Source organism: Limanda limanda, chromosome 12, assembly GCF_963576545.1.
Source record: "Limanda limanda chromosome 12, fLimLim1.1, whole genome shotgun sequence".
Lineage (NCBI taxonomy): Eukaryota > Metazoa > Chordata > Actinopteri > Pleuronectiformes > Pleuronectidae > Limanda > Limanda limanda.
Genome location: NC_083647.1, coordinates 4719675 through 4791763, shown reverse-complemented (window position 1 = coordinate 4791763; position 72089 = coordinate 4719675). Strand labels below are relative to the sequence as shown.

Genomic DNA, 72089 nt, shown 5'->3' with positions numbered 1-72089 from the left:
TCGCTGCCGATGCCACGCTAAAATCGTTTAATATTTTGGCTAAAATATCCACGTCTGTCTGGTCTTTAATAAAAACAATAAGATCATCGGCGTAAGCCGATAAAATCATATTGCCACTAAAACAAGGATAAAACACACCTTGAATGCTAGACCTTATTCTTTGGAGGAGAGGTTCCAGGGAGAGTGCGTAGAGCATCCCTGACAGAGCACAGCCCTGCCTGACACCTCGACACCTCAACGTCACTGTACAACACCTTGATCTTAGCTATGCAGCCAGCGCTGAACCCAAACTTCTCCATTACTTTCCAGAGGAAGCTGTGTTCAATGCGGGCAAAAGCTTTTTCTTGGTCTAGGGAAATCAAGCCTATATCTACATCTAATGAACTGGAGACATCCAAAAGGTCTCGAATGAGGTGGACATTGTCCACCATGGACCTGTTGGGCACGCAGTAGGTCTGGTCCCTGTGAATGACCTGCTCCATAACCTTCCCCAGCCTGGAGGCCAGTGCTTTGGACAGAAGTTTATAATCCACACAGGCCGCCAGTTCTTGATGTCCTGCAGGTTCCACTTCTTTGGGAGCAGTGTGAGGACTGCCCTCCTGCAGGACACTGGCATGGAACCATATGCCAGACATTCGTTAAAAACCTGTAAAATGTTGTGCGATAAAATGCCCCAGTAAGCTTTATAAAACTCTGGGGTCAGGCCGTCAATGCCAGGTGCCCGCCGTCCCTGCCTTCCCTGCAGGGCGGTCAGCAGCTCCTGCATCCGGAGGGGGGCGGCGAGCTGTGAGTTGGACTCTTCTGAGACCTGAGGTAGCTCTTTACAGAACTCCTCTGTGCCGGTTCGTTCTTCCTCAGAAGAGTACAGTGCTTGATAAACTCATAGCCCGCTCTTTTATCTGGCGCGGTTCCATTAGCTCTTGCCCTGTGTCCAAGAGCAGTGTGTGGATTACTCTCCTCTGCCCGTTTTTTTTCTCCAGACTGAAGAAGTAGCTGGTTGGAGCATCCATTTCACTTATGTTTTGGTAATGGGACCTGACCAACGCGCCCTGTACTTTACTTTCTAGCAGGTCGGCTAAAGCCATTTTTTTTTCTTTAAGGGTTTTCAATTTAACCTCGATTTCTGGTGGACTCAGTTAAATGTTCTAGTTCCACTATGTCGGTCTCTAGATCTTTCATAGATAGGGTGGCGTCTCGTGTGACATTGAGGGTGTGCTGTTGACACAATAGGCGGATTTGTGTCTTACCATGGTCCCACCACTGCCTAAGACTGCTAAAATCGCCCTTCCTCTGTCTAAAAACACCCCAAAAATACGTAAAGAAATCTTTAAAATTCTTATCAAATGTTAAACGAATTAAAATGCCAATACGCGCTCTTCGGTAAAACATTCCTGACAAACATGACAAAAGCAGAGAATGATCACTGAAACCAGCTGGCATAATTGCGCAGCTTTTAAAAATGTTAAAGTGATGTTTAAAACAATACATCCTGTCTAGCCTGGCTGAGGAGACCCTACTCTCTCTGATGTGGGACCAGGTGTACTGTCTGCAGTCTGGGTGCATCCTCCTCCACACATCCACCAGGCCGTGAGAGCGGACCAGCTGCTTTAAGGCGTGCTGAGAGGCTGGATGAGGCTCTGCGTGGTTGCGGTCTAAAATTGCATCTTCAGTGCAGTTAAAATCCCCACCCAAGAATAAAAAATCCTCCATCGCACAATTATTAAGAACTTCACTTATTTTCAGTAAAAACGGCTTCCTCTCTGCACCGGTTATTGGAGCATAGACGTTAATAAAAACAGCAGTAAAATGATCTAATTGAGCTTTGGCTAAAAGAAGCCTCCCCTGGATCACATGTTTGACCTCCAGCGAGTTTGGTGTTATGGGAATTTCTATACCAAGGACAAGCAAACAATTATCAATCTGGAAGTTTAATTCTTTACCCAGCTGCGGCTGGGGGCAACTTGCTATCATCACAGACAGATTCAAGCAAATGCAATGATCAATAAAAACACACAACACTTATACAAGTTTAAACTCCTCCTTTCACATCAGAATATAGCAGACCAATCAGCTTCTCTCCATGTCGTGACCAGGAAGACCAACCACTTGGTCTGCATCATAAAGTAGATCTCCTTCAAGACAATGACATGCAAATGTGCTCAGAGGCTCTGAGAGACTGTAGGTGTGAGTACATCTTCCTTTCAGACCCAACGTCTCTGGCCCCTGTTGTAAAACCTTTGAAGCTTCCTGTTGCAGAAGACTTAATTGGCCCCTGTTGAGAAACCTTTTGTTCACACTAGACTGAGGAGCCACAATCTGAAGGCTTCCAAGAGCAATATGCATATAGTTACCTTGAGCCACAGTCTTGAACACAGAAATACATTCTTCAGTAACTTCTTCTATATAAATGTTATTAGTTTCATTTAAACATACCTAAATACAAAAATTCCCGTCACAATTCCTCCCTTTTGATCCATCGGGGATCAACATCTTTATAACATCTCATCATTTAGATTAGGAATTTTCCAGGATATGTGAATTTCAGAAATTGAACTTAATTAAGGGAGTAACACTAGTCTTAGCGCAAAAACAATACAACAAAGTTACACAATTGAAAATGATCAGTTTCTACAAACTTCAATAACATATTTTACAATTATTAAAACGATGTGCATCATATTATCAAAATGTTCACTGTGTTGGTGCCACACTTCGTCCTGATCGTGTGTCGAACACCTCCTTCGATGAAGAACATCTTGTTTCAGAGCCGTCCTGTAGATACTCTGACTTTGATGCTCAGAAATGTATTGTTCCTCCTGCCAAGGTTTACACATATACATGTTGGTGGCAGGAAGATGATGACAGCATTCGTGAGCAGGGAAACCATCTTTTTCCCTTGAATGCTTCTCAGTCGTATAATCATGTGTTGCTGATCTCCTGTTGGTGCGATTGTGTTCAGCGTGTAGCTCTTCAATGTGTTGACTCTTCTTGCAACTCCTAAAAATGAAGACTGAAGGCTCACACACTGGCACAAAGCACTTTCGTCCTGTAGATCCACCCCTGGCTTCTGGAAATCCTCCTGTGTTGGCCCTCATCTCCAGGTTAACCTCTGCGGCCTTCCTGTCATCCGTGTTGAGAGGCATTTTGGCTTGCACTTGTTCCATCGACGTCCTCTTCCAGTCTTTCCTCCTGACGTCCTCCAGTACAACCCAGTCTCCTGGTTTCAGGTCACGCAGTCCTCTCTCCATGGATTTAGATAGATAGAATCTCCTCGTCTGCCTGTGGATTTTAAAGAGTACAGGAAACAGTTTTAAACAATATCTACCAGTTCATTTTTCAATGTGTTTGTTATGTTTGTTTTTTACTTCCTTCTCTCTCCACTGTTCCATCCCTGGCGGGATGTGGCATGATGTTGCCTTGTGTTGATACCCCGATACTCACCAGCATCCTTAAAGCTGCGCTTACAAAATTGGGTACAATTATCAGTGTACATCCTTTTAGAAATCTTCCATCATGGAATGAGTTCTCCGAACAGTATCTGTTTCACCGCTGGAGAATCCTGTTTAGATGTTTGGGAAAAACTTCTGCTTGCATAGAAATCATGTCAATGAAAACAAAACAGTATTTATTTATTTCCCTAACCTACATTATTAAACTTTATCTTTATTAAACCTCTCTATGAATGATTAAACCGTTTGTTTTGAGGTGGATGTCAATCTTGTGGAATCTGGATGTCTTTATTTTATTTGTAACCCAAATTACATAACTCTGTTAAAAAGTTTTATTGAATATTATTTAGAGTGTTTCTTGTGTACACCCAATAAATCTATATCCAGCATATGTTACTCCTCCCTCCTGACACACTGACTCCAGTCATGTGTCAATCCAACCTAATAAGAAAACATACACAGGTTAACAATCATCCATATCCCACATCAAAAGTCCATCGACCACCAAACAAAACAGTCCATCAAGACTACGTAATTCCTAAACTAATGAAACTAAATCTACATTCTAAAAAAATATTTAGTTTGATGTAGCCTTGCTAACAGCTCCTGTAAGCCACATTAAATGTCAATTTTAAGATCATTCAAATGCCTCCATGTTCTCTGTAGACTGCATACTGTCTGCAAAACACAAGTAACACAGTCACATAGACAAACTTGTGAAATGAAGTAGATCTCATGAATGTCTTCTTCAGCCCAAATCACATGCAGACCCCCATGCAAACAAGCTATCAGTGTAAATCTTGACACTCTCGCCACTAGCATATTTGCATCTCTTTGGTCCATGCATGTAATGATGGGGACGGTTTCCCTTTGTTTCAAACAGAGTCGTAAAACCACTCTGTCATTTGTTATCACACTGTGATGCTGAGACCCGTCATCAAACACTTCAGTTTCACAGTTATCAGCTGTTTAAATCTAAATTTAGGAGAAAAGTTTTAGTTTAAATCAAAAACTTGCTCTACTGATATAGTTAAGAATTTCCTAGTTAAAAACTTTCTATCTGTAAATAGTAATGTCTATCATCCAAACACAATACTGTATCATAGCTGAACCTCCTAGCTGTTGAGAAGTGAACGTTATTTTCCCAAGCAAATATCATTGTTACAGCATATGACACTAGTAAAGTCTTATTTCAAAGTATTATTTATCACACATCACATTATTCTGTTCTCTCAGAAGCTGCCATAGCTCTGAGACTTGCTTGAAACTCTGCATCTGTTTTTCCCCTAAAGGAAAAAGTTTTTTCTGTTTAAACAAAAGATTACTCATATTCCACAAGTAGATTACAGATATTCTTTTCTATTGCGTCTGCTCCTCTGATCAGACCAAAATCATATTTGTGACCGGTTCACAAACATGATGGTACCTGTATCAACTTAGAAAATATCGTTAATGTTTACAACAAAACTAAAAATGTACTTCAATACATCAAAGAAATACTCAATCATGCAGAAATGTGTTCAAAAACCCTAATGTAATTTAGCACTACAGAAAATCGTTTGCGATTAACTTTAAACTCTCTTTAAATTTGATTAAATGTATTTTCTTAGGATTAAATGTCTTGTAGCCAATGTGTCTATCAAAAACTACTGAGAACACCGGATTTACTATTCTAAATGCAACCAAACTTATTTTATCCTTAATTTACTTACTAAATAACCTTTTAAACTAAGGTTGTCTGACCAAGTGTTTAGGTAAATGTGAGTAAATACCATTTGTGCTGTAATTTGATCTCCCCCCCTGCTCTTTGCAAGAGGATGTTAATTTAGGTGAGAAATTTGTCTCGGATAATCCATTGCTATGCTAGTGTCAGATCCCCTTCCTCCTTTAAATAAATGCAGATGTAATTTCAAGTCTGTTTATCACTTCTCTGCTGTGTTCAAATTTAGCATACTATTCTATCTTCCCCCATAGATTTTACCCAGCAGTAAGGTGACAACAGAAATTGATGTTTAGAATTCCCTTTAAAACAAATCATGAAAGGAAAATGATCAGTGCATCTCTATCATTTTTGCACATGTTGTTCCAGTCATTATGAACTATCTAACATGCATTCTAAGAGATCTATCACAGTCTTCACATATATCTACTGATGCTTATGGTTCCTGAACCTAAAAATAGATTTAATTTGTGTGTTTTTAGCAATAGTTTTATTGATTTCTAATTTAACTATAATAATGTTAACCATATGCTTTATGTGTAACATTAATTCACATAGTGTATGTAACTGTGTTCTTACTTATATGAAGTTTTGATTGAAACTCTCTCTCTCTCTCTCTCATGGTCTGCTCTTGATGGGAGTTTTCAATGTCCCCAGCTCGAACAATGGTCATTCGCACTCTGTGTACTGATTGTGAGGACACTCTCTAGACCAATGTCCCATTCCTCCACATCTGAAACAAGCGTCAGTTTCTCCTCGTCGCCTTCCTCTTCGGCAGACTTGTTTTTTCCACGCCGTTGGCTTCAGCTTCTCTTGCTCCAGTGCTGAGAATTTCCAAGAAATCCTCTCTCTCTCCTCTCTTTTTCTTTTTCAGCAGTAATTCTCAGATTAGTCTCATCAAATCTTACATGTTACTTGTATCAAATTAACATTTGTGTAACTTTTATAGTAACCTTTCACCTTCAAAACACTTTAAGAGACAATGAGAAAAACCCCTTCAGTTATAATATTTCCATGTAATTACCTCTTGTAATTACAAAGTTTGAATTCCTTAAAACACTCCTAAACCCTGCATGAATCAGGTTGCCTCAGAGAAAAAAAAAACTTATTTCACATTTCTCTTAAACAAGACACACAGGTATAAAATGTCAGGAATTTATCAGATTTTCAACAGATTGTCATGCTGAGCCGTCCGGACCTGCTCATGGTCCCTCTGTCACAGCTTTTCCTCTATTTCAAAATATTAATACTATTATATATATTTATATTCTACTCTTCTGCTTGTTTATAATAACTATGAGCATGCCGCAGCACCCAATCTTAAAGTAATTTAGCATTAAATTCTTTCGCTAAACCCTGTTTAACAATTTGATCTTTTTTCGAAAAGATCTTAATCAGTGAAGCTTCGTGGGGTCTGCATCGATTTCCGAAACCTTGCCATGCATGCACGTCTGCAACTCCGTTTCAATGAACGAGTGAACCTCTTTAACCACGACCTTTTTCCTTAAAAGATCGAAAACAGAATTATACTTTACCAGAACGAAAACTGCTTGCCCGTCCAGGTCCGTTAGTTCATCTCAGTGAGTACTTCCTCGCTCCCAGGACATCAGGCCCTTAATCAAGGTTAGTCACAGACTACTGCCTCTCTGCAGTTTACTAACCTTCAGCCCCGAGAGCCAGAGTTCGCTCACGTGGATGCCCTCCGCCGACACGCCAAGTGTTATGGGAATTTCTATACCAAGGACAAGCAAACAATTATCAATCTGGAAGTTTAATTCTTTACCCAGCTGCGGCTGGGGGCAACTTGCTATCATCACAGACAGATTCAAGCAAATGCAATGATCAATAAAAACACACAACACTTATACAAGTTTAAACTCCTCCTTTCACATCAGAATATAGCAGACCAATCAGCTTCTCTCCATGTCGTGACCAGGAAGACCAACCACTTGGTCTGCATCATAAAGTAGATCTCCTTCAAGACAATGACATGCAAATGTGCTCAGAGGCTCTGAGAGACTGTAGGTGTGAGTACATCTTCCTTTCAGACCCAACGTCTCTGGCCCCTGTTGTAAAACCTTTGAAGCTTCCTGTTGCAGAAGACTTAATTGGCCCCTGTTGAGAAACCTTTTGTTCACACTAGACTGAGGAGCCACAATCTGAAGGCTTCCAAGAGCAATATGCATATAGTTACCTTGAGCCACAGTCTTGAACACAGAAATACATTCTTCAGTAACTTCTATATAAATGTTATTTGTTTCATTTAAACATACCTAAATACAAAAATTCCCATCACAGGTTTAAAAGCCGTGGAGAAGAGGAAGCCCACTCCTCCACTCAGAGAAGTGTTGTGACTTAAAAAGGGCCTCCCCTCCCCACTCCCTCCTCCAGTCAGACTCATTATTAAAATCACTGTGCGTTTCTTGTAAAAACATGACATCAATCTTTTTCATGGTTTCAAAAATACAAGTTCTTTTCTTTTGATCTCTTGCACCGTTCACGTTTAAAACCCCAACTTTAAAAACATCCATGTTTAAAATGTTAGAAACAAAAACCAAATAGTACAAACATTGCTGTCCTTTCCATCACTGCTCAATTGTCTTTTCGCTCTGAGCACCAGTTTTTTTATTCTAAAAACTTCCTGGTCTGTGAGGCCAGACTCCTCCCTCTGGCCGATGTGGAGTCTGGCCGAGGAAATAAAAAGACCGAGATCTGGGAAGTGTTCTTCAAGTTTGAGTTGCTGGTTCTTTGTTTGATGAAAAAAGATTTAAATGTATCTACTGTGAGCATTTTCTTTTTTTGACTGCTGTTAAATAGGCGGAAAGTCGCTGCTATCAGACACACTCACATCACTCTCCATTTGTACTCTGCTACTCTTTGCTTCATTTAAAACGCTCCTGGTCGACCTCCTGCGCTTTGCTGTTTTCTTTGATTTTATAGCTTCTTCCTCCATCTCCTCCTCCTCCACCTGCTTCTCCTTTTCTTAGACTGTCCCCTCCATCCTGCTCAGAACTATTCTCCTCCACCTGTTTACTACTTACACCACCCCTCTTCTTCCCCTTTACCTCCCACCTCCCTTTCCTCTACCACACCACCCTCACCCACCAACTCCCCCCCAACACCCGGTGTATTTACTGAACTCACCCCTTGTGTTGGCTCGGTCACAGCCAGATGCTGGTGAGGGGAAAAACACCCACAGCAGAAAACCCAAACCACCAGAAAACAAACTACTGTGACTCTAATGTGCTATGTGATTGAAAAAATATAACATTAAAAACAAAAACGAAAGATTTGAGAGTGACATCACTGCGAAGGAAACAATCTCACCACCTAAATATGTCTGAGGACCTCCGTTTGGTCATTTGATAGCAGTTTTAGTGCACCTGGGGTACCTAAGAGAGGGTCATTTTCGCACTGACATTCTTTGTGGGCAAGAGACCTTGATTCTTGATGCAATGCATTGTCCTGCAAAGCATTGACCTAGTGAAGCCTGCCAGGAGCGGCACCCATAATAATAAGTATACAGAATACTAATATGTATGCATTGTATAGTCCAACATTTTCACTGTGGAATAGATCATTTCAGGATTGTCAATGTAGAAAATAAATCATTTCAGGATACTTCAAAGTACTGTAAAAACATTTTGATCAATAAGTTCAGAGAGAGACTGATATGCCTGTGTTCAAGAGCTCTCTGACCTACATACTGAATATCATACATTTTTACTGAATGGATTTGGAGATTTTTCAAAGTAAAGTCCAACATTTTCACTGTGGAATAGATCATTTCAGGATTTTCATTGTAGAAAATGGATAATTTCAGGATAATTCAAAGTACTGTAAAAACACTTCGCTCAATAAGTTCAGAGCGAGACTGATATGCCTGTGTTCAGGAGCTCTCTGTACGGCCCGTTGGGCTTTTTAATACGGCCCGCCGAACTTGTCCAAATATTTTTATAATTATAAAAAAAAAAATTTGTTTTTATGTTTATTGTATGTACCAACACCCAGGGAGGTGTAAACCTACTTGGCAATAAATACATTTTGAAATATAATTTTACCCTTTTCCTGTAATGCCCCCATTTCCCAATTAGATGGCGCACTTTGACAGGGAGTGTGGTGAAAAGGGCCCTAAAGTGCACACGATCTCTCTTCCCTTTTTCGCTTTGCCCTGTGAGCCCATCTGTGAAATTAGCAGATCAAGGAAAAGAAAAGTGGACAATGAGTGCCGAGTGTTTAACACGGAGTGGACTACAAAATACTTTTTCACTGAAGTCCAATCAAAGGCTGTATGCCTGATATGCCGAGAAACAGTCGCAGTGTTCAAAGAATACACCAACAGCCGTCACTTTGCTATGAAGCATGCTAACTACGCTAGCAAGCAGTCAACACAAGAGCGGGCGGCTACGGCTCAGAAGTTGGCAGCTAATTTACAGACTCAGCAACATTTTTTTAACTGACAAACTGCGATTCAAGAGTCAACTACCAAGGCAAGTTTTTTGGTGACACTGTAAAAGACACTGCTCAGCTTCTCATTTTTATCCGAGGCATTGACGACAGTTTTGCAATAGGAGTTTTTGACCATGGAGTCCATGAAAGGAACAACGCGGGGAGAGGACTTGTATAACCAGGTGTCTGCTGTCATCGAAAGAATGAAGCTACTTTGGAGTAAACTTGTCAATGTCACAACGGATGGATCGCCAAATTTAACTGGAAAAAATGTTGGGCTGCTGAAAATAATCCAGGATAAAGTGAAAGAGGAAAATCCTGACCAGGATCTTATTTTCCTTCAATGCATCATCCATCAGTAATCCCTGTGTGAGTCTGTATTGCAGCCTAATCATGTCGTGAATCCAGTCGTAAAACTTGTGAACTTTATACGAGCAAGGGGATTTCAGCACCGTCAGTTTGTTACGTTTCCTGGAGGAAACTGATGCGGATCATCAGGACTTGCTGTACCACTCTCGTGTCCGCTGGTTAAGGTTGGGGAAAGTGTTACGAGTATGGGAGCTGAAAGAGGACATCATCGCATTTTTGGAGTTGATGGGGAAATCTGACAAATTCCCTGAGCTAAGTGAAAAGAACTGGCTTAGTGACTTTGCATCTGCTGTGGACTTATTTTCACACATGAACGAGCTGAATGTAAAACTGCAGGGGAAAGATCAGTTTGTTCACGACATGTACAAACATGTGAAAGCCTTCAATCCAAGCTCACTTTGTTCTCCAGACAAATATCGAACAAATCTTTCGTTCATTTCCCCACACTTGCCATGCAGGAAGAGGCACCGCGAAACACTAAAAAATACAGCAAATCACTTGAGGGCCTGCACGGAGAATTCTGCCGTAGGTTCTCTGATTTCGAAAAAATTGAACAGTCACTTCAGCTGGTGTCCTGTCCCCTGTCACAAGACCCTGAAACAGCACCACAGGAGCTGCAGTTGGAACGGATAGATCCTCAGTCTGACTCCGTCCTAAAGGACAAGTTCAACTCTGTTAAATTGAATGACTTTTATGCTTCACTTAACAGAGCCACGTTTCCAAACCTCCGGAGGACTGCACAGACGATGTTGACTTTGTTTGGCTCGACTTATGTGTGTGAGCAGACATTCAGCGTCACGAACGCCAACAAAGCCCGTCACAGATCAAAGTTAACGGATCAGCACCTCAGATCTATCCTGAGAATTGCCACAACCAAAATAACTCCAGACTTGGATGCACTGGCAAAATGGGAGATCAACAACACTGTTCCCACTGAAACTGAAATGGATGATGTGTTGCGAGGTTGGAGCCAAATCTCCGACACACAGCCTGCGTGGCGGCTCCAACCTGTTAATTCAGACCATAAAGAAGTAAGAGTGAGGTGATTGGTTTAGGCGCAGGCCTCAGATGTTTTCATGATGTTTGATCAGTCACGTTACGACATGTTTTTATATTGTTCATGTTCGTGAAATTTGTTAAATTGCCTTGCAAATTAATGCTTTGCTACCTGTTAAAGGCTAAATCCTTTCATGTTATGATTTTTACATGTCATTTATATTAGTCCACACAAACACTCCATCCATATGTTCCTGGCTCGGGCCCTCTGTCAAATTTTAGAACCCATTGTGGCCCGCGAGTCGAAACGTTTGCCCACCCATGACCTACATACTGAATATCAAACATTTTTACTGAATGAATTTAGAGATTTTTCAAAGTAAACTCCAACATTTTCACTGTTGAATAGATCATTTGTCACGGTTTGAGGACTGAGATGGACCCAGGATGCAGAGGTTTTAACATAAATGGTATTTAATATAAAAAGCGTCTAAAACTATACAAAACATAAACAGGTAACAACTGGAGGGAACAAGAACACGAGGACCAGAATCAAAGCTACAAGGCGCATGGGGATCACGGAAGACAATTAGGGAAAAGCTGGACGAGACAGCGAGACAAAACAAATGTTATGTGACAACGAGTAAACGAGTATGAACCGACAAAGGGGAACACAGAAGCTTATAAAGAGACACAGGGAAGGCAGGGGTAATTAGCCACAGGTGCAACGCATGAGGACTGGGAAAGACAATCATCAAGACAGGAAGTGACACACCGGACAAGCTGAAACAACAGACAAGGAAAGGGAGAATACAAAATAAAACAGGTAACAGAAAACCCAAAGACTGTAATTAGCAAACTAAAATGACCGAACGTCATATCATTTCAGGATTGTCACTGTAGAAAATAGATCATTTCAGGATACTTCAAAGTACTGTAAAAACGTTTTGATCAATAAGTTCAGAGAGATACTGATATGCCTGTATTCAAGAGCTCTCTAACTACCTACACACTGAATATCAAACATTTTTACTGAATGGATTTGGAGATTTTTCAAAGTAAAGTCCAACATTTTCACTGTGGAATAGATCATTTCAGGATTGTCACTGTAGAAAATAGATAATTTCAGGATACTTCAAAGTACTGTAAAAACACTTTGCTCAATAAGTACAGAGAGAGACTGATATGCCTGTGTTCAGGAGCTCTCTGACTACCTACATACTGAATATCAAACATTTTACAAATGCTGTTGATACAAACCTGCCACTTCCTTTAGCTGTTTCAAATTCAAATGAAAATACAGCAACAATCCTTTTTAAGACACAAACTTGTGTTAAACTCACTGACTAAATATTTGCATGTAGCCTTGAAATGTTGCTGCTGTCATCATGTGGAACTTTTATGTTACTAGAATTTACAGACTGCGACACAATGTGAGACAAACATAACTGACGTGTCGTGTGATTGTTGCAGACAACTCAAAGTTTATTTTGACGATCTGCTGTCCCCCTTTTCAGACTCTCCTAAATCAGGAATCAAGGAATGCTGTCAAAACATTCAAACTTCACAATTCAGGACAACATATTAAGTGAAAAACATGTGAAAAGACTGGGAACTTGCATGTTTAGCATTTTAAGAGACAAATGACTGACCATGCTACACAAGGTATTTAAGTTGAATCCACTCAGATTTCAGGTTATATTGAGGCTTTGTCCACACTAATGCAGATATTTTGAAAAACAAACCTTTACCTCTGAGTTTGGGCCTATCTTCCACAAAGTATTTTAAGTCACCTAAACACAAATTTTTCATAAAGAGTGAGTGATTGGGAAACGATGGCATCACAGCTTATTTCCTGCATATATACATGTTGCTTTTTGTATATGAGCACTTTGGGCCATATGCCAGAGAGGTATTGGATAAAGTGACAAAATAGATTAATTATAATTATTAGCAAAGATGTATGTTGTATGATGTATGAGCTACTATTCTTTTGGGTTTGAAGTTACTACTGCTAAAGGAGAATAAGCTCACTGAGCATGCTCAGCATGTCTTCTCTGGTATTGGACTGATTGCTAATGTCGACTTTATCAGCACCTTCTGGCCAGGCATGCTATAGAGCTCCAGAGAGAATCATGAGAGAGGGGGTGTTAAAAGAACACAAAGATGAGTTTGTGGTTTTTAAAACCCAAAATATCCTCTTATGTATTCGATAGATTCCAATAAATCATGGAAATGTGTAAAATATGGGACCTGCCAGTTCAGTCTGGATCTCTCTCTCTTTCACTCACACACACACACACACACACACACACACACACACACACACACACACACACACACACACACACACACAAACGCACACACAACTCATTGACATTTGCGACTGCTGTTTGTGACATAACTGAGGACTCTGTGAGAGTATGTCATAGAAATGAGTGAGAATAAGTGATGGCACACTGGAACTCCTAAAGCCGACTGAAAAGTAAAGATATGGATTTAAACAAATGATGTGAGCATTTTTTAAAGATAAAGGATTTAGGATGTGCTCCTCTCAGTGTTTGTGTGAACATGTGGGCTCAGCAGCTTCTCGTGCTCCACTTACCTGTTGCTAAATCCACAAACAGACCCTCTGGCCTCTCGCTTGCCCCGACAGCTGTTTCCTAATGTCCCCAATTATGTTCTCGACCCGAGTTTAATATGCCTGCAACTGATCCTCATCCGACAGCGAGACGGGCGCTGAGTGAAATTACCTGGAAGTGGCAGCCATGGTAGAAACGGCTCCAATACTAAGGAAAGGCGCTTGAACGCTCCCTTTCCTATCACCCTTAGCAAATATTACATTATACTACCTTTAACAAAATGCAATGGGATAATGCCAGCTGTGACTCAGGAGGTAGAGAGGGGCCTCCACTAACCAGAAGGTTGTTGGTTTGTTCCCCAGCACCTACAGTCTGAATTTCAAAGTGTGCTTGGGAAAGATACTGAACCCCACAGTGTGCTGACAATGTATGGATGGTGGGTGACAGGAAAATGTCAACATGTTCCAGGTTCTTGTAATACAAAACAGATGAGGGAGGTCACTTTTAAAATAATTGATTTACTTTCTTTTAACTGTCATTACACATGTTTTTTTGATGACTCAGTACTAAGCTTTGTGTTTACACTTATATTACGATTTTTTTGTTCTTGTAATGTCAACGACAAGAGTGGTTGCTACTTCCATAGATTATTGTTACATTGCCATTTGGTTTTGTTTACCCGCACCACAACACACTGAACTTTGGGTAACTCCCTTTGGCAAAGTCTGCAGAAAGTCTGACTTATGGAAAGTGTGCATAAAGGGATTCAGGAACTCTGTACAAGAGCCCAGAGGCACTACACAGTTTCACAGTGGGATGGGCCTGAGCCTTCACTGACTTGCTCTGCCTCGAAGTCCTTGAGGGTGGACTGGGTCTACATAAAAAGTTATATTCAAAACAAACAAAGAAAATCCCACAGGCTCATTTACACATCTTATAGAGACAGGAAAAAATGTACTCTTGAAAACTCTTAGATTTCCTTATCTAAAACTAATTTACCTTCTACACCACATTCACGTCCAGCTCGTAAATTTCCCGTTTCTACATTTCTTACAGCTGTGCACTGTTAAGCCAATAAAGCTGATTAGTGATATAGCATAGTATACAGGGATCTGCCATCCTTGTGAGAGATACTGAATTTTAATATTCAGCCAAAAGTCATATTCAAAACAAACAAAGAAAATCCCACAGGCTCATTTACACATCTTACAGAGACAGCAAGAGACTCAGCTATTGATTATCGCAAACCTTGTTGCAAATCCACAAGAAGCCAAAGCCCTCCTGCTCACAAAGAAAAAGGTTCTCATATATGTACCCAGTGGTCCAAAGGGTGATAGCTTTGGAGAGTACAGGCGAGTAATGCAGTAAATCAGCGGTAACAACATTTTGATTTAAACTAAGAGTTTACTGAAATAAAATAGGCTACTGGTAAATTTACATTTGATTCTGTGTGGTCAGGGACTGGTGTTTAAAGTCGCATTTTATGAAGAGTGTATTTTGGTGATTTCAGCTTTACTTATAAACATCATCATAAACATGACACGGTTGTTAAAATCCAATGGCAAGAGGCTGTTGACACAACAGCAGGCACGTGCACAGATAGACCCCTAGTGGTGCTCAAGCACCAGCCCTTTTACCCTGGAGGAGAAAAGTGCCCTTCTGGTGGAGCCCAATTTTTTCTTCATTCATCAATAATTAAGAATAAAAATTACTCTCTCTGTCATCAATTCCCCCCAACGTGTTTTGATGTCTGACGGGGCATTTATTTGAGTTCTTGTGAGAATTTCGCCCCGACATGCTCCGCGGCGCTGACAAGCCCCCGCTGGCCCCTCCCCCTCCTCCTCCTCCTTCCCCTCCTCATACAGCTGAGGGCCAAACGGCTGCAGCCACTTCTCCTCTGACCCGCAGCATTAGACAAACAGGTAATGACGGTGTTTGTGCAATCCCCCAACATTAGCGCCGCTGAAAACATTACATCGCAACTGGTCCGACGTTTCATTAAAAATAAAAAAACTCAAGAAATCCGTGATTTCAAAGCCTTTCCAGCTATTTACTGACGTTTGTCATGTTTAATGAAGAGAGAGAGGGAGAGAGATACAGACAGGCAGGCGGACAGACAGACAGACAGACAGACAGACAGGCAGGCAGGCAGACAGGCAGACAGGTAGACAGGCAGACAGGTAGACAGACAGACAGTAAGGCAGACAGACAGGCAGGCAGACAGGCAGGCAGACAGGCAGGCAGATAATTTAAAGGCAGTTTTACTGTTCTACAAATTAGACAAGTTCACTAATTTTGTGTCATTTAAAATCGTAATTATTGGAATGAAAGGTAGGTCTTAAGTTGAACTACATGACAGTCTGGTGAGGTATATTGTGGTATATTATTAGTGTAATGCTGCTTATACTTCCACTCTGCCAGAAAACAGCAAACAAAAATGTGTGTGTTGTCAGCTTTATAGAGATTATGTAAGTCACTCTTGATTATTATGCACAACATTGATTTATCTCATTTAAACATTTTTAGCATAATGCCAAGAAAAGAGAGACTCCAAAAGCAGAAGGACAGGGAACTGCAACAAGCAGCTCAGGGTAGCAGCTCTCTTTTATATTGGATCAGGCCACCAACTAGTAAAACAAATGAGGGAGAATCAGTAAGTTTTTATTTATTTATTATTATTGTAAATAATTTTGGCGATGTTTGCCCTTTTTTTTTGGTTTGAGCACCTGCCCCCCAAAATGTCTGTGCACGTGCCTGCACAACAGTAAAACAAATGAAACAACTTGTTTCCTTCACGGAGCTGACCTGCTCGATATGATTCTACACATTACAGCTAAGTGTTGTTTAATTTAATTGAAGGTGTTCACTGTCTTGTCTCTGGTTAACTAACCAGATCGGTTAGAACAGACATAGGGAATGATTGCATTTTTTTTTATTGCAGTTTTTTGTTTCCATTCAACAAACAAACAGTGTCTACAAAACTAGACACAAAACAAAACAAACACAAAACATACATGACAGCTCTTTCATAAGGGATGAACATATGGCATGATACAAGAGGTGTTGAATATCACAGTACACGAATGTCGTTCAAGTCCACAGCAGTCCTTTTAATAGGGTAGAGGAAAGGTCTGGACCGATATAGTCCAAAAAATTAATCGCGATTAAAAGTTTGTTTTTCTTCTAAAGACTAAATCTAATGAATTAACAAGTAATCACTTCAGACAGCCTGTATTTTACACAATGCTGTGTTTTCAAAGAGACTCAGGCCTCTAACACCTACCTATAAAGTGGCAGCCATGTCGTTTAATATCATGTATGCTAAATTGTGTAAAAAAAAATATTTAAAAACAGCTGAAAATATTCCCAATCTCCTTGGAAACAATAACACTGCTTCTTTCTTCAGTGAAACATCCAGATTAGTAAAAGGTAAAAAAAAAAAAAGTGTATGAGACAACATTACGAATACGTATTCTCCACATCGGCTTGAGTGAAGAATATGTAATTTACCCTCCACACCCGACATTGAACGGAGCAAACTGCGGAGAAGTTCTTAGGCTTAGTGAAACAGTTTAACTTTATTTTCTGTAACATACAACGGGACACAGTCAAAGTTATCTACAAAAGAAAAGTTCCATATTACTAAACCAGTTTCATACACTAAAATAACCATTAGAAACTAACTAAGACACTAACAGACAGAGCGACACAACTCACTCAGACCGGGGGAATCTGCTTCTGAGATAGTAAAGGGTGCGCTGCTACACTAAAACCCAGAAGTTCCTGCTGTGGGCCTTCAAAATAAGACAAACACGGCAAAATAAAATAAATATAGTTCAGCCAGCGCTGAGCCAGGGTAGCAGCGAGCGGACCCTTGTTTCGCTGGATCCGTTTGATAACCTCTAAGGCAGAATTCCACCGGGTGGCAACATCTTGAACTAGCAACTCTTCCTGCTGTCCTTGTGCAGTTTGCTGTGCTTTCATTCAGACGGGACTAATCATTTGACGGGCTGTGTTTGAAGGGCGACGCTGGCAGCTTGCTCGAGGAGCTGAATTTTCTTCCGCACACCGGATATGAACAAAACTGCGTTAACTGCGTTAAAATATTTTATCGCATTAATCTAGGTCACAATAATCTCATAGATTAACGCTTTAACTTTGACAGCCCTAATATAAATATAAAAAATTCTCTCTATTTCACTTATAACTTCAACCCAATATCTTTGAAGTTTATAACAAGACCAGAAACAATGAGTTAAAGTTCCCGCATCGGTTTTACACTTGAGACACAGAGGGGAGAGAGACCGGATGAAGAAAGACCTGCGGTGAGGGGAAATATGTAATCTGTGTAAAATCTTAAATTGTATTGCTCTTGTCCGAGTGCAAATTGAAATATTTTTTGCAAGAGACCAAATGGTATCCCACTTGTCTTCATCTATGGTCACAGACAACTCCCTCTCCCACACACCTCTGACCCCCTGCGCACCAGTAGTAGAAAAACCATTAAGTACATGGTAAAATGAGCTCAGACTCTCTTTCAATTGTTGATGAAACAGAATCCTCTCAACAGCAGATATTTCAGGGTGATCAATAAGGGTTGTGCTTTGAGTGATATAATGCCGTATTTGCAAAAAGCGAAAAATCTTATTTGGACAATTTGTATTTGTTAGTAAGCTGTTCAAATGACATAAGCTTATCATCTGACAATAGGTCACTGAGGGATTTAATATTCTTATTAAACCATTGTGGAAAACCAGGGTCCGAAGAACCTGGGGGAAAAGCAGGATTATTAATTACTGGGGTGAAAATGGATGTTATATTTGATCTTCCCTCAAGACGGCGGACAAGCCGCCATGCTTTTAGAGTGTTGATTGTTACAGGGTTTGCACAGAAAGCTTTGATTTCTTTAAAAGTATTAAGAAATAATAGATCACTTAGTCTGCACTGAGATAATGCTGTCTCAATATCCATCCAGATTTAAGTTTTAGCCTCAACCCAGTCGTTTACAAAACTTAAATGGGCACAAAGTTGGTGGAATGACTGCATTTAACTCCTGTGTGACAGCTGCTGATCATAATGCATATTTCCCCTATTTAGAGTGACTGCCCAAGGAGTTCATGTTTGTCCAACTGATTTTATAAACTGATATTAACTGATGAAAAAGCAGCCATGTGCAGTAATATAGGAAATTGTGGATGTGATACATTGTTGTGCATTCGAATTGTGACTGCTGAATCCTTATTGAATCTCGAGGCTAGTGAATGTGCACTAGTGAGCACACATTTATCACAGTCATGTCAGACAGGAAGCGCCTCACAGCTCCTGGCCCAGTTGTGGTGGTTTTTCTTCTCTTGTGTGGAGCTAAGTGGTGATGAACAAACGACTAAGCTACCAGTGCCTCCAGTTTACAGCGAATTAGCCAAAAGACTAAAACAAATATAGGTAACATGTGTCTTGCTAGCAAACAGACAGAGGGTAAAACAAATAGCATCTAAATGTGTATTTTCTGTAGTTTTCTTTACATTAGAGTGAAAGAAGACGACATTGAAGCAAAACAGACCAAAACCTAAAAATAGACCAGTACATGAAAAATATATGTTTTGCCTGTAGTGTCCTGCCTTAAACTGTATAATAATGATTGTAGGCTCCTCATCTAATAACTATTCATTCTCCTACTGTTGAGTATTTAACGATTGGGTGTGGTTATTCAAATAAATTTTGTTAAGCTAGTCAGAGATGTGATACTATATTTAACTTTTGGTTTCGAACAATTTTTTTAATCTAAATAATTATGAGGAGTGCTGTTTTTTCTCACTTGAGCCCCTGCCCCCCAAAATCTCTGTGCAAGTCCCTGTAACTGATGTTCCATTGAGATAGAGAGAATAGAAAGCTTGCCGTGTGGTTTTGACAGTGGTAAAAACACAACACGTGTTTCCTCTCCACGTATCAGGAAACACTTTGACCGCTGCTTCCTCCTCCAGCTTTCAACGTACATGACTGCTGTTAAATGAGAGATGGGCCCAGGCCTCTTGGGACTGGAACAAAGCTTTCCTGGTTCAACTCTGTGGGAACATGTAGTTAAATTATTCAACAGTGAACAGCTTTTGTTTGAGGAGACAATCCTTCAGAATCTGTTCAGAATCCCACACATTTCAGTTTTCATTTCATCTCATGTTCTGGTTTGTTTTCAGGCCCTACCATAATTTCCAAAAGCCTGGTTGAAGGAAGGAGGTCATACAGTGAGGATTGTGATGAGGATTTCTCACCATTTACATCTTTTGAGGGATGTCATGGCTGCGAATGTTCATTTGTTTAAGAGTGACCTTCGGGAAAGGAAAGAAATGTACTCTTGAAGGACAGTTTGGAGATCGTCAATTCTAGCTCCTAAATATCCTTATCTAAAACTAATTTACCTTCTACACCACATTCACGTTCAGCTCGTTTCACGTTTCTACATTTCTTACAGCACTGTTAAGACAGTAAAGCTGAATAGTGATATAGCATACAATATAGGGAACTATATACATACTCAGGTATTCGGAGAGCAGCCTCGACTTTCTCCAATCTGCATTTTTGAAGTGTCCTTGTGAGAGATACTGAATTGTAGTATTCAGCTAATAGATATACATGACATGGGTGATTGATAAACAATTGTAGTGGTTTCACTGGTCTCCTCCCGGCTGCCCTTTATCGTGTGTTCTGGAGGTGAAAGGTCTGCAGGTCAGTTCAGTTAATGACAACAGCAATAAAAGCTCAGCTGTTATCCCTCTCTACATGTGCCGGTGCACCGTAAAGCCACTAGAGGGAGCAGCCAAACTGGATTTTCAACAAGAAAAGACGAGTTGTGCTGTAACTGCAATGTTATCACAAGAACAGGTTTTTTTTATTCAAATTATCATAAAAATGGATGAAGGTTGACATAAGACTCTGTCCCACAGTTACGTTTATTTGCTGAATATGTGTCTTGTACAGCAGAGCAAAGAGTCGAGTCGAGTGAAAAACTTTCACCACGTGATTCTGAGACCGAGACAGAAAAAATGTCCTTACTTACCCTCCACACTAATGAAGATGATCGGTTTTGACTTGGCAGCACCGCCTCCATGCTGACACACAACTCAATAATAATTCACGTATATGTATACAGCACACAGTGATATAAATCTTTCCATAGCAAGTCATATCAATTCTTAAAAAAATAATGAATTAAATAAAAGCAAACGCAATATACTCCAAACGGCACACCCAGGAATTTGATCAAGAACATACAGCAATAAAAACAGTGCGTGTCTTTGGATGTGTTTTGTTTTCCACAGCGAATGTTTTAACATTTAAATGTAAACCTAAAATGTAAATAAAGTTCATGTCCACTGAGCCGCGCCCTCGGTCTCATGTGAAGGGTGTGGCTCCGCCCACTCACACAGCCTACGGTGTGATTTGTGGGCGTGACTTCTGGTGCTGGATGGATATATTATCGGATTTCAAAGTGCGTGGGTGGGTGACCGTGTGCGTGCGGCGTGTGTGTGTGTGAGTGAGAGTTGCATGTGAGAGTTGCATGTGTGTGAGTGTGACGGTGCCTGAGAGTTTGCTGCCCGGCCGGAATCGTCCGCAGCCCGGGTGCTGTCACCGCCTCGCACCGCGGCCACAGCCCCGTGTCCCCTTCATGCCAGTTCCCGTCGCGGCTCCACGCCCCGTCCGCCAGCCATGACCGAGAGCCCCGCCACCCAGCCCCCCGCCGGGGAGGGGTGTCCCCGGGTGAAGAACGGGCTGAAGCCGGAGAGGAACGGCTTCGCGAGGAGCCTCCACCGCTGCCACGAGCCCCAGCGCAAGCGCCGCTGCCACCCCGAGGAGGAGGAGGTGAGGCCCGGGGATGGGACGGGGAGGAGAGTCTGCCGGAGCCCGGGGAAGCATCCACGGTGCGAGACCCCGCTGCTGCCAGGCTGACATCTTGTTGTCCTCGTAACAACTCCGGCGTAACGGGATGTAACACGATCGAGGATTTATTGCTCCGATCATGCAGATAACATCCGTTAGTTTGTGATCGAGACACGACACCAGACTCCTTTTCGAACACGCTGGATTTAAGAGTTCCCGCTCCCTGCTGGTTTCTATTCCCCCCCACAGCATGACTCAAAGTGTCCCTCTGAATCATGTCGACACGCTCTTCAGTTCGGCGTGGTTGTTGTTTTCAGAGCAGTATTGCAATGCAACGAAATCTCCACTTTATGAGAATGGGTTTATACTGCGCTACAGACCGTCACCCCAGTCGTTTCACAAGAGGAAGGTCGATTTGACAACTGGGAGAGTTGACATTTCACAATATGATAAAAAACCTGTTTGGTCAATACGACTTTCCTTTAGCAGGAGTCCTGATGAACTTAGCTGCACATTCTAGTTTTTCCTTGTTTACTTTTTGGCTCTGTAGTTTTGGGTGAGGCCGCACCTCCTTAATTATTAGATTATTGGGTATTTTGAAAATTGTTCCTTGTAGGAGCCCTTTGTGTACTTCCCTTGAGGCCGATCTCATGTTTATTATAAGTGTTGCTGGTAGAGCCTTGTTCAGTCAACACAATTCTCAGCCCACTTTGCCGGTCGCAGACAAAAGCCCCTGATCTGTGTTCGATTGGCACTCGCCCCATTGCTTTATTTTTTTCTTGGCACAGGAAGCAAATGTTCTACCGCCTGCTCGTTTGCAAAATGTTGTAGGTTAACAAGGGGCGAAGGTTTACTACTGACACATCTTTGTACGTGTGACCAGTTTTTTAACTACTGACAGGACAGGGGCACTTCTGGGGCCAATCAGCTGTCAGCAGGGTGCCTCACCCCTGGTCTAACTCTTAACTATTTCAGAGTGTGTAATGATGCGCATACCACAGGGCTCAGTAATAAAACTGGCTTGGCTTTCTTTTGTTTGCTTCTTGAAGTGGTTAACTGCCTTAACATCTCAAGGCTGAAGCTGTGATGAGTTAGTGATTATGGAGACACTGAGCCGGTGCTCATGATCAGTCTGAGGCTCCTCTACTGAGACTGCATGCCTGCTGTAAAACAGTTTCCAAAGACGCTAATGAAATTCCCACACTCGGGTGCACCCTCCGTGCCTGTCCTAATTAACAGGTCCCTTCTGAATACATGAGTAGATACTGTCGCACACATGGGTGTCACACTCTTAGACATGTTGTGGTACAATAATTTGAATCTGGTAAGCAAACATTAAAAGCAAAGTTGAGTTGAGGTTGAATAGTAGAATTCCACATCTTCAAAACTTCTTTTGAGTCAGTTTTCTTCTCCATGACAAAGGCAAAAAACATTTTCAGGGATCGTCCGTCAGAGAGTGATAATGACAATTCAGTAGAGGAGCTGTCAGCAGAAGTGAAGTAATTATAGTCATCTCAAGTTTGAAATTCTCAAGTAAAATAAGGGGAGAGACTGGGAGTGGACAGGTTTTGTCATCACCTGTGTCGACACAGGCTCAGAAAGTGAGCGCCTGGTGACTGAATCTCAGCTGATCACAGTTCATGCAGATGTCAGCGCGACTGCTCTCTAAGGTATTTGAGAGAGAGGCATGACCGGTCACATGTAGCGCCTAATAGCCATGAGCACAGAGGAGAGCATGATGGGAAGGCGAGTTGCACTGTCTGTGTGATTCGCGGGTTTCTGTCCTTCCCTTATTATGCAGTCGGACCCCAGTGCTTTCTTCCCTCGATAGCTGAAGAACTCAATGCGGTGCCCTTATCTTCATCCCGCTTACAATTTGGCTGCACATGCTATAAGTTCCCTCTGAGTGAATTACAACCTCAGGCAACTACAACAACAGAAGAGGGAGTCACAGCAGAATAGAGTGCACATTTATATAGCGTATAACATGTAAAACATTAGTGGGGAGTCTGGGTTTTTGCCAGTGTACATTAGGTAACTGTGTGTTATTTTCCTGTTGTATAGTTGGTTGAAAAGTTGTTCTGTATTTTGCTCCTTCTTGATTACACCTTGTAATATATTTATATTAATTAAATAATAATCTGAGATTTCAAGAATCAGGTTATGTTTTAGGAGAGTTAAGTAATTGAATACTAGTGGAGAGCGTATACTTCCGCCATGCCCTCTCTCACCATGTTATAGTAAGTGTAATAAAAACCCTGGATCCGCTCCAGAATTTAATGGATTCTTCTTGGTCATGCCTCAGCCCTTAACAAATTTTCATGTAAATCAGCTGGGGAGTGTTTGTAATCCTGCTAACTAACAAAGAAACAAACATAACCTCCTTGGTTGAGGAAATAAAGTTGAAATTTAATTTTAAAAAATTCATCATTTTGAGAAAAATAAAAAAATGAATAACCAGCAAGGAGACCCTGTTATGATTGCATACAATTTTATTGTCATTATATTATGACTATTTTGAAAAACTATATAGCATACTGCAAAACAGATGGACTCAAATGTTATTTCTAGAGTATTTCTATAAAGAGTAATCCAAACTTAAACTAACCGAATATAAACATCCAAAGCCATTAGCTCAATAGTTACCTCATCTTCACCATTGTTCAACATTCGTAGTGTTTTTCTTTTCATTTTCTTTCAGTAGATTTGACTGTTTTCCATGTTGCTTAGGTCCGCACATCCTCCCATGATGGCAGCATGTACAATCAGCCCTTTATCGAGACGTTTGAGGAGACACCCATGCTGGTGGCGGTGTTCACCTACATGGGCTACGGCATCCTGACCATCTTCGGGTACCTCCGCGACTTCCTCCGTCACTGGAAGATCGAGAAGTGCAACGTCGCCAGCGAGAGGGAGGAGCAAAAGGTGAGATAAGCCCCAGAAGCAATGTGTTCAGTTACAGGAAGACAAACAAAGACAGGAATGAGAGTAAGGCAAGTAAGGAAAAGCTTTTACTGATATAAGCAGCTTTGCACTTATGAATCATCACACATGTAATTACCCTGGGAGTGTTGTTTTTTTTCCACACACAGAAAATGGATCTTGGAAACTGTTTTCCTTTTATAATAATTGAAGTTGAGCAGATTTCAAAAGGCAGACACGTGACATGTTGCAGGAGGCAAACTGTGCGTTTAATTATGACTAGAACATCATAGTTTTGGTTGAGAAGTGACGACGCTGCGAGCAAAGTTGCAGAAAAAAGGATGCAGGGTGCATTTCAGGCTGTTGAGTGATCAAATCTAATAATTTGCTGGATGGAGGTCTAATTACCTATTGCCTGGTTCATAGCAAACATGTGAACAGTCCTAAGTGGTTTGACTGACCCTGGTGGTATGTGCATCTTTACACACTGTGATTATATTCTGAAATTGCTAGGTGAGGCAAGGGCCCCAGAAGTGCCACAGTCCTGTCATTAGTCAGTTGTTTTAAAAAAAAACAACTCAGGGCCTGGTCACACAGACAATTAAACCTGATCTATTTGTAATTTTATTAACCTGATTTAACCAAGATGATATCCCACAATACAAAGCTTCCAAACATTAGCAGCTTATTAGTGAGTCCTCATCAAACTGACCAATAATAAACAAAAAATCACTTTTTATTGTCTGTGTGCTGGACATTGTCTGCAGACTTTTTTATCAACAGTCAATTGGGCAGAGTGAAGTTAGACATTTTTTGGTTCATACGAACTGGTTTATCTTCAATGAAGATTTTAAAGTCAACTTTGAATGATTTACTTAGCTGCTGCTGTGTTTTTTTTTATACTTTACATTGTGTGTTGGCTATTTCAGAAATCTTCAGACACAAGTTCACAACCTTTCAAAATAAAAGATTTGCAATTCAGCTCAATATAAAGTTTGACAGCAACAAAACAACTGCTGTGTTTTAACTTTGAAGACAAATTGCTTGAGAGGGAAATTGATTCCATGAATGTTGTTGCCATGATGGAGATCAACACCCATGATATCCATAAATGTCTCTAAGTTATGGTAAAATAAAAATCAAATCATCAAAATAATCTGTTGGACATATCTTTCTTTTTTTATCTGCGAATGTAGAGGGAGACATTTTTACTTACTGCTACAGAGCGCGGGTTGCATGTTAATTTGATGTTTATTAATATTAAAGTATCAAGTGTCCCATTGGCACCAAAGTTGACACTGCTCATCCCTGGGGAATTAACATCACATATGCCAAGGGTGAAGTCGATTAGATGAACAGTTTGATCAGTTTGTCTTCCACATACAGACAGACAGACGTTTGTGGAATTAGTTGGTAGATGGATTAGCCCAGGTACCTCGGATGTCAAACATTTTAAAGGAAGTTCACCAAAGAAGTGAACATTAAATCTCATCAGCTGTGATAATACAAACAGGAAATATGGTGAGAAAAGTCTGGACAGTTCGGAAAGATTTGTGAGCCTCACATGCAAACTCGATGTTGATAATAATATTTGAAATATCCTCTCTGAGGTGCTTTTCTTCACAATCATGTGCAGTGTTTTGAAAGTTTAAGATAGCATTTGTGTCAACACACATCCACTGGTGGAGTTATCAGCTCATTTGGAATGTGTCCCCCACTGTTGAGATTGTTTTTCCTGAGTTATGTAATGTTTGATAGAGAAGCCCATTGTTTTAAGTGTTTGGTTATGTTGAGGAAAGGAAGCTTGTGGAATAGACACAGGGAAGTCATTAAATCTCCTCGAGGTTATCCCACAGATGTTCCCTCCAAGAAGGGAGGAAAATCACCTCTCCCAGTCATGTGTTTAAATGTTAAAGATTATATTTCCAGAGATTAAATTCCTTCGAGCCAAGCTTTCCAAAGGTATGAGAGGCATGAATTTTGATGGAACTTATAGTTTTTACACTCCATAAAGAAACCGGGACACTTTTAGAAATTCCTACACTCTCGGATCACAAGCCTCTAGACTCCCACTGACTCTGTTCTCTTTACTCGCCCATGTCCAGGACTTTGTGCCCCTCTACCAGGATTTTGAGAACTTCTACACCAGGAACCTCTACATGCGGATCAGAGACAACTGTAGCAGGCCCATATGCAGTGCTCCTGGGGCCAAAATGGAGCTGATGGAAAGAACGTCCAGAGACTACAACTGGACGTTTGAGTGAGAAAGCCTTTTATCTTTTATTCATGACTGTACCATACGTTACTTTACAAATTGGAACTGCCATGTTTCATCTGAGAAAAAGAACTGGGTACTGGCTAATTCTACTGGTAGGAAATACTTAATAATAATTAAACAAATTAAATCAACCTAAACATTTTTATTGTAATCCAAATTCATATAATTATATCAGTGCTGCCCTCAAGAATCCAGAATCAATAAACTATAATGTAAATAAACGGAGTAAAAATTGTTTTTATAATTCATATATCATTTTGTTTTGCCTTGTTTTCATATCAGAAAACAATGTTCAGCACAGTTTTTCCAGAACCTGTAAATATTTTGATGTGATAGTATGCAACGTGGGAGAAAATGCTTTTTGTCTATTAGCTCATCAATTGAATTGTATAGAGCAGGTTTTGTCTGTACCTTGTCTACCTTTGCATGTAGTCATTGATATTAGTCACTTTCACTTGACATTCACACACACAGAATCCATTGATTTCATGTTATTCTCATGCAACAAGCTGCATCACACGTTAAACATCTTAACAATACCCACAGTGCAGATTAGATGAGATCATAGTTGTATGTAGTTTGAAATGCATATCCACGGTTCTTCTTCGCTACATGGCTTGACTGATATGAGCTGAATCTACTTCTCTGACACATGACTGCCTGCAGTGGTCAACATATCAGATAGAGCTCCACTTGCATCATTTCCTTCTGCTTTGGCTCAATTTCCTATGTAGTTCACTATACTGATGCACAATGTAACTTGTGACAGTGAGAACCTTCTGTTTTGTCATCATGACTCCTCACTGGTCTGAGAAGCACTCGTGGTGGAAGGTGTGGTCAGACCTCACACACTATGACAAGAAAGGAGGAAAAGCACAAATGTGAGATCATGTGGTCCCTGTCAGAGAAAGAGGGCACAGCTGCATCTCACATTATGTCAGATACTCTACGAGACCGGAAAGATTGGAAAAACAATGAGCACTTGATGCAATCCAGCTTTTCAATCCATTTCAATTATTTTTTTGGTACCAGCAGTCTGCTTGAAAAAACATTGGCTTCCCCTCATTGATTGTTTCCGCTGTGTGATTCTCTCTCCCAGGTACACAGGTCGGTCATTGGCGGATGTGATTAACTTGGGCTCATATAATTACCTGGGCTTTGCTGAGAACACAGGTCCGTGTGTTGACTCTGCGGCAGAAGTCACCATGAAGTACGGCGTCGGAGTTGCAAGCACCAGGCAGGAGATTGGTACAAACACACACCAAAACACACCCACTGTTCCTGCTGCCACTGACGGATTAGTATTTTAGCATCTGTTTAATGCTTGATTTCTGCTGCACAACAAACTGTTTTTCTGACAAAGCCTTTGGAGGCTTGTACGAATCTATGAATTATGTGAGTAAAGTCAGTGCCTAATTGTTTTAATCACGATCCATTCATTATTGTCTATGGAAATGGTGTCAATGTCAAAGAAAGGGTAAATACATTTCTGGATCTGAACCAAAAGTGTGCCTTTTGTCCTGACCCATACCCTCTACCAACTTTCATGGAAATACATTCAGTTATTTGTGGGTAATCTTGCTTCCAACAACTTTTCAAAATAAAATATGCTAACAAAATGCTTTTACTTTTAGCACTAGCGACATGCGTAAATGTCTGTCAGTCCGATATGTTGAAATAAAAACAACAGATACTCACAATTATTTTGGGGGGCCAGTTATCTTTGCCAGTGGGCCACCAGTTACCATCCATCTTACCTAGAGGCATCCTGATCAGCTCTAAATACATTGCATTAACTTGTTTTCTAAATCTGAATCACCAACTAATTGTTTCGGCACAGTTTTTAAAAAAACGCTTTTGCAATTTCAAATTGAGCATCTTTCCCTTCTTTTCTGCAATCTACCAGTGTCCCTCTTCACTGTCTCCTGCATGTGCACAATACAAACAAAATGGAGGCCCACTCATAATAAATGTTGCTCCACAGCTTATTTGGCAAAAGCTCAAAAGTGTATTGTTAACCCTAAATATTTATTTACATTTAGCAAAGGTCAGATGATCAGTTGTCATCTAAGGGCTCTGATTAAATATTTTTTAAAAGGAAAAAAAATATATTATAAGAACAAGATTTACATTTATAATTGAAATAAAAAGATACTGTTATTTAAAAATCGGATTATCTTAATTAAAGAATCCCATGTACTGGATTTGACTAAAACGACCAAAGATTAACCAGAGTATGTAGCTTTAAGAACTTGTAAATAAGGACTGAGGTCTCTAAAGTGGTTTGTATTTACTTTAAAATGTATGTCAGGAAGAGCAGGTCAGATAAGCTCCGGATGAGCTTGGACAAAGTGAAGTCCACCATCTGGTTTGCAGATATTTACTCAAAGTGTATAACCAGTGATGCTTCTCTGTTTGCCCAGAGAGGAAGCCTGTCCACATTTTGATAGTGCCATAGTGTGTGTGTGTGTGTGTGTGTGTGTGCTTGCTCAATAAGAGCTGTCAGCTGGAAATATCAGAAGTTGACTGTACAGGAAATTACATATAGTATAACACTGAGACAGATTGAGTTTATGATACATGAAATATTGGCATTATGTAGCTGTAATTTACTCTGTAAGTACTTTGTTCAGTTTTCTATTTTTTAAATTTCCTATCTGAAGCCACTTGTCTTCAGAGGTTCTTATTAGCAGTGGATGAGGAAGTATTCAAAAAAAAATTCTTGAGTAAAAGAACATATGAATAGACAAAACTGTACTATGACAAAAGTACCCCTTCACTTCTTGAGTCAAAGTAAGTATTTGCTTTTAAATATGCTTGAAGTACTAAAAGTACTGTGTATGTGTCTATTTCATCATCATGACTGTGGTGGCCTCTTCTGAACCAATTTCAGATGTTTATCAGTGATGCTGCTGCAGGAGGCGGGGTCTAATGCTATGTGCCAACTCTGATTGGATCAGTGGATCCTACCCTTAACCCAATTCCCCTCTCGTTATTGATTACTTTTTTAAATTTATTCAACTAGAACAGCACTCAGTAGAGTCAGCTTAGGCCCAATATTACCGTCATGAGAGGGTGCTGCAGGCTAAGGGGGAGCACTTGTGACCTTCAGGCATTTCGATCCCAGTCTTCCCCATTTGCATGCCGAGGTGTCCTTGGGCAAGATACTTATCTCATAGAAGAAAAAGTACTTCCCATAATGCACTGTAATAATTGTTCAATGTGTAGAATTTAGTGACATCTAGTGTTGAAATGGCATGTTGCAGCTGAATTCACCTCACCTTACCTTTAGACTACTGTAAAAAACATGGCGGCCTCCGTAGAGATGTAAATATATTTTTTTAAAATAGCCCATTATAGGGTACAGAAAACAATTTAGATGAAACACACTGGTGAAAACATCACTAGGATTATTTTGTATTCAACTTCTGCCAATAGATCCCCTTCACCTCTTTCACACTGAACCTTTTAAAATGTGTGTGTGAATGAGTGAATGGCAATAAACTGTACTGTAAAGCGCTTTGAGTGGTCAAGACTAGAACAGCTATTTAAATACAGACCATTTACCATGAAACTACATTTAAATTCACTAGATCCAGATTTTTATTTGGATTGACACCATATGGCACACACTGTCACTCACTCTCTCTGAGAAATCAACAAAAATGTTAAAAGTTTGCAATGTTAAAGAAAATGAAAGAAATTCCAGCCCTTGATCCAGATCAGTGACAGAACTAAACAGACTCTTCCCCCCCAAACTTATTTACAAACACAGAAGAAAACATAACCTCCTTGGTAACAATGTGAACATGTAACACAACACACATGTAGCCGAATGTTGTGGAGTTAAGGTAAAAAGTACCTGAAAATATATCTACTCAAATAAAGTACAGATACGTGAAAAATATACTTAAGTACAGTAATGAAGCAACTGTACTCTGCTTATTGGTTTGTGCTCTTGGTGACCTCTCATGTGTCTGTATCTCAGGCAACCTGGACTGTCACGAGGAGATGGAGAAATTGATGGCGGAATTCCTTGGCGTGGAGTCAGCTATGGTGTTTGGGATGGGGTTCGCGACCAACTCCATGAACATACCAGCGCTGGTTGGCAAGGTAAGAGCGCAGGTGGTTCCTTGACAGAGCTGGGATTTATTCTTGCAGCACACATTTCGTATCTCCACTCCTCTGCTTCCTTTTTATTTCCCAACCAGATGTCCTGTATGTATGTTGTTGCAGAACTTTCTCTCTGTCCTCTCCCTCACTATCACCCCTTTCTTTAAATTTAGTGGATTTAAGTTTGAAATATGTTTACAACCCAGCTCTCTGGTTGGTACAGTGTTAAATACAATCTGTAAAAAGCATTCCATAACAGGTCACCAGCAGCTCTAAATACACAGAGACACAAGACCACTGTCTGGCATCATATCAAGAGGAAACTCTGTGCACTCTTTGCAGTCGTGATTTGATTGATTGTGTATTTGGTCTGAGGGCTTTGTTATTTCTCACCTTGTCTGTTTTGTCACATTGCTGCTGTTGTTGTTTGGCAGGTAGATGCTTTCAACACCTAGCTGGTGTTGTTTGGTACAGCTCTCATACTTTCTACTGAGACTGCCAGCCTGCTGCTTTGAAAATATGCAAATCTGCTGGTGAAAATATCACATAGTCGCCCAGCGGCTCACCTTAAATATCAAACCAGGCATAAAATGATTTGTACCAAACAATATTTTTAAGTAGGTCAACATGTGTAACACTATGTGCTTATAAAAACAAATATATGTATATATATATATAAATAATGAATGCGATTTGATGTTGGTGTGGTGTCCTGCAGGGCTGTCTGATCCTGAGTGATGAACTGAACCATGCGTCACTGGTCCTGGGAGCCAGACTCTCTGGGTCCACCATCCGAGTCTTCAAACACAACAGTGAGTCTGTGATTACAAACAGGTCCGACTCTGTCTGACTATAAATTACATTTATAGCTCTATTTATTTTCTCTGTCCAGCTGCAGTTTTGTGTCTATTTCAGTTCCTCGGCTCAAGTGCTTTGATTTTACCTTCACCAACTGCATCTTTCTCTCATTACTTTTATCGTCCCAGTTTATCGATACACCCCGAGTAATGTTGTTTTTATTTTACGTAGCCCTGCAAATGCAGTACGTCTCTGTTGTTCTCATCACATTCATTTATACAGAAGAAAGTAAGTCACAGCTGATAATATAACTGTGAATTCTATGGCTCTCAGATCATCATTTCATTTTAGAGGACAGCCAAAATGTTTATTACATAGTACTATATATTAAACATTAGTTCTATATAACCTGAAGATGTTTTTTACATGACAATGTGTGAAATGCATAAATGATGATAAATTAGTTAGAAATAGTTAGATAGCTGGAAAATGTGCACAGTTGAAATAATTGGACTGTGTTTATCCCATAGACTGTATATAAAGATGATAAAGAGTCTGCTGATAAAGTGTTTTGGACATGGAGCTGTGGTATCGAGTTGCTGCCAAAACACGCGCAAGTCAGTCTCAGCTGTCAATCATGACATTTCACTCTATCACTTCGCTTGCCGTTGGACATTCATCAGTGTGAACTATGCGAGATAAGAAAATCCATCTTTGAGAAAAAATGATTGAACCCGTACTTTTATTTTATTAATTTGGTCCACGTCCCATCAATTAACATGGAGGAGGTTTCAAGATACTTGGCTTCACATTTGTGGAGCAGTCATATCGTCCATCTTCATATACAGTCTGTGGCTTATCCTTACACTTGCTCATAAGGGTAGATCTTGTTCCTATGGCACGTGAGACGCTCAGATTATGAGTTTATATGATTGTTCGTATTATTAGTTGTAGAGAAATTATTGGCCTATTTAATAATATAATAAATAAAGCTAAAATCATATTATAATATTATGTGGCCCAGCTAACCTTTGCTTATTTTTTGAACAGATAACATGTTTGATGTAATTTAGTGAAAAATCCAGCTGGATTAGGATCTATGATACAAGAGTATTTATCTTTAATGTTTAAATTTAATTACTTATATTTGTGTTATTAGCAGTTGATGGTCAGCAACCTTTTCAGATCTAATGTTTCGGCCTCTTGACTCCTGTTAGATATGCAGAAGCTTGAGAAACTGCTGAGAGAAGCCATAGTTCACGGGCAGCCCAGGACTCACAGACCATGGAAGAAGATCCTCATAGTGGTGGAAGGCATTTTCAGGTAATTCATCCATTCTCCTTATAAACTAGAAGCTTTAAAGGTCTCCTTTTTTTTTAAAGGTGTCGAGCACCAAAATGTGCCCCAGCCCGCATGGGCTTACAAGACTTAACAAACAGGTGCAGTAGCAGATTAACTACAAGAGAACAGAAAAACCTTCATATCTGCCAACTGTCAAAACCACCATGTTAGAGCGCTACAGAGCACTGATCCCCTGTTTATCCACATTCTACTGAGATTGAATTTATGGCATGTCCACGTTGCACTTCCTCATGCAATATCTCAACATTCCATTAGATATGTTTTCCACGGACAGACAGACCTTTGTGTAATTAGTACCCATATGACACTTGAGTTATGTGTTGCTCATACCGATCAAGTTTATTCGGCAACACAGAGTTTATCCTTGAGCTCACTTTTCAGGAAACAATGAAGATGAACACATCAGGAAATTTCCGTGACACTGACTGTAAGACTTTACCTTTTCCTCCCTGCAGCATGGAGGGCAGTATAGTCCGCCTGCCAGAGGTGATTGCCCTCAAGAAGCGCTACCAGGCTTACCTTTACGTCGACGAAGCCCACAGCATCGGGGCCCTGGGGCTGAGAGGGAGAGGTGTGGTCGATTACTTTGGCCTGGATCCCAATGACGTGGATGTCATGATGGGCACATTTACCAAGAGCTTTGGTGCTGCAGGGGGATATATTGCAGGGAAACGGGTGAGGATGAAGGATTGTGGGCTATTATTCAGTAGCATCAGCTGAACTCAGGTCAGCAAGTCACAGTATTTACTGTTAATAGTTTAATGACCTTGTATAAATCAAATACTCGTGTTGAACAGTACGTTTACAGTACTGCTTTTTATCAAAAGGGCTTTAGGTGCAAAAGTTAGTGTCGAATTACAGCCATTCAGTTCTTCCACCCTGCATTAGCCATCTTCCATGTCACATCGCTGAATGACAGCAGCTATTCAAGACGAGCTTCATCCTGAGTTAGAGACATAAACAACTTTTTGTCCCAGTGAAATGTTGAACAGATTGAGACATCTCAGATCTCAAACGTTCCTCAACGAGCTGTGACCAGGTGCACATGTGTAGCTGATTGTTAAAACAAATGAAAATGTGTAATGGCGTCTTGTCAGCTCCTCTATCCATCTTCACGGCAGTCTCTCAGTTTTTATTATTCATTTTTCAGAAAGCTGACATAATGCATGAATGTTTAATGTAAAAAGGTGTCATCAAGCTGCAGGATGTAGCTGACAACAAGGTGTAAATAACCTGGATTTGGAAGTACAAACATCTGAGAAGTCATTTATTTTATAGCTTTTTGTCAGATCTACATTTCCTCAACTTTACTGCATAAACGTTTGCATTGAATGTCTGAGCCTTTTATATTCTTACAATCTGTTTCCCACCATATAGTTTCCTACGTAATTTAGAGGGGAATTATTCAACCTTGGACCCATGTTAAATGTAAGGTGTAAAATGTAGGTGTGTTAATGAATTGTACTTAAAAAAACGTTTGAAGTAGTTGTAGCTTCTGTAAGTACCATTCATTTACACATTTGCATAAAAAAAAGGAAAAATATCGGAATTCCCCTTAAACGCACATACAGATAGATAAAATCATTCAGTTTGGGTAAATCAGAAGGCTTTACTTCAAACTAACTCATTCATTGAAACAGACCTGTCTCTGCTGTATGCACTACAGTAACTAAGTTGAAACTACAGTCTCTGAGCAGCTGTTTAGGGAACATATGTAAGTTATAGCATACGCAAATAACATACTCTGCATGTGAGTTGTTAAGGGGACATCTGAAATATCAAATGAGCTAGGTCACCCAGCATGCAACCCACCACCACAAGCATACTCTCAACCAGTAGGAAACACGGGTAAAGAAGTACATGTAAATAACCCTGTGCTCAGGGTTCAGAGTGTAGAGTAATACAATCAGTGTTGTTCATGAATATTTACTCAAACCTCCTGTGTATCTGCTGGCTTTAGGATCTTATTGAGTACCTGCGCTCCCATTCCCACAGTGCAGTCTACGCCGCCTCCATGTCTCCTCCTGTGGTGGAGCAAATCCTCACTTCTATGAAGTGCATTATGGGAGAGGATGGCACAACAATAGGTAAGTCCAATAAAAAAAGATGTTCACATAATGTGTAAAATCATTTAATCTCTGAAGCACCATAAACTGGATCTAATGTCCTCTATCTTTTATTACACTAGTCCTAATTTTCCACTCTTTAAAAATGAATTCTAAGGACTCTGAATTACAGCAGGATTCTGTGGTTAAGAGCAGCTCTATTTGAGTTTGTAATAAAACCTTGGAGATGTTTGTGACAGTATTGAACCAGTTCTGACAGATACTTAAAGACAAGTCAAGACAGTCACATTTTGTGAAGCGAAACAAGAAGAAACAAGCTTTTGCTGTTTTCCTGCCACAACAAGAAGATGATCCCTTTGATGTGTTCACAATAGAAAGAGGTCATGCCTAATAAAGTTATTGACATGAGTTCCTTCAAATGCTGAACTCAAAAAGCTTATTTAACCATTCAATTTTTAAAGGTACATTTATGACTCATTTAAAAATGTATGGGAGCATAACAAGGTCAGATGCTCTACTCTGGGAAATCTGATTAAAAGTTTTGAAATTAAAATAAATCAGAGAGCACTTCATCTGACTAGAAAACCGTAATGGAGAAAGAACAAAGAAGGGTAATTCATTAAATATGATGGATATTATAATGAACACTAAATCATATTTTTCTCAAAAAAACATAAATATTCACATCACAATCAGCACATCAGGCTGCTTCTTATGCCCGTCTTACATTAATTCTATCCTAGTTTCTGCAATGCTCATCATATGCCACCAGGTGTCAGTGCTAACCAGTCAAATTCCACATTGACCTTTACTACCTCATCTTATATCAGCTATTCAGCAAACAAGGGAGTAGAAGTAAAGTTCATATTATTCAACTCCCACCTGCAGTTAACTTAGTTAATCGAGTTACTTAACAGTTTCAGGGATTTGACCTAAAATAAATATCACGATATTTTTCACTTTTTGGATGGTGTTGGTATTATATCAACGTATTATTTAAACCTGGCCGACAAAATCTGTATTTTGCTCCATGTGGAAAAAGTAAAAACCCCTCCACTCATCTTTTTAAGCTTATGGCACTTTTGACATAAGTAGGTTCTTTATTTTTAATGGTGGTGAAGGTATTGTAGAATCCATGTCATGTTTTGCTGTGACACCAGTGTACTGGCCAACCTGAAACACTCAATGACCAGAGGGTCCTACATTTTATTTTGTAAATGTTTGCGGGTGTCTAAAGAGGTGGAGAGGATGGTCCACTTAGCAGATGGTTAGTTCGATCCCCAGCTCCTCTGGTCTGCATTTCAAAGTGGCCTTGGACAACATAATGAACTCGTAATTGCTCCTGATGGCTGTGTCCACAGTGTATGAAGGATGTGGTAGAACAAGTGCTGTATACAGAAATGCTGTCTGAGTGTGTGTGTGTGTAAATGGGTGAATGCACTTCTACTGAAAAGCTTTTTTTAGTTGATATTAATGGGAAAGTAATACAGACCATTTTTATCAAATACTATTTGACGGTCTTATTCTCTCGATCTGATCCTCCCCATGTGTACAAGTCCATCTCCTTCACTGGCTGAACAGAAAGTCAGCCATGGCAATATGTTGTTATAAGGACAGACCTGATAACGTCTCAACAACTATAATTTAAACCTAAAGGTAACACACTGATTTAAGTCCATCTGAAGCAATGAGGTCAGTTCAAGAAGGTAATTGCAGTTAACTGTATTGAACGGATGTCCTAGGTGTCGGTCTGTAAGAGCAGGGCTGGTAATTTAGATTAATAATTAAAATGACATCACACACACACACACACACACACACACACACACACACACACACACACACACACACCTCCAGCTAATGGTGTTCCTTTCAAAATGTTCACAGTTGGTAATAATTTATTAGTTCATTTATATTTACTGTTAGTGGGTGAAAAGTTATAACCTGGACTTTGATTATTTGAGTTTTTCCACTCCGCTGCACTGTGGCAAAGCTCATCCAGATAAATGTTAGTTAGGGAACAATCTGCCTTCGTTCTACTTTTTTATTCCCAAAATGTTTTTCATTTTTGATGCAGATTTTTCTGTCAGCACTTTGTCATCTGTTCTCACCTGGTTGCAACAGTCAGCATGTAATAGTTCTCTGTGTGTAGTCAGGGACGTAATGTGTGTGCACACTAAACAAGAGATTGGTGCCTTGTGTTTGATGCAACCATCGCTTTTCAAAGAACGCAGTGAAGATATCTGCTGTGGGAGAATAAAAACAATACAGCGAAGCTCAGAACTGGATCCCCCCATGGTGCCTGGCTGCTGGTGGATCATGTTTTCCCACACTCGTCTCGTGAATGTGTTCTCTGCTGCTTGTCAATTTACTTCTTTTCAAAGCATCAGCTGAGCTCTGAGCGATTTCCTTTCTTTTTATAACCAGAAAGATTAAATCTGAGAAAAAAAGCATGTTTTTAAGGGTCCTTTTTAACTCTTGCACTTCTTATTATATTGATTTTTTTAGTTTAGTTAAACTGAAACATCTGACTGAAACCTTTGACTGTGTGCATTACATGTTCCCATTTCAAGGATCAATGAGTTCATAGGGATGCATAATATGGATTTAAAAAAATGTTTAAATACAGATGACTAATGATGGGCGGATCTGAAATAGATTTGAAACTCCTTGAGCATATACCCTACAATGTACTGTTGGTTGGCCCTTTATCTATAACCTGACCCCAGTACTACTTTGAGAGAGAAGGGTGTATCTGTGGAATTAGACAGGCACTATTCTCCTGTACAGATATACTATAATATACAGTATATAGAGGCATACAGTAATGTGTGAGGATGGTCAAGAATTCCTCAACAGAAATTACCTCATGTCTGTATCCAGCCACTGAAATACATTTAACTGAGGATGCTAACTAATGGCAGAGGTCCATGTGTCAGTGGTAAAACAAAACTCTGTATCGAATTTGAACTTAACCATGTCATATTAAAGCTTAGAGTCCTTCACAAAAAGGCCGGCAAATGCTCTACCCAAACCTAACACGGACCCGTCCCTCATGTGAAAAATGGGACCCAGACCTGTGCCTCACTTACCCAACCCAAGTAAAAGATTGGCACCTGACCCGGATCAAATTGTCTGTATAAAACCTGAATGAATCTGAACCCGTACGACTCCCGGCCTGGGTTTTGGCTCTGACTGTTAATATGGACCAGCGAGGAACTTAAGGGTTAAACATACACAAATGTATCAATTGTGAGTCTTCAGGAGGCTAAGACCACTTTTCCGATGACTTGACTTGATTTGTTTTGTTAAAAACATCATTGCAATCGTCGACTTTATTTATCGACTAAAATTTCATTATCAAAATAATAAAAAATTACATATTTTTTCCTTTATCTGATACTCTGATAACTATCGTGCATTCCTGCTATTTAAACTATTGGTGAGCACACTTCTAAATAATTATACACACACAGTATATCTTCTAATTACAGTATGTGTTCTTCTTATCATCTTTAGGCTGTGATCGTGTTCGGAAGCTGGCAGAAAACACAGTCTATTTCCGCGAGAGGCTTGAAGCCATGGGCTTCATCATCTACGGCAACATCGACTCTCCCGTCATACCCATGATGCTCTACATGCCTGCCAAGATAGGGTGAGCCTGGAGCTTTAAACTGGCTGCTGCTCAGAGAGAGGGGGGGGGGGGGTTCTGCCCACTCCCACTCCCTCTGGACAGCTTAAATCAATAAACTGATAAAATAACTGAATACCACACGTTTATTTGTAATGTCTCTGATATCATCATAATCAGAGTGATGAAGTAATTATCACCATCAGTTAATTCATATCTCTGAAATAGTAGTAATATGACAAGTAGGAAGCTGTGCCTTTGAAAAATCATGTCGACTCTAAAGGATAATTAGTTGGAGTGAAATGTCAGTAACGATGCTTTCCAAATTAATTTAATTTCTTCAGATGCCCCTTTGATTTAATTTGATTGTTGCTCATAGCTGCTACTTTCAGTTGTGAAATCGATGGGTTTGTTATTAAAAAGAAATCATCATTTCCAGCAGATTAAAACACAGATTGCATTTTGTACAGATTCAATTCTATCACATTACATAGATTCAAATAAAAGACCATCTCATGAAATCTAGAATACAGATATTCATTACAAATATCTACATTAAGTTAATGTATTTTTATTTATATATTTGTGTATGTTTTATCTTTAAGGGTGAAGGTTGAGTTTGACTTTGTAACAGTATTTGGAAAAAACACAATCTTGAGTATAAAACCCTTCTCTGCTGGAAAAAATTATGAACAATACAAATAACAGTCCCCTGCTGTTAATGTCCTCCACTCTGTACAACCCACTGTAACTCACTTATTTTTTCATATCCTCCATGTTTGTCCCACCAGAGCGTTCGGGAGGGAGATGCTGAAGAGGAACATCGGGGTGGTGGTCGTGGGCTTCCCAGCCACGCCCATCATTGAGTCCCGGGCACGCTTCTGCATCTCAGCCGCCCACACAAGAGAGATACTCGACAGGGTAAATATTACTTTTCACTACTGAGCGACACAGTAATATGTACTACGTGTTTTATAATATTCCATTGTCGGGCCTAGTCTTGTTTAAAGATTTAAAATCGGTCGAAATTCTTCGCGTAGCTCCAGACACACTGATTTCCGCCTCTCTGGCTCTGACATCGTTTTAATGGAGGCCCTGTCAAAATATAAGACCTGAGATTTAGGAGAAGATGAGTTGAAATGAATAAACTCATTGTGTAGCTCCACAAAAGTGCAGACCTTTGATTGGCTAGGCATCACATCACAGTAGCTGCCCACTCTTCTCAACAAGGGCTGCTCTACTTTACTGATATGAGGTCACCGCAGAGCTGACCGCTCTTCCTTTTCGTTCCCACATGGTCAATATCCTGTTTGCACAAGATAACCTTGTGGTAAAATGTATAAGTTTGTTATTCTGCTCGAAGCAAAGAGTGACAATGTTATTCTGAGGATAGAAGGCATTCACAACATATTTGTATATCAAAATGTAATTTACATTATTTGTTAGGTCCCCAAACTTCAAGGCCTCATGTCTGATTGATGAAGCAGCTTTCAATATAATTCAGAGAATCCTTCAGAATTGTTAGTTCTTGTACAAGCAATAAAATATGTTGTGACACTTCTTAACAAGGCCACTCTACTTTACTGATATGAGCTCACCACAGAGCTGACCGCTATTCCCTTTCCACTCACCATCTCAAACTAAGATTCTCCTCAGTCCTTTTCTTACTCAAACATAAATATAGATCATCTCACGCAGCGGCTGAACTTTCCTACATTTCATATCTAATTGGGGTGTCCTTGAGGCTCAGCTGCCTCTGATGCTGACTGTGTGTCTCCAGAAAGTGCTGTCTAGTTATCAGCTCCTGTTCCTCTTCTTGAACGGAAAAATACAATGAAATAAGCTGCAGACCGGAGGAGGGTTGTGTCTGTCTTGGTGCTAAAACCTCTCTGTTAATAACTAGCCCTTCCTCCCTGTCACTCTCTCACACTTTGATATGTCATTGTAACTTTTGTTTTTCTTCTCCATAGTTCATTCGCACTCTTTTATTTGTGTCGATTTATATCCAAGTTTTAAATACACAACAAATCCCACACAAGTTCTGCTTGGAAGAACCCATTTACTGAGTTGTCAAATTCCAATTTTGGCTGTAGTGGAATGTAACAAAAGTACATTTACTTTGTACCTGTACTTAAGTATATTTTTCACGTAGCTACCCATTAATTTAGATCTGGGTTTGGGGAATTTATCTCCAGGTGAAAAAGCTGCTAAACTTGAGATGGCATTAGGAATTTCCTCCGTTGTGACCAAATTTGTCTTATTATACCACATGAACGCACCATAAGATCATAGACATGAGGACTTAATTGAAATCACTCTGTAGCCTCCGTGCCGCCGACATTCAGTTGCATTAATGCACACAAAGCTAATGGAGAGACAAGGATGGAGATGAATAGACACATTTGCTGCAAACTCATTTAAAGATGCATCTACTTCCAGTTGCACTAATCACTTCTGGCAATGGAATTAATGGCTCTAATGTGTGAGGAGAAAGGAGAAGGAGAATGATCACCCGACTCTGCGATCAGTTTATTCTTTGCGTTTTATAGCCGACAACTGTTTTGGTTCATTCCCACCACTTTCCTCAGTGTCCTCTGTGAGAACCACGGTTCACTAACTGTCCAGCATCACACAGCCACAGACAGACACTGTTGGAAAAATGCCTGTGAAAGTTTTTTTAGCAGAAGTTGGTAAAGATTATAGCAGAGCTGCAGGTAGAGATATAGACTCTTTTGATAAACTAGTAAGTCAGATACAATAAACCATGGTCACCCATTTACCTGATTTAGTCACACATTCTCCTGCACATTCTGGCTCCCTTGCATCCCCTTCATTCCCTAGGAATGTTGGTCATGCACGTAAATGAACAGGACTTCTCCATGAGGTTATAAATCATTACATGACCAGTGGTGGAAGTCTCACAGAGTCAGCCCAGCTGCAGTTAGAGATCTTTATAGCAAAACGTGTTTACCTGTCAGACCATCTGTGTCACAGTCACTGCCACTTTCTTTCCCAACACCAACTGTATTGTTTTCAATTGGTGTTGTGGTTTTTGGATTTTCTCTGTTGGTCCACGGATGATTTGTATGTAGTAGATAAAGACTCTAGATTACAGAGTCCCTTAGGGAGTATGTGAACTAGGGTGCTAGTATTGCAGTCAATGCTAATGTCTGTTCACACATTATACAAATCAAGTAGCCTACAGAATTTGTCACATTCACTGCTGTTTCGTTTCCAGCTTGTTGCACTGCCCCCAAGCGGCCAAAACCCTATTAATGCAGCTTTAAGTCAAAACAAGTGCTGTTTGCTTGGTCTGTGGTGATGCTGGCAGCAGTTTCCTGTCTGAAACTGTAAAAGTGATCTGCAGTAACTGAGCTGTAGTAAATGTGCACCACCCCTGGCAAATCTTTATTTTATAATCCCTCCAAGGAACTGTGTGTGTGATCTTAAGACAAATGTGACGTCACAATTGTCACCCCTGTGTCAAGTTTATTATTACCAGCTTGAAATGTAGAGGAGTTTGAATTTAACTCTGAATAAACTAAAACTCTGAGTTTCAGCCAGAACAAACACTGCTTCACCTTCACAATAGGACCAAAATATTCCGTCCATTTGCAGCTTTAGAGTTGGAAGTCTTTTCTGTTTGTGCTTTAATCTTAGGAGACAGTTCAAATCCTGCCTTTTGTATTTTTATATTTGCTCAGGCCACATATCGCCCTTCAGGTTTTTCAGCTTTTCTTCTGGTGTGAATGTCTCAACAGGCTCTGTGCGTAATCAACGAGGTAGGAGACCTGCTTCAGCTCAAGTACTCCCGGCACAAAATACAGCCTTCGTTGGGGCGGTCTTTTGACGACAACATGTACCAGGACATTGACGACTGACTCCCCTCCTGAAATGGCCTGGGCCTCTGCAGCCCCAGAAAATACAGAACGGGTCGAGACAGATCACAAGTCTTCCACAAGGAGCGAGATGTGCACAGGTGCCCCCTTGTCACTAGCTTGCCATGACGTACCCCTCCCCACCCCAACAAGAGGGAAAACATTTAGAACTAATTCTACTTTGCCTTACCTAAACATGCAAACCCTGTGGAAAACTCACTGAAAACTGCACCTATGCTTTTGTTTGTGAACTTTTTATTTCTCTTTTATAAGTGTGCATCTAAGAATTTTTTTCAGGGGGGTGGTATGTGTGTGTGAAGTGGACAGATGTGAGCTTTCCAAATGGAGATATTGTTCCTATTGTTCCTTAATCAAAATTACATACAAGTTACAATATAAAATGACACATCACTTTCCATCCATGTCTGGAATTCCTGACAATTAATGTTGTATACAAAAACAATTGCCAAATATATGGTGCTGAACAGAAGATGACTTTTTGGAATACAAACCTTTCAAAAAAATTGACATATCTACTTTCTTCCCAAAAGTTCCCAAATCAATACTCTCAAGCTTTTACAGTTGAAATGAAGCTTAAGCCTTTCATTTGTAATTTTTACCTTTTGATTTTATAACAAAACCACCACACTTGTAACAAGACAAAATGTTCAGTAGATTGAACCAAAATCTGCTGCACATGGTGTCATCCATTAAAATTCCTCATCAAATATGTCTGATTCCATTGTAAATGGAGAAAGCTAAACACTGACAAATCTACAGTCACTGTTCCAAACATTGTGTGTTTTGTCGCCTTCAAGTTAGAAATAATGATCGTTGAGTTGCATTGTCACTGACAGAAGACTAACTGACTAATAATAATAATAATCACATTTTGTGGGCTCATCCAACAGAATTACAGTATATATTTATCCAAATTTATATCATTCAGTTAAAGTTAAGTTTGAACTTTGCTCTCAGTGGTTGCACTTTAAAAAAAAAAAAAAGATTGACCAAGAAAAATACCAGTTTTTATAAAGGATCAACTAAAAGATTAAAACTGTTATTCAGACCCTTTGTCAACTGCTGCCATTGAAAATGGTAAGAAATTAAATTTTATCCCAGATGCTCATGAATGTTGTCAGCCTCTTTCACCACTACTGTTACATGTCATCATCACTGGCATCGTGTGTATCCAGGGGATTTGGTTTTGTTTCTTTGTTTAGTTTTACATTTCACATAAGTCAAAGGTGGAGTTGTTACTGTAACAATAGCCTTTTCCTTTTCTTTTTTTTATTGAAAGGCTCATGCAAGTGTAAGCTGTTGTTCTCCACTTAAGTGTTGAGGGTCAGTTAAGTCATTTTGAGGAATGGAGAAAAAAATATATTTTATTTATATCGTCATATCTCCAGGCCTGACAGGAAAATACTAAGAGGACTAGAGTAGACTGGATGGAATTCAGCATTGATAGAAATACCCTGCATTTCCACTTCATTTCTTTGGTACGGAGCCGCTAAAGTCCTGACAGGTGATTTCTATATATTTTTGTGTGTTTTTTGTGCCCACAAGATAACTTGTATAGATAAATATCTTGGTGCCGAGGTGAGTCAGTGATCTCTCACTAGGTGTCGTGAAGCCTTCCCTGATTCTATTTGGGTTTTAATTTTCCTATTTCAGCTTTCACGTTTGTATTGGTTTTTACACATCAAACTTTATAAATCTTCCGTTTTAAAACGGATTTTATGACTAGTCTTGAGTTTTTAAAACAGTTTGTGGATTTTGTAACGTGATCTAATTTATTATGTTTTAATGCAAGATATTGACTCCCACGTGGTCAATATCCTGTCTGCACAAGATAACCTTGTCGTAAAAGTTAGTAATTGTATAGTCCAGTCTGCATGTATTGAAAACCACAGGGAAGTTGCTTCATAGCTTTTTACAGCTGCAGTAGTTTCATTGTGTGACATAAGTGAAGATAGAACTTGATACGCTGAGTTCTCTCCATCAAAGTGGCTGTGTGTATCTGAAACCAGGAAAGACACATTTTAAAGCAATGTATTGTGTGCAGACAAGTTATGTATCTTGTGTGCACAAGATAAAAGAATATCACCATTTGGGACTTAAGGGCCTCCGTACTAGGTGCTTATTAGTACTGACCTTGCTGCTTTGTGATATTGTTAAAATGCCTTGCAAAACCAAGTGTTATCTTTCTACTGTGACTCAAACGTCATGGATAACTCTCTGGGTTATCTTTACAATGTGCCATGGAGATTTTAAACTCCTTAATGAAGGCAGCTGTAAAGAAATGCATAAATACACATAAAAAAAAGGTCCCACATACATACAATTACTCTTGCACGTGTGCGACTTTGCAAATATCATGTGAGCACTTGTTCCATGTATCGATGCATGTACAGCTGCTCTACACCACAGCCAGATACTGGGATATACACACTTCTGCTATGATATGACTTGTTTTGAATGTTGTGATAAAAATCGGCTTAGTGTCAGAGAAAGTTAACGTGTCTGTTTGGGTCCAGGAAGGTTTTTTTTTATTTTTTTTACTTCAAATTGATTTTGATCTGTCACTGTAAGAGTGACGGTGTTATTCTGAGGATAGCAGGCATTCACAACATATTTGTATATCAAAATGCCATTTACATTATTTGTTAGGTCCCCAAACAGCAAGGCCTCATGTCTGGTTAATGAAGCAGATTTAAATATAATTCAGAGAATCCTTCAGAATTGTTAGTTCTTGTACAAACAATAAGAAGATGTTGTGACACTTCAAATCCACAGCATGTTCCCAGATCACTTAACAATTAAGCCACATTGGTCTGAGGTTAACGGAGCAGATTAACCTTCCTGCCTTTTTTTTTATGATCTGTGAGCTTTGTTGTTGAAAGAGAACAGTGGAAGAGGGCCCCACTATTTTGTACCAAGTTTATTTTGTTTCCACTGGTTAGGGTTGATGACAATTTTTTGTTTACTATTAAGTCACCAGAGAAAAATGGTCGCCACTATTACAGGCAGCATTCTTCGAAAGTACCGGAGCCGTGCCAATAATGGCGGCAATTATTCCATCGGCGTATTATCCGACGTCAGAGATAATTATTTCTGATACAGTGCCTTTTGATGCCAATGCTTTTCTAAGAATTCAGACGAGAGTAAGTGTCATTTACTTGGATTGTTCATCTTTTAGTCTTATTGGTTTCTTTTAATACAACTGTGCTTGTTATTAGCGCTGGGTGTGTTCTGTGTTGACTAATGGCCATGCATTTGATCATAGAAAACGCACTATTTGCAACATATCAGCAAATAATAATTGTGAAAAATAATAATAATTACTGTTTGTAAAGTGTCACCCATGTTAATGATGGTAAATCATTAAAAGAATAAAAACGAAACTGTTTGCATTATCTTCAACTTTGTTGGCATCCATCTCCACTCAAGAAAATATGATGATCAACTATTTAACATTTTCAATGTTGTCTGTCAAGAAGGGATTCTTATAAGAAATATATAAAAACTTTTATTTGTGTGTGGATTTTCAGCGGATTTTATTCTAAAACATGCACTGACATGTGCATATAACATTGAAAAATGTTAATGTAAATATGTATAAAAAAAGTTATTTATTATTTATATGATCAGTTTAATAACATCAAACTGACATTCTTCTATCTTTTGAATTGCTATCAAATCCGCCACCATGCCCCAAACCCTATCTAATTCAGCAATATCTATTTACATTGACAACTTTCTAAATCAAACAGACTTGATTCATATAGACATTTTCATACAAATAATTAAACAAAGAGTTAAAGTTGAACAGAGCAAAAGGAAGTGAGTGAACGCTGTTGTGAATCAAATATGTGCTAAATGCCGTTAAGCAAAAAAATATATATATACTAAAGTAGATGTGAGAAGAATAAAGATGAAATTATGAAATACAGTAACAATGAAAGTGAAACCCGTTAAAAAGCAGTTGGGTCCTCATAATCATGGGGTGAGACATTGTTTCGTTATTTAGTTTTTAAGTTGTTTAAATTCAGACTACTGTTTTGATATTCTTTGATATAAAAAACTTTCCTCAGTTAATATTAGACTGAATAATACTGCCGTGTTTTATGGCTGCTGTAATTTGTTTAAATGTTAGTATGTCTATCCCCTTTGTGTGTTTAGTGGCCTGATCAGTCACTATATGTTTCCCAGGTGTGTCAGTTTGTGCTGTTGACTTGTTACCTGAGTTTGGTTTTGCCTTTATGTCAATGAAAACAAAAACATTTTTCAAAAAACCTACCTGGGCCTCTCTGGTCTCCCTGACACCCAGGTAAGTTCGACATGAGTTTTATCTTCTGCTCAATGGAAGAGAGTGTAACTGATTTCCATCGTCTCACAGTAATGAATGAATGTAGCCTGTCGGTTGTCAGACATGATACCAAACAGGGACACAAGAAACAACTCATTGATAAAAGACTTCCTTCCCTTTTTACACCTTTAACCCTTTTCACAGTCTTATAGTACAGTTCCCCTTTTAACTTCTTTATCACATTTGAGTTCAAGCCTGTAGCTTCAACTATGGACTTTCTTCTCAAGCAGAGGAGTGACAACTGTTTTATCGAAAAAAGTCAAATTAACTTGAAAAATGATGGGGTATCCTAACAAGTCTGTTAATGGTTCATTTTTGTAGAATGAGTATTTAAAGTAGAGAACGAGAGTGGGCGGCTCTATTAAGGAGTGTTTTCTTTTATGTAAGACTTGAGCGTGGGTGCGACGCCTGCACTGTGATAATCTTTAACACTTAATTGTCTTTCGTTTAGACTTTTACACCCAGGAAACGACAGGTGTAGTAGGTCACAGAACACCTGGGCTGTGGCTTAACACTTTCATATTCAAAATTAACCATCAGCGCGACAACATGTTTTAATCCACTTGTGGTCAGTTCCAGTCTCCACCAGAAAATGAAGAAGGTCTGGTTATGGAGAAGCTCAGATTATTTACTAAAATCATGACAGAATATCTAAAAAATCTCCAGGTTTCTGTTTTCGACTGTTCGACTAAGCCACACCATAAAATCACAACCAGAGCACCTTCATCCCCACACGCCACTTCCGATGAAACAAATAACAAGCAGTCATCATTAAACAGCAGTCATTTCTTTGGTACGGAGCCGCTAAAGTCCTGACAGGTGATTTCTATATATTTTTGTGTGGTTTTTGTGCCCACAAGATAACTTGTATAGATAAATATCTTGGTGCCGAGGTATCTTGCCCAAGGACACTCGGCATGCAGATGGGGAGACCTAAGGATCAAACTGCCGACCTTCTTATTACAAAGTCAAAGGTTGGGATCTTCTGATGACATGAAAACAACAATGCCTAGTTAAAGCAATCAGGCCAAAATTCATTCAGTTGTACAGGATACAGCATGATCAAGGTTACATTTTATGAGATTCAATCATGATCAATCAAAGGGGAAATAAACATGATCATATTGTGGTCACATGTGACATTTCCCTTACAAGGTCTAATAAGTTTAAAAAGTGTGTTTATGTAAATTAAAGGTCACTAGCTTTTCCCTAACCATACGAGCATATGAGGGAATCTACCGTACAGCTGAAGTCTGAAATCATGAACCTTTTCGAAACAATATGTCCTTAATTTCAGAATAACATATAGAACCAATAGAATCAACTACATTCTAAGTCCCAGCCCACCTGAATGATTACATAACTGCTTCTCTTTGCAGCCTTATAAAGCTCACTCCATTACAGTGTGTCTCTCTTGCTGGGCTGCAGTTGTTTTAACTCTTCACCAACTTCTCTCTCACTCTTTGCTGCAGAAATGGCAACAGCTGGCAAGGTAGGTGCATTATGCAATATGGAACTATCATGTACAAGTCTGTTGTTTGAATGAATTCTTCACAGTGTGGTAAAGTCAATTAGGTAAGATCACAAACATTAGAAAATAATGCAGCAGAACTCACATAAATATATTTTACTTTAATATACTGTGATTCTTCAGGGATCATTTAACATCATTAAGATAAATGTCTGTTGTGTGGATGGGTGTAAACAGTTGCAATGCTTTCGTGTGCAGAGTTTTAACGTGATTCTCTTTGACGACATATGAATTATCAGCTTAGAATGATTATTTTTACTGCTATTATTCATTTATGATAGTCTTAGTAAAAATTTAGATAAAAATTAGAATTAGTTCTTTCTCTCCCCTTTGCGTCAGTGAAATATCTCATTTGGATTTAACTTGGCACACAGTCAGAAACTTTCCAGACAGTTTTACACAACTGTGGATATTGGCACGTCTGAGCGGGGGTGTAGGCTGACAAGGGTTCTAGGAATCATTGCTCCTGCTTTGAAGCAGAAAAAACTTGTTTACTCTGCAATACTAAATGAAAGGAGCCTACATTTATTTGATTATAACATTATGAAAAATTGTCTATTAGGCATTATTATTATTATTATTATCAATGATACACATAAATCTAGTATTCAAATAAAATCGATGTAACTATAACTCTACAACAGCTGCTGTGACACCACCATTGACACCAGTCAACTCTACTGTGATAATCTGATCCAAAAAAAAAATCACAGTGATATAAAACAGTGACACCTTCAGGTTCATCATACAGAATAACATTGTATCCACCGTTCAACTCTACATTGACAGAATAAAATGCAAAAATGACTTGAAAATGATCAAATTCTGGGTTCTTGAGGTTTTTTTTGGAAATTGCCCTTTGGCACTTTACCAGGAACCTGTACAAGTGAAGTTCACCTGGGACAGCAAGCAGGAGTGTGACATTTCATGCCAGGTATTTCATGTGGGGTCACTGTCCTCTAGGTCATCAAATGCAAGGCAGCAGTGGCCTGGGAGCCCAACAAGCCTATGGTGATAGAGGTGATAGAGGTAGCCCCGCCCGAGGCAGGCGAGGTCCGCATCAAGGTGAGAAACGTTCTTAGTTCAAATAATGTACAAATATATGCTCCTTGACCCTAAACACAGAGTGGAATCCATTCCTTTGTATTTGTGTTCTTTAAGAGACACCACCTTCAAAATTCCTTAATGTTCAGAATATCTGTTTCATTATATTGCAGTTGCATTTTGTGAATCTTTTCTTTTGTGCAGATTTTGGCAACCGGGGTTTGCCACACGGACCTTTACCACTTGTTTGAGGGCATGAATAAAGATGGCTTCCCAATCGTCCTTGGACATGAGGGAGCAGGTACTGTTGAGAGCGTGGGGCTTGGAGTGACTGAATTCCAGCCAGGTGAGTTGAAGCAATGCGTAATCAAGTTTCTTTCCCTGACTTATTGGTAGCAAGAATTAAATCAAAGCATGTAGATTTCTAGAGCAATGAGTTATAAACCCCTGAAATAAGTTGCATTTAAAGCCGTTTTCAAACATGAACTCCAGCCAGACCAGATTTTCTGGACATTTTGCCTTTAACATATGAAGAACGCAGCAGGAGATTGTCCCCAGCATTCAGGTGAGGAGTGGCAGCTATGAAGAGCATGCAGGAGGCGAAAGATGTCGTATAAATACCATCGTGGTAATTACATGTTTTTGCAACAGGCGTCTCCCCTAAACAAGAGTTCTTTAATCTCATTTTCTTTCCAAGTTGACATTTTCTTAATATGTATGGCCTCCTTTTCAACCTGACATATTTGTAGTGTTCAATTATTTTCAGTTTTGCTTCCATTTCATTTTAGAAACGTCATAAAACATGTTCGCTGGCAGTGAGTTTTTCAGACATTTTCCTGCTGGGGGGGCTTGACCGAAAAGAAAAATGTTTCAGTCTCGCAGTCTGGAAAACTTAAGGAAAATGTCCATTCAGTGCATGTCTGAAACCAGCTTTAGACTAAAAAAGTGTTTCCAGGCTTTTGCAGAGGACAGGCATCAAATCCCATATTGGACTGTTAGTGGTGATGCCGAAGTCATGTGACAGTGGTGTATTTAGTTTATAGCATCACATTATCTTGTTACCACTGGCTGTTACATATAAGATTAAATTGCTGATCAAAACTTGAGTTCTGTTTGTTACAGATTTCTGCTTTAATCCAAAAGTCAACAGTTAACTCAAAAAAGCCATTGGGAACCAATTCACAAATACATTTGTTTTGTGATTTTCAGGAGACAAGGTGATTCCTCTATTCATATCCCAGTGTAGAGAATGTCGCTTTTGTAAGAGTCCCAAGACCAACCAGTGTGAAAGCGGATGGTGAGCTTATCCTTTTCTCCTCATGTTTTATTTATCCGGTTTATATCAAGGTACAGACCCGTGTCATACTCCTCAATATTATAAGTGTTGTAGGTGAGAGAGAATAAAGAAATCTGTCAACATATTCTGGATTTTCCTCGAAACTTAAAGGTTCAGTGTGTAGAATTTAGTGACATCTAGTGGTGAAGTTGCATTTTGCAACTGAATACCTCTCACCTCACCCTCCCCTTCCAAACATGAAATAGAACCTGTGGTAGCCTTCAGTTCTCATTTAAAGGTGTTTAATTTGTCCAGTCTGGGCCACTGTAAAAAACATGGCGGCCTCCGTAGAGAGGAACTACTCCCAATGTAAATATAATGTATTAAAATATAAAGGCCCCATTCTTGGGTAAAGAAAACAACAATTTGTTTAATTTAGATGAAACACACTCTCGAAAACGTCACTAGGATTATTTTATGTCCAATTTTTGTCAATAGATTCCTTTCACCTTAATCTTACACACTGAGCCTTTAAATAAACACAGATCAAGTCATTCATTTATTCCTCATAAACTCTCTGCTCCGCCTGCTCACTCCCCTTTTTAACTGCCATGAGCTGCCTGAGCAATGCCCCCTTGCTCAGCTGATACAAAAATATAAGTTACAGGTTATTGTTAAATGACAGAAATGAAATATACACTAATGATACAAAACATTTAATTTGTTTGCATTTAGCTTGTTTTACAGATATTTGTGCAAATCTGGTGATTGTATTTACATCTTAACAATTTCTTTGTTCAGGTCCAATGGTCGTCATGACGTGATGGCAGCTCTAGACTCCAGGTTTACCTGTAAGGGGAAGAAGATTCTGCAGTTTATGGGAACCAGCACCTTCTCAGAGTACACTGTGGTGAACCAGGTGTCTGTGGCTAAGATCGACCCTGCTGCCCCTGTGGACAAAGTCTGTCTCCTTGGGTGTGGAGTCTGCACAGGATTCGGAGCAGCAGTTAATACTGCTAAGGTGTGTGTATAGCTACTTTCAGACATGCATTGAACTCCGCAGATCCTGCATGTGTGAATGTGAATGTCTGATTCAGAGGCTATACGTCACTTCCTGCCTCTGCTTCACCTGGCTGCTCCCCCTCTCGCCTGAATAATGCAGAAGATTTGATGCTGTTGTGAACACGTCTGTGCAGAAAACCTCCTCCTGCGTTGTGCATAGGGTTGCAAAGGGGCGGAAACTTTCCGGTAAATTTCCGGAAACTTTCCATGGGAAGTTTAGCTCGGGAATTTTGAAAAAAATAAAAAAATACGCAAATTAAACGCTGAGCAATAAAAACATCATTCAATACTCTATTTTAAAGATGTATGGAATGCAGCACACGCTGCACGTTGAATTTCAACCCTCCACTGTGCATTCTTCCATCACATGCACAGATCATTCCCAGCATCCTGCACACTACAGCACTATTGAGGCCTACTGTAGTGTGCAGGACTAGTCAGGTTAGATATTACTGGTGAAAATATATAAGCATGCTGATTGAGGATTGTTCATCTGTTCATCTAGCCTATTTCCATTTATTTATCCATCAATTGTAAAATATGTTTACAGATGATTCCAATTGTTTGGCTAACTATTTATATATCTGGCATTGCATTAGTGTTTTTTTACACTCTTTTTTGTCATCTTATTCTACAGAACAATGCCACGTGCACTATCTCATGTGTGGAGGCATTTCACCCCATCCAATGTAGAAGGAAAGGCTGTGTACATTTGCAAATACTGTGCAAAGACCTATGTTAAGAATGACACAACGAAGCAGAAGCATATAGTCAAGTGCCCAAAGTTTCCTCAGGGCTCAAATCAGCCTATTACAAAACAAAATGTTTATATTTATGTCTGTATATGACAAGGTAAATACAGTTAGTATAAATTACCCACAACATTTCCAGTTTATTCCCGTATATTCCCGTTTATTCCCGTTAATTCCCGTTAATTCCCATGGCAAGTTTACAACTTTGAATATTCCCGGAATTTTGCAACCCTAGTTGTGCATGTGTCAAAGGCAAAAACTCTGTAGCTAATTCTGCGTACTTTACCCACAGGTCATGTCTGAAAACAGCTTGTATTTAGTCCACAATGCACATTAAATCCTCAAGACATACAAAATGAAATGTAGTTCCACTGAATTGAGTGCTAACTGGTGTTAGTTATTATATGTAATATCAAGAAGTGCTGTTTAAAGTACCATGTTTACCAGAGTTTTTGTCACTTTAGGTTGAACCAGGCTCCACGTGTGCTGTGTTTGGCCTGGGAGCTGTGGGGTTGGCTGCAGTCATGGGCTGCAAAGCAGCTGGAGCCAAGAGGATTTTTGCTGTTGACATCAATCCAGAGAAGTTCGAGAAGGCCAAAGTGTTTGGAGCGACTGACTGCGTGAACCCCAACGATCAAGATAAGCCTATCAGCCAAGTTCTCGCTGGGATGACCAATGGAGGAGTGGACTTCTCTCTGGAATGTGTTGGGAATGTGGCAGTCATGGTGAGGCAGAGAGATACAGATGTGATATTAACTGGCTCAGGAAGGATCATTATATTCAAGAGTATTTCTTTAGAACTTTAACTCAAGCATTACAAAGTTTAAGGTTTTATGAAAGCCCATATTTTGTCAGCATTTCTACTCGGGGGGGATTTCAACCCACATGGATACTTTCCCTCTGACTTTGTTCTATTTTTCCATCTAGCGAAGTGCTTTGGAGTCTACTGTGAAAGGCTGGGGTGTCAGTGTGCTGGTTGGCTGGACAGACTTGTATGACGTTGCTGTCAAACCCATTCAGCTTATCGCTGGACGCACTTGGAAGGGTTCTCTGTTTGGAGGTGAGTCACATCTCAGTCAGACATGACCATCCACACTCATTCAAACACGACCTTCACTGTCATTTTGGACAAGTAGTCTGTCTCAAGAAGGTGTTCCTTATCTTACATGAGGAGCAAGTACATGAACCCACATATATAGATATATAGAGTACAGCATGGATTAAAAAACACTGGTCTGCCCTGAGCACAAACACTTTTGTCTTAATTAAAAGATATTTATTAGAAACAAACAGTTGTTTCGTAATGTGGTTGTTGTTGCTAGCGGCCAGTTGTGAGATATTGCAGATTGTCATCATTTTGCTTCCTATGGTCGCCCTCAGTAGCGTAAAAACCCTCCCTACAGCATTTGGCTAGCATGAGCTACTGTGCAGCACTGCGGAAATAGGACCCACTTCTAATATAGGTATAATAATGTCATCCTAAAGGGACAAAAATTGTAAGATTCTTAGTTCCAGGTGATTTTAGACTTATGGAAGCATTTATTGACATTATTTTCAGGTCCTACCGATAGATTCTCCTACATTCTACACACTGGACTTTTAACTTATGACTCCATTGGTTCTTAATGCATTAATTGTGTGTTCTCTGTGGCTCAGGATTTAAGAGTAAGGATGGTGTGCCTGAGATGGTTAAAGCCTACATGGACAAGAAGGTGAAGCTGGATGAGTTTATCACTCACAAGATGACCTTGGAGCAGATCAATGACGCCATTGAACTGATGAAGCATGGCAAATGGTATGTTTATACTTTCCTCTATATTCTCTTAGTCACCGAAATAAGAATTTAACAAGTGTTTGTTTTGATTTTACTCCACAGCATCCGGACAGTTTTGAGATTTTCTCCTTAATGAGACCACCATGTTTCTGGGGAACCAAAATAATTCACGTTCCGGTATTCCATGGATTTGTCTTTTACTTGTTTCTCATCATCAAAACTTCTTATTTTCCATTTTTCTTTGCTTTTATTTTGAATAAAAATAAATTGAGTAATTAAAATGACCCATGTGTATGGCTTTTTTACTGTTATGTTTGCTGTAAGGACCAGACAACTATTCATCAGCTACACATTTGCATTTACACACCTGATGCATGTAAGGATTATTACCTACAAGAAAAGTAATAACTCTACACATTTAAACATTGGTTGAGGTTACCTTGGTGAGAAAGAGCAGTATGTCTGTGTGATAGATAGTTAAAATTAATGATTTCTATTTCGATTAGTTAATTTGAACTCCATTAGTATAGCCTGGTCGAAAGATCTGCTGATTGATTAGTAATACCTGCAGAGGCCGGATTAGGGGAGCTCTGGGCACGGTATCATTCTTGATGAAGCTGATGTAGCAGAAGCACCTTGTCTGAGTCACTTTATTCACTTCTCCCCTTTTCAGGTAGGAAATTAATGTTTATGTTCTGTGAATATGTTATTGACTTGTTTTGCTACAAGATTATAATGTTTTGATTATTGAATTTATGATTGTGTGCTGTTTTTGCAGCTAGTTCACACTTTTATGTAGCTCTGCTCTTCCAGTGGTAGGCAGGGAGCACCACGAGGTTAACATGAGTGCACCAGATGACGTGTTCATTGGTACCTTGTTTAATTTAGCAAGACACCTAACAGAAAGTATGATGTTGCTGATGTGTATGTGTGTGGTTAATGTTCAGTATGTGTATGCGTGTAAATAATAAGGGATAAGATATTTTTTGTATTACCAATAATTTAAGTTAAAAGATTAATAGGCCATTTCTATATATTGCTACCTGTTCATTTGTTGTAAGGTTGTAAATTGATTCTGTCCATTATAAATCATTCTTGATGAAGCTGATGAAGAAGAAGCACCGTGTCTGAGTCACTATATTCACATTTCCCCTTTTCAGGGCACAACAGCTGAACTTCATTTTAGATTTCCACCCCTCCACAAAAGTTTGAGTTCATTTAAGAGTTTCTGTGCAATTGTGTGTGAAAACCGACAAATACATAACCTTCTTGGTGTTGGAAAAATGTACGTATAATATATGATATATTAATATGCATTTTTGAAAATGATTTATGTTCCATCTGCTTTCTTTATTTGGAGTGTTAGCCTGGCAAAAGCATCCATGTTTGTGTTGTACACAATACATTACACATGTTTCTATTCAATTTTTATGTAAAACCCATATTTGTCAGGAAGTGTTGAACAGGTGAACCCAAAGCCTGTTCAACACTTCCCCCCCCACAACCCTAGCCCTAACCCAAAAACAGAATTTATTGAAAATAAAATAAACAAGGGGCAGGCACAGAAGGCAATTAAGCAGAATCAGGGAAAAAAGTAGGCAGTGACAAAGACAACGCAGAAGACTCAGTAGCAGCAGGTGAACAAGGCCGTACACGGCGGCTGAAACACTTCCTGGTCATTTCACTAAGGAAGGTTCCTGAGTACTTTCCCAAAGCAGCCCCAATCTCAGACAACACTGGCTGTGGTTGCTGGAGAGAAACTTCTCCAAATCCAATGAATAACAATACAGAACTGCTAATGTTATGCTACACTCAGAATTGGACTGGTATGGTGAATGTGTTAGATATTAACAGACGGCTCTTTAAAAACATAACCTGAAGCCCCAATACTCTAGTTGGTCGATAGAATAATAAGCAGGAGGAAAGGGTCAGGCTCCTCGGCCTTAGAAGTAATGCAACATTACTACTGTGTATTACACAAACATACTCCTCAGTACTCAAATGTGATTTGGTAGATAAACTGTTTAACATATTTGTGTCGTTTCTTTTTGATTGAGGCAAACCAAATAAAAATATATGCGTATTTTTGCATGAACTGTTTCAAAGGGAAATGTTTTGGTTTGCAGTATTCTTATAAAACATTTTAGTATAAATTCTCATTCATCAGCCTATTTCACTTTATTTACAACTAAGAGTTAAACTCTCTCCACAATGATTGTTTCATATTTAGCTAAGCTGATTATGATGTATTATATATATATATATATAGTTTGTATCTAATGAATAAGAAACCTGTCTTTATTGTCCTCACCTCTTCACATGTGGTGTCCAGTTTTTGGTGTAAGGAACTGTTATTATGCTGGTTCTTATTTGTTTTGATGGTTATTGACGTTGAATGATGTAGAATCAGCAACATTCAAAGTCCAAGCTAACAAATACAAGAGCATGTTACAACACAGTGTGTCTCTCTGGCTGGGCTGCAGTTGTCTCTACTCTTCACCAATTCTCTCTCACTCTTTGCAGAAATGGACACAGCTGGCAAGGTAGGTGCATCATTCTATACGGGACTTTGAGGTTCAACTGTGATGTTTTCATGAATTTTTCACAGTATTGTCAAGTCAGGCAAGAAAACAAACATAGGAAAACAATGCAACAAACCTTACATTCATACATTTATGGAACATTGTGTCGTGCCTTTTATCTCTGTGTATGTGATAAGTCAGAAGCTGTTAATTGGATGGGTGTAAACTGTAGTGCTCTCATGTGCAGTGTTTTAATTTGTTCTCTTTGCTAATTCATGAATTATTTAATGTAAATCAACTTAGAATTATTACTTTCACTGGTATAGAAAGGTAAAATGTACTGGTGGTGTATAAATAATATTATACTAAATACAATTCTCATGATATGATATATTTATATATAGACAGGCTAAGACAGACTGTGCATATTTGCTGGGTAGTTAATGCGGGGGGTCACTGTCCTCTAGGTCATCAAATGCAAGGCAGCAGTGGCCTGGGAGCACAACAAGCCTTTGGAGATTGAGGAGATAGAGGTAGCCCCCCCCCCCAGGCCGACGAGGTCCGCATCAAGGTGAGAAACATCCAGTATTAAGACACACGTACAGATAAATAGTCATTGGCGTGCCTTACACTTGATGTGCTTTTGGAGAGACTGAGACCAGACTGTATAAACTGTAGACCTACTATCAGATGACAAGTGTACAGCTCTAAGCTTGTCTGCTAACGCTACTTTGTATATCCTGAACGTGTCTGAACCTGTCACCACAAACATCTATATGAATGTGAAATACATTCCTTTCCAACTATTAATCGTTAAGGGGGGGTAAACAGTTACTGTGTGAACTGACTTGATCATGTCTCATTCTATTCCCTCTGATAACCGACAGCAGTGAGTGAGTTTGAAGTACCCCATCAGGTATAACATCATTCAAATATAATCATTCAAAATTCATATATTTAAACCACACACATGAACAGTTATAAAGAAATTTGAGATACATTTGTTGAAAAACATATTCATTGCAGATGAACATGGTAGGATTGACACAAAGTTTTCTAACTTCATTCTTCATCAGACACTGATAAAAAGCTCTGCACATAATGTCCATGACCCAAACAATAAAAAAGTGACAGTACATGTAGGTCTATTAGAGGAGGACTCACAAATAACAGGGAATAATTCTGAACTTGCTGCGGAGCACTAATACAGACCAAGAGGTCTATCCATTCCAAACAGGAATGTTTAGAAGATGAACTAGTGCAAATAAACACAAACGTAATTTCTGTTCAAGAAGATCAAACAGTTTTTTAGCCATTCACACTAAACAGATTGGTCCATTGTTTGCTTGTGTGTGTAACAACTGAGGATGGCAGCTGAGCAGGTGGTTCTGAATTGCCCTCTCTGTATTCAGCGCAGCAGTTATGTTACTTTACATTTCATTTAGCTGACGCTTTTATCCAAAGCGACACACAAACCCAGAACAACAAGAGTCAAGAAAGTACAATTTTCTTAAAGAACGGCAAACTACAAAGTGCTAAATGTAAGTGCCATATAAGTGCGTCTAAAGTGCCCTCTACATATTGGTATATATATCTATACATATATATATATATATGTATATATATATATATAAATATCTGTATATATATATATATCCACTTAGGGCTGGGGTTTAAGGTTTGACCATTTCCTGGATGTAGACTGGACCCTATCCGTTCGCAGCACTCTAGGAAAGTACTATACGGTTAGAACTTAGTCCTTGACAGAATTGTAATAAAAGTGAAGCACTTTAACTCTAACTTGTTCTCTTTAACTCAAACTCTTGAGTGAAACAAAATGCTAGCTCATACAATTCAACGTAAGACAAAACAGTACAAACTAGCAATCTAGTTAACCTAAGACAGCCTATACACTAGTATTCTAGCAGAGAGGCTTATATATATATATACTTAGCCTAAATCCAGGTAGTCCAGTTGTATGAAACCCAAGAAGTCCAATGCACACTTATGAGAACATGATTACTATGGCATCTATAAAGAACAAACATTACCTTTCTGGTCAAATCAAAGAAGCTTGTTTACTTTTTTGTATATTCTCTTTTGTGCAGATTGTGACAACTGGGGTTTGCCATTCAGACCTTTACCACCTGTTTGAGGGAAAGCATAACGACGGCTTCCCAGTCATCCTTGGACATGAGGTAGCTGGCATTGTTGAGAGCGTTGGGCCTGGAGGGACTGAATTCCAGACAGGTCAGTTGAAGCATGCATTCTCAATTTTCATTTGTCCAATAACTAGGGCTGCAACTAACGACTAATCTGATAGTCAATTAGTCACCCATTATTGAAACGATTAATCGACTAATCGGATTATAAATGACACAAATTCTCAATTGCTCTTATTTAGCAAACAGCTTTTAAATTTAGCTTGAGGTTGTTCGAGGCATGTGATGACTGAAAATAAAGACAATAAAGATCGATACTTCATTCAAAAAATTGTCTTTTAATAAACTTTGCTGCATATGGGTACTGTTGACACAAAGGCAAAGAAAAATCAAGTCTTTGTCCATTTAAAACCAAGAACAGGCCAAGTGCTGATACAAAAAATAAATTAAAAATCAAGTATCCATTTTTCCTGTTAACAAAAAGGACAGGGAAAGTATCAGCAATAAAAACATCAGAGAAAAAGGAACTTCAGTCTTCTTTGGACTGCATAACTCTGATTAAAAAAGACGTTTGTCAGGCAATAGGATAACATTACGCTTTTAAACTCGTTAAAAAAAAGTTTGAACCATATTTTTGTAATGGATTCTAGAATCCTGCGCACAGGTATATACGTTTATATAGCAAGCTAGGTAACAGGCTATCTTACTGAGGTGAGTCCGCATCGTTTACGTTACGATGTCAAACCTCCTCCTCAAATGCACGTGTCCTGCTTCCATGGAGAGCAGGTCCGCCATACAGATATTGCACGTAGTTTTTTTCGGGCTATGTTGAGGGTGAAGTTCTCCCCGCGATGCTGTTGCAGCGGACGCCACCATTGGTCCATGTTTTGTTGCTATTGCACATGTGCGACTTTCAAAGATAGGAAGGAAGCGAGATGGCTCACTCCACAGCTACTTCCAACTATTATTTCAGCTGCACGGCACGACACATGCTATGACGTAATCAACGACTCGTCGACGAGTAAATTCGTCGGTGACTATTTTTGTCATCGATTTTTGTCGACGACCTCAACTAATCGTTGCACCCCTAGCACTAACTCAGGTTTGGTTACCTGCTAGACTTAGTAGTAGCAATACTTCGATCAAAGCATTAAGTGTGCTACAAACGATGAATCATAAACCCAATAAATAAGATGGATTTTTTGCTCTTTGGTTGTCACAAACGCAGCGTGACGAAATCAAATATTGGTCACACATGTGACATAGTGTGTTTCATTTTTTTGCTTCATATAAGCCTTTTTTCTATTTGATAAAAACACTATTAGATTTTCAAAAGTCCGTAAGGTGAATTTATGTCCATTATTAGGATACAAACATTTTAACATCTTGTATGTTTTGTGTGCTGACCTAGAATATATTTGACATGACAAATTTGTTTCTGATTTCAGGAGACAAAGTGATTCCTTTGTCCATATCCCAGTGTAGAGAATGTGGCTTCTGTAAGAGTCCCACGACCAACCAGTGTGTTAAAGGAGGGTGAGCATAACTTTGCAAACAGAATAATAGAAACCAAAAATATTATAACCGTTTGTTTACGCAGTAACACAAATCTGTATTTAATAAAGTTGAGTCCAATAATCGGATGAAGCGAGTATCCAGTATGAATAATGTACTTTTACAGAGCACGAGTACCAGCTGAGTAAAATGTGTTGAACAAAGCCCGGCGCTCCTCTCTCTCTCTCACACACACACGCATTTTAAAATACTGTATGTGTTGTGTTTATTCACTGAAGTTTATAAAAAACTTGTTCTGAATAATTCTCTTACTCTTGTGACCCAAAACTTGACCTGAAGCCCAATTCCAAGGCTCTTCTGTAAATAGTTTTCTAAGAAAGAATAAATATAGCAACTTCTGATCAACCCATATCCATATCAGGCTTAAGATACTAACTTCCGGTTTACACCGACCACTTCCGGTATACGTCAGAGTACGGATACGGATAATTTCGTTGGTTGAACTGATACAGATAATGATGTACTCGCTCATCACTAACAATCATGTTAACACATTTTCGCCTTATTGCTCATTTAGTCATTACTTCTTGGTCCCAGAAGCACGGTACAAATTCAATATCAGAATTTCTCTATTCAGTGCTGCTGATCGTCATGACGTGATGGCAGCTCTAGACTCCAGGTTTACCTGTCAGGGGAAGAAGATTCTGCAGTTTATGGGAACCAGCACCTTCTCAGAGTACACTGTGGAGAACCAGGTGTCTGTGGCTAAGATCGACCCTGCTGCCCCTGTGGACAAAGTCTGGCTCCTTGGATGTGGAGTCTGCACAGGATTTGGAGCAGCAGTTAATACTGCTAAGGTGTGTGTATGTTTTACAGGCCAACACGGACATGAAATCCCTCCAAACTATTACAAATGACAGTGGAAATGGAATTAGTAAAATGTTGCTCCACTGTATTCAGGGATACCATGTTTACCAGAGTTTTTGTCACTTTAGGTGGAACCAGGCTCCACGTGTGCTGTGTTTGGCCTGGGAGCTGTGGGGTTGGCTGCAGTCATGGGCTGCAAAGCTGCTGGAGCCAAGAGGATTTTTGCTGTTGACAACAATCCAGAGAAGTTTGAGAAGGCCAAAGTGTTTGGAGCGACTGACTGCGTGAACCCCAAAGATTACGATAAACCTATCAGCCAAGTTCTCGCTGAGATGACCGATGGAGGAGTGGACTTCTCTCTGGAATGTGTTGGGAATGTGGCAGTCATGGTGAGGCAGAGAGATACAGATGTGATATTAACTGGCTCAGGAAGGATCATTATATTCAGGAGTATTTCTTTAGAACTTTAACTCAAGCATTACAAAGTTTAAGGTTTTATGAAAGCCCATATTTTGTCAGCATTTCTACTCGGGGGGGATTTCAACCCACATGGATACTTTCTCTCTGACTTTGTTCTAATTTTCCATCCAGCGAAGTGCTTTGGAATCTACTTTGAAAGGCGGGGGTGTCAGCGTGCTGGTTGGCTGGACAGACTTGTATGACGTTGCTGTCAAACCCATTCAGCTTATCGCTGGACGCACTTGGAAGGGTTCTCTGTTTGGAGGTGAGACACATCTCAGTCAGACATGACCATCCACACTCATTCAAACACGACCGTCACTGTCCTTTTGGACAAGTAGTCTGTCTCAAGAAGGTGTTCCTTATCTTACATGAGGAGCGAGCACATGAAAGGAGATATAGAAAATAAGAAAATGAGAAAAAGTTTGCTTATACTAATCTGCTGCCAACGCTAAAGGGAATAAAGTCACAACAAAAAGGTAGTTATTCAGGTTTCGGTTGAGGCCAGCGTTCTTTTCTTGACAACTGGCAACAAAAGGCATTTCTCATATATATCAATAGAAGCTTTGTGTCGGAGCTCCTTATTCACTTAAAACCATGTTCCTTCACGGCTGTTTGCTGTCCTGGCTCCTGAATGGTGGAATGAGCTCCCCAATGACATCAGAACAGCAGAAAGTTTATACATCTTCCGCCCGAACTTAATACACATCTCTTCCGACTAAACCTTGAATAAACGTTTGAACTAACAATTTAGTATCACTTAAATGGGACATACTTATGGCACTTTGTAGTTTGGCTTTTTTTAAGAAAATTGTACTTTCTTGATTATGGTTGTTCTGGGGCTGTAACCTTATGGCTGAATGTACTTAATGTAAGTCACTTTGGATAAAAGCTTTAGCTAAATATGATTTAATGTAGAAAATACCCTGAAATATCATCAGAGCCTCATTTGTTAAAGAATTAGCCTGAAGGACGATAGATTTTAGTTTTTTGGGTTAATACATAATTGCAAACAAGAAAACACTCAACAGATGAACAAAAATGTATTGAGCATGAAATAATGAACATGACACTGTAATTCTGTCATTTCCAACCCAGGATTAACCTGCACACAACTGTAGCCTCACAAATTAGATATCATACTATCAAACTACAGAAGTCCGGTGCCACTGGCTCAGATACAGCCACTCCCTCTTATTGGAAAAGTATCAATAAAGTATCGGTATCGACACATTGTTTTGTATTGGGACACTATTTGAGACCAAAAAAACCCATACCTCTCTACTGTCCATGCAGACTTCCTGCAACTGGTGGTGAGTAAAGAAGAGGTTCCCCCTGAGCAGCAGCAGTCGAGCCCTCTTGCGGACCAGAATGACCCAGAGCCCCCCCACATTAAAGAGGAACAGGATCAACCTTTGACCAATACGGAGGGAGAGCAGTTTCAACAACTGGAGGAGGCTGATATCAAGTTCACATTGTCTCCTTTTGCTCTGAAGAGTGAAGAAGACGAAGAGAAACCTCAGTCGTCACAGCTTCATCAGAGTCAGAATGAGGAGAACAGAGCGGACGGTGGAAGACCAGAACCAGCCAGGAACTCAGGTCCTGATGAATATTTACAACCAGGTTCTGAGGACAACACTGAAGACTCTTCTGAGACTGAAGACAGTGAGGATGATTGGATGGAGACCAGGGAGTCTCAGTCTGGTTTGAATATAAGAAACAACAAACAGCCTTTAAGGCATATGAGATGTGAAACTGATAAGAGACCATTTAGTTGCTCTGAGTGTGGTACAAGATTTAGCCAAAAGTCTGTTTTAACAAGACATATGATGATTCATACAGGAGAGAAACCATTTAGTTGCTCTGAGTGTGGTAAAAGATTTAGAGAAAAGAACCATATGGATATACATATGATGACTCACATAGGAGAGAAACCATTTAGTTGCTCTGAGTGTGGTAAAAGATTTAAAAAAAAGAACCATATGGATGTACATATGATGACTCATACAGGAGAGAAACCATTTAGTTGCTCTGAGTGTATTAAAAGGTTTAGCCAAAAGGCTGCTTTAACGAAACATATGATGACTCATACAGGAGATAAACCATTTTGTTGCTCTGAGTGTGGTAAAAGATTTAGAGAAAAGAACCATATGGATGTACATATGATGACTCATACAGGAGAGAAACCATTTTTTTGCTCTGAGTGTGGTACAAGATTTAGCCAAAAGTCTGCCTTAACGAAGCATATGAGGATTCATACAGGAGAGAAACCATTTTGTTGCTCTGAGTGTATTAAAAGATTTAGCGAAAAGGCTGATTTAACAAGACATATGATGACTCATACAGGTGAGAAACCATTTTGTTGCTCTGAGTGTATTAAAAGATTTAGCGAAAAGGGTTCTTTAACGAGACATATGATGACTCATACAGGAGAGAAACCATTTTGTTGCTCTAAGTGTGGTAAAAGATTTAGAGGAAAGAACCATATGACCGTACATATGTTGATTCATACAGGAGAAAAACCATTTAGTTGCTCAGAGTGTGGTAAAAGATTTCGCCACAAGTCTGCTTTAACGATTCATATGAGGATTCATAGTGGAGAGCAGTGATTCAATAGCATTGTTTGCGACAAAAGATTTACTAGAATTGATCAGCAGCTATTCATATTACACATGTTCATAGTTCACTGTTGTAAATAGAGAATTAAGAGTCACTCCTTCACCCGTTTTAATCAGTTTTACAGTTTTTTGAACGCAGCATTGCACACGCACACAGGCCCCGCCCCCACTCAATCACACAGACAAATGAGAGAGGTGAACTCGTTGACGTGACCGAGGCGCTGAATGTCAACTGGAAGCAACAGAGGTGTAAATACAAGGTTTCGGACTGATGATAAATTATTAGCGCTGCTGTTTCAGGATCAGAACAGAAGCAGCGGTTGGTTTGTATCGTGTCAGAGTCTGAGTGTCGTCCTCCACACTCACTGACCTGAGCTCACGTTTTCATTATCAACACTAACACTCATCAAAAGTTATTAGAACCTGAACAGAACTGAACTTTACTTTGTGTTTGTTGGATTCACTTCAGAGTTTAACAGACACACATGACGGTGTAGTTTGTTTCAGATCAAGGCTGAGAGATAAACTGACACGGAAGAGATTTGTTCTGGACTGTTCTGACAGGCAGAGAATTTAAAAACTGATGTAATCTTTTATTTAGCTGGAAAATGGTTTTAAACTGTGCTTTCTGATTTTAAATGGATTTATTTTCATCTAGTCTCTGTGTTGTTTAAAATGTCCCTGTACAGCACACTGTATTTACCTCTGTGTATGAAATGTGCTGTATAACTAGAAAGAGAGAGAAGAAGAATGAAATCATATATATACAATAACATCAGTTATCAATTCAAAATCGAGGAAATAAGCACTGATAATATTTTCAGTGTTTTTAAATTCCCCTGTACTGATAGAAAAAAAAGAGATAATTTGGATTTTTCTCTTTCAATCTTAACCTCACACATTTGAGAAGGAAACATCTTCAACAAAGTTGACACACAATGAATCAAAAACAGACGTGTAGGAAGAGAACTAGACCATCTCTCCTCTCAGGTTTGTTGTATCCAACCTTTTAGATACATAGAAGATGTGTGTGGTCATATTTATGAAAAGTAAATGTGATGGAAATTTGACCTGGTGAGATTTCTGATATAAAGAAACTTATAGTCTTTTAGGTATACTTTATTCCTTTCAAGGAAGGTGAGACAATTACACTCGTGTCCTGTCTGTGGACTCTGTCGACCCCACCCCTCAGCTTCCCGCTGATAGTGCCTTCCACATGAAGTGGGTCAACGTTTTGGATTAGGTGACCTCTGACCTCCTGAGTCACCTGGGAGACTGCTTCCTGTTCATTCAGGAGGCTGTGGTTGGAGGTGGGACTGTCATTATTCACCGGTAAGGGCCAGAGGTTAATGGTTAAACCTAAAGTTTGGCTCAGTTAGTTTTTCTTCCACCATGTCTTTTTTATTCCTGAATCCATTTCTAGCCAGGGTTTTATTGGGATGATGTATGTCACCAAATATCAATAAAATATGTCCACATCGCAAAAGTTTTCTTTAACAGCGCCTGGACATATGTGAACATTTCTCCACAGTAAGACCACTGTGTTCTTTTCAGTGAAACCCAACTAATGTAACCCTTTTGATGCACAACACGTTCTAAAAGTGAAACAACTGGTTTTTTGTTTGGGATAAATTTTGTGATTCAGAATTCTGTGTATTCACTTATCATAACCAATTCTTATTAAACTTTTTCTTTTTTGTCATAAAAAAAAATAATGGAATAAAAAGCCATATTAATTTCCTGTTGTATGTTATTGATTAATATTCCAGGTTTATATTTAAATACCCACAAATCATTATTTATTAAAAAAAATTCTGCACAAAAATAGGGTTTGTATTTGAACGTCCAAATTACTGCCATGGATTGAAATTACCTATATGTATTTACTTTGTTATATTTGTAAATATTTGCTGTAATGGCCTTACAATATCCTGATATTGAAAATATTCATAATTTTAGATAGTGTACCATAATTTGTCAATCGATCCAGCTCTCCTTAAGTTTTTTCCATTTCCATTTCAACTATCTATTTTCCCACTCCAACAAAGTAAGTATGAATTCTCTGATTTTATAAAACTTCTCTCTTATTACTTCAGAGAAACGCAGAGGCACATCACACAAACGGCTCATTATGGCTTTCACAGAGACTGTACATGAAGATGGACAACCTCAGCTGGACTGTTTGTCTAGTTCCTTTTGTTTATTTGTATATCCTGAAACCGCTCGCCAGATGCCTGAGGAGTTTCGGTTACTCACCAGGATATTCAGTTGTCGATATTTCACAGGTTCTTACAGTTCTGTAGCAGCAACAAGGCTCCTTCACAAATTCTCCCTCTGAGGTTTCAACACCTGTTTTGGGCGGGAATGACTCTTGGCTCAGTCCTCTATGGGTTGTTTTTTCTTTACAGCAAAAACTGGCCTCAGTGGGTTGAGGAAAGTATAATCTGCTTGAGTGTTTGCAATACATCTGCATATTGCAGACATGTTTAATACACATGTGAATTACATATATACTCAAAAACCCATGTAACTATAGACGTATGGCTGCCTTCATTGCAGCATTTTAATTGGTCAATATCAATTTACAGATATGAACGTACATTTTTTTCTAACCTTTAGTGCAATAACATATGTTACTGTGATGTTATAACTCAGCTTGAGGATAGCTTACTCTCTATTTCTCTTTTCCCAGCTTCCTCAGAGAAATGTCTCTGTTCTATATAACACAGAATATACAATACAATTCTACTGGTTTCCTGGTTTGATAATGGTTTAGTAGGCCGCTTTAGTGTCTACCTAATAACTTAGAAATGTCTGTCTGTATGTATGTGAAACATATATCTTGCGAACCATTTATCTAATCAACTCCACACTTGACATGTATATGGTTTGTGCCCGAGGAAGAGCAGTGCTGAGTTTGGTGTGAATTGGAGATGAAATAGCTGGAATATTAACCGTTTTATTAAGTAATTAATTAAAATTAAATTAGTTTACATCTAACACACAGGTGACCGGTGCTCTGTATCAGTCAGAGGTGCCGGGGCATTCTGCCTGTTGTCAGTCTCCGGACCAAGTTGTCTTCTTCTACGTCCTTGGATGATCTACAGCATAGGTTGGCCTGCGGTCGTTAATATCAATCCCACCAGATCATTTAAAACATTTGATTATTTTGATTTCAGGGGCTGACACAGACATTCATGGGTGTCACTGGTGCTGATCTCCGTTATGGCAGCAACATTCACAGAATCACGAAGTTGTCATAAAAGTAACAGCCCAACGGTCACTTTGTTGCTGGAATGCTTTATACTGAGCTGAAAAAATTGTGAACTAAGTTCTGAATATTGTGTCAGCTGCTTAACAGGCCTCTGATAGTTGACATACAACCTGTGAATAAAGAAAAGCAGTTAAGTAAATCCTTCAGAAACAAGGATTTAAGCAAATTCTGTTTCATTTTATGAAAAACACTGACCATAAAATATTTGCAGATAAACCGGGTAGGATGAACACATAGTTTTCTAACCTCACTCTGCTCCATAGACTTTTATTTAGAGTTCATAAAAAGATCTGCACACAAACAATAAAAAGTGACAGCATATTGTCGCATTGTTCAAGGGGCACTCACTAATGAGTAATTCTGAAGTAAATGGTAAATGGATTTGTATTTATATAGCGCTTTTCTAGTCTGATGAAGACCACTCAAAGCGCTTTCACATTCACCCATTCACACACACAATCATACAGTGCATCTACTTGCAGCACTTTGTTATTCTATGGGGGGCTTTTTGAGGGTTCAGCATCTTGCCCAAGGACACTTCGGCATGCAGATGGTTCAGACTGGGGATCGAACCGCCGACCTTCAGGTTGGAGGACGACCACTCTACCCCTCAGCCACAGCCGCCCGTCGAAGTCACTTGAAGCACTAACACAGGTCAAGCAAACAGCCCATTCCAAACAGGAAAGTTTAGAATATATGCAATATAGGGGAAATATGCAATATAAATCATTTGTTTCCTTTATAAAATAATTCAATTTGACACAGAGGTTGTGATGAACGTTGCACAAAAAATGTAACATTATATCCTGGTTCTTGCTAATGTAGCTTATTGCCTTTTACGGTGTATGTGAAAAAGATGTATATGTTTTAAGAAGCTGTAATATTTTTCATACTTGGTCCCTTTATGCTAGTGTCACTGCCTTCTATAGATCCTCGAGTGTAAGACAACAGTGGACCAGAAGCCCAACCGGCCTGTGATGACTGATGAGAGAGGTACGCCGACCCCAGTGAGGTCTGCTTCAAGGTGAGAAACGTCCCAGATCAATATCAGTAGCAATAGAAGTTGTAGCTGACAAAAGACACACACAACTTTCATCACCTGTAAACAGGGTTTATGGGATGAACTGTCCACAATAATGTTTATTTAACCGTTCTCTGCAGCAGCCTCTGGGTAAATCTTGAAAACAGCTATCCTGGTAATTCAAGAACAGCAGGCTGATTTATAGTACGTTGTACAAAGCCATCAGGAAACCAGGGGGCTGGTTTTGCCAAGGCTAACGCTCTATCTCGCCCTATATCCACAACTGCTCCAAAATGTAAGGGGTCTTTCAAAATCCTTCCACAAAATGTCATGTCTCCTCAGCTGTGGGATTTGCTCTGTATATGTAAACAGTTAATACTGCTCTGCTGTGCATGTTTCACTTCTGATCCATGTATTAGATTGAAACAACAGAAAAGAAAGCAGAAAGCAAAAGAAAGATGTTTTCTGTTAAGATTGCTGCTCTGAAAGGAAATTCCCACTCTTTACAGGACACAAAACCCTCAAACCTTAAGAGACACACTGACTAAACACAAAATATGTATGTGGAATCAGGCTCCATGTGTGTTGTCTTTGGCCTGGGAGCTGTGAGTTTAGCTGAAGACATCTGCTGCACGGCTGCAGGAGCCAACAGAATTTTAACAACTGACATTGATTCAGTGAAGTTGGAGGAGGCCTGAAGGTGTTCGGCACGACTCTGTGAACAACAGGGTTCATAATAACACCATCAGTCAAGTTGTGGCTGAGATCATGGAGGAGTGGACTACTATCTGGAAAGAACTTGTGGTATTTGATTTCATCTGGTCAACACATCCATGTAACTATTACATAATAACCTGCGTTCTAAGCCAGGGATTCATAATATGGTAAAAATATAAGGGAGGATGCAAAAAAAGGGACTGCCATATATTACTGATATAACCGTGACCCCCAGGTGAAGAACCAGGGTTCAGATCACTTGCTCTTTTCCAGCAGTTAGTGAAGGAGAGGTGAGGGCCATTTATTTAGTTACATAAACCACATTTCCTCAGGTTGTGCCAACACACTGAACTGATTCTCCTCAGCTTGCACAGTGTCTTTCCTGCGTCTCATGTGAAACGTGACACAAGAAAGTTCTCTCTGATTAGACGTGTGACCACGGACAAATTAATCTCTAGAGCCTAAATTAAATTCTACAATTCTTTATCTAGTTGGTAAGAAGTTGGACAAGAAGCTGTAGCTGGATGAGTTTATCACTCACAAAATAACTGTGACCAAGGTCAATGACGCCTCTGAACCGATGAAGCACTGCCAGTGGAAGATTTATAGGTGCAGTGTGGAGTATTTCTCCACATTAAGGGCCCTGTCACCAGTGTTGGTCAAGTTACTTCTAAAAAGTAATTAGTTACAGTTACAAATTACTTCTCCCAAAAAGTAATTGAGTTAGTAACTCAGTTACCACATTGTTAGAGTAATTAGTTACTCAGCAAAGTAACTGTGGCGTTATTTTTCATGTTTTATAACGCTGTTACGTTCTGTAACATCTTTAACGTCAAAGATGTTTATATTAACTGATTGAAGAATAAAAACACTATATACAGTATTTTAGAACATTTGGTATTTATTTTAACTCAATAGATTGCAGCCTGCCATATGATGCATAGAATTAAAACATATAAAAATAAATATTGAAAATAAAATTCAAGTGCAAATGTAAACTTGGGTAAAAAGAAACAAAGGAAAATCTGGCCATTAAGTAGTGTGAGAAGTAGTGCCGGTACTTCCAGTTATTGAACGCTACTTTTGAATTTCCCTGGCTCGTCGCCATTGTCGCTGTCTTGAGCTGTAGTCAGAGCGTGCAGTGGGACAGCTCTCTCCACGCAGCTGGGGTGTAATATTGTAACGGACCGAGAGACCCCCCACCAGAGTGTTGTTTGACAGCCGTCGCCGGATGATGACGTAGCGAGCGACGTCAAGCCTATTCATTGGTGGAGAAGGAGTCGCAAGGGACAGGAGAAAGCGGAAGTGCGGAGGAAGCCGGCAAACAGCGTCGGGGACTGCGGAGTCGCTGCCGGTTGAGATCGCCGACTGACCGCTTCATTCAACCAAATTGTAGTAACGCGCCACTTTACATTATCAATAACGATAACGGCATTGTAACGATGACAAAAGTAATTAATTAGATTACTCCGTTACTGAAAAAGAACTCCGTTAGTAACGCCGTTATACTTAAACGCCGTTACTCCCAACACTGCCTGTCACACATATGTGAATTTCCTGTGGCCAGGCAAATCTAAGCGTGGCTTTACCTGGAGTTCAACTTTGATGAACTTTGACCTGCAATAATCATTTCCATCACTGTGTTGCTTTCAAGTTATTCCGTAATTTACCATATTATGTAGAATTTCAGCATATTATTCATACAAATAATAAACACAATAATATGATCTTTTAACAGTATTGAGTGGATTCCACAAAGATTGCAGTGTAAAAACCATCTGCAAAGCTGAACAGATGGGCTTTGTGGTCTTCTGCTTTGTTTGTGCTGTGTGTCAGAGTAACAATGTCTCTGAATACTGTGTTACATTTAAAATGTTAGTTAAAAAGTTTTAGCTCTGAATCAGACACACAAACTGAAAATAGCCTCCTTGGCCGTGGTAATAATGTGCAGCATCTGTCTAACGATTCAGAAGTCTGTCCGTTTGTTGATCTCGTATCTCAACAACCGTTCATCTTCTTGGCTGTGCACTTGAATGTGTATTGTAAGGGGCCCAAGAAAGTGTGCTGTGGAATTTGGGGTAACTTGAACGCATAGTGAGCAGCTCTCTGTGCAGCAGTGCTGGTGTAGTTTCTGGGTTCTGTGGACTGAGTCCTGCAGCTGGTCTTTACTTTCCGCTGCTTAATTACTGTAACAGTTTCAGAACAGCCTTATCACAGGCCAAGCAAAAAGCCCTTTCCAAAGCAAACAGGTTTAAAATGGAAATAACATCAATCCTGTCCGAGCCTTGTTCTCATTTGCATGAGATTTGAGTCCATGTCTTGAAGCAACATGTAATCTGCACCTTTCCTTCAATTTGTGCCATATCTTTACCAAGGAGGTTATGTTTTCATCCGTGTTTGTATGTATGATAGTTAGCAGGATTATGTAAAAACCAGTGGGTCAAACTTGATGGAAGGATGCAGTATGGGTCAGGAAAGAGCCAACTCCATAAAAATGTCATCACTTTCTTCCATATCAAGAAATTGACATTTTTCTACATTTTCCTTGATTTCTCAAAGAACAGGTCATGGATCTTGATGGAAAAAATCTGGCGCATTCAGAACTTTGACATTCCTTGACATAAGACCTCACACATAAATA

General features: G+C 39.5%; 2 protein-coding genes and 1 pseudogene across 2 annotated transcripts; all 3 read left to right on the top strand.

Moving 5' to 3' along the window:
* The first annotated feature begins 21070 nt into the window (after nucleotides 1-21070).
* On the top strand, nucleotides 21071-45889 carry LOC133014906 (serine palmitoyltransferase 2-like). The gene is made up of 12 exons (XM_061082120.1): nucleotides 21071-21419; nucleotides 24168-24362; nucleotides 26465-26619; nucleotides 27737-27885; nucleotides 30626-30750; nucleotides 31469-31562; nucleotides 32766-32871; nucleotides 33366-33585; nucleotides 34871-34997; nucleotides 38496-38631; nucleotides 39399-39528; nucleotides 42369-45889. The coding sequence occupies exons 1-12, from the start codon at nucleotides 21267-21269 to the stop codon at nucleotides 42486-42488; spliced, it is 1710 nt and encodes a 569-aa protein (XP_060938103.1). The 5' UTR covers nucleotides 21071-21266; the 3' UTR covers nucleotides 42489-45889.
* A 2368-nt stretch (nucleotides 45890-48257) lies between these two features.
* On the top strand, nucleotides 48258-54577 carry LOC133015214 (alcohol dehydrogenase 1-like). Its single transcript, XM_061082359.1, has 9 exons — nucleotides 48258-48346; nucleotides 49349-49450; nucleotides 49634-49775; nucleotides 50639-50726; nucleotides 51507-51726; nucleotides 52984-53244; nucleotides 53447-53579; nucleotides 54176-54314; nucleotides 54396-54577. The coding sequence occupies exons 1-9, from the start codon at nucleotides 48329-48331 to the stop codon at nucleotides 54424-54426; spliced, it is 1134 nt and encodes a 377-aa protein (XP_060938342.1). The 5' UTR covers nucleotides 48258-48328; the 3' UTR covers nucleotides 54427-54577.
* A 2186-nt stretch (nucleotides 54578-56763) lies between these two features.
* On the top strand, nucleotides 56764-66174 carry LOC133015184 (zinc finger protein 70-like; annotated as a pseudogene).
* The last annotated feature ends 5915 nt before the right edge of the window (nucleotides 66175-72089 follow it).

Coding starts and splice junctions, on each gene's coding strand:
- LOC133014906 (XM_061082120.1), top strand. CDS start 21,267: ATGACCGAGAGCCCCGCCACCCAGCCCCCCGCCGGGGAGGGGTGTCCC. Junction 33,586..34,870: donor GATATATTGCAGGGAAACGG/GTGAGGATGAAG, acceptor TGCTGGCTTTAG/GATCTTATTGAGTACCTGCG. Junction 39,529..42,368: donor CAAGAGAGATACTCGACAGG/GTAAATATTACT, acceptor ATGTCTCAACAG/GCTCTGTGCGTAATCAACGA.
- LOC133015214 (XM_061082359.1), top strand. Junction 51,727..52,983: donor CAGCAGTTAATACTGCTAAG/GTGTGTGTATAG, acceptor TTGTCACTTTAG/GTTGAACCAGGCTCCACGTG. Junction 53,245..53,446: donor TTGGGAATGTGGCAGTCATG/GTGAGGCAGAGA, acceptor TTTTCCATCTAG/CGAAGTGCTTTGGAGTCTAC.